The 72,089-nt window shown below is 38.6% G+C and overlaps 1 pseudogene; it reads right to left on the bottom strand.

Moving 5' to 3' along the window:
- Positions 1-49,131: 49,131 nt before the first annotated feature.
- On the bottom strand, positions 49,132-67,268 carry LOC117083203 (annotated as a pseudogene).
- Positions 67,269-72,089: the final 4,821 nt, after the last annotated feature.

Below are 72,089 nucleotides of genomic sequence, written 5' to 3'. Positions count from 1 at the left end.
TGTATTTATCACTTGATAAATTTCACACAGTTTTAAAAAGGAAATGCATGATTTTAAATCTCTGTTTAGTTGTCACCTAATAATTCTATATTAAATGAGACATCTCGAATCTCAAAGATAAACATTTAGTTATAATCTTGGGTAGATATTATTATATTTTAAAAAGTAAACTGCAACAATTTTTCTGTTTGTAACATGTGTGAACATGGAGTGCAGATATCTCTTCAACATACTGATGTCACATATTTTGCATGCATTCCTGGAAATGGAATTGCTGGGTCATATATATTCAATATTCAATATATTCAATATATTGAATTCAATATTCAATATATTCATATTCAATATATTCAATAATTCTATACAATATACAGTATACAATATACTTCTCTATATTTAATTTTAGGGAGTATGGACCATCTGTACTGGTTTTCATAAAAGCTGTACCAGTTTATATTCTCTCTGACAGCATACAAGGGTTCCCCTTTATTCATATTTTCACCAACACTTTTTTTATATGTAATAGTCATCCTTATGGGTGTGAGTTGCTATGTCATGGTGGTTTTGATTTGCGTTTCCCTGATTATTCTGGATCTTGAGGATCTTTTCATGTATCTGTTATCCACTCACATGTTTTATTTAAGGAAATATCTCTCCAAGTCCTTTGCCCATTTTAAAATCAGATTGTGCTTTCTTTTTCTTTTTCTTTTTTTTTTTTAATTATACTTTAAGTTCTAGGGTACATGTGCATAACGTTTATATCATGTATAACTCCCCATGCAATCCCTCTCTCTCCTCCCCACTCCCATGATAGGCCCCAGTGTGTGATGTTCCCCTTCCCAAGTCCAAGTGATCTCATTGTTCAGTTCCCACCTATGAGTGAGAACATGCGGTGTTTGGTTTTCTCTTCTTGTGATAGTTTGCTAAGAATGATGGTTTCCAGCTGCATCCATGTCCCTACAAAGGATGCAAACTCATCCTTTTTTATGGCTGCATAGTATTCCATGGTGTATATGTGCCACATTTTCTTAATCCAGTCTGTCACAGATGGACATTGGGTTGATTCAAGTCTTTGCTATTGTGAATAGTGCCGCAATAAACATATGTGTGCATGTGTCTTTGGAGTAGAGTAATTTATAATCCTTTGGGTATATACCCAGTAGTGGGATGGCTGGGTCATATGGTACATCTAGTTCTAGATCCTTGAGGAATTGCCATACTGTTTTCCATAATGGTTGAACTACTTTACATCCCACCAACAGTGTAAAAGTTTAAAGTTCTTCCATTTCCCCACCTCTCCAACACCTGTTGTTTCCTGACTTCTTAATGATTGCCATTCTAACTGTGTGGATGGTATCTCATTGTGGTTTTGATTTGCATTTCTCTGATGTCGAGTGATGATGAGCATTTTTTCATGTGTCTGTTGGCTGTATGGATGTCTTCTTTTGAGAAATGTCTGTTCATATCCTTTGCCCACTTTTTGATGGGGTTGTTTGTTTTTTTCTTGTATATTTGTTTGAGTTCTTTGTAGATTCTGGATATTAGCCCTTTGTCAGATGAGTAGGTTGCAAAAATGTTCTCCCATTCTGTAGGTTGCCTGTTCACTCTGATGGTAGTTTCTTTAGCTGTGCAAAAGCTCTTTAGTTTAATTAGATCCCATTTGTCAATTTTGGCTTTTGCTGCCGTTGCTTTTGGTGTTTTAGACATGAAGTCCTTGCCCATGCCTATGTCCTGAATGGTAATACCTAGATTTTCTTCTAGGGTTTTATGGTATTAGGTCTAACATTTAGTCTCTAATCCATCTTGAATTAATTTTCGTATAAGGGGTAAGGAAAGGATCCAGTTTCAGCTTTCTACTTATTAGCCAATTTTCCCAGCACCATTTATTAAATAGGGAATCCTTTCCCCATTTCTTGTTTCTCTCAGGTTTGTCAAAGATCAGATGGCTGTAGATGTGTGGTATTATTTCTGAGGACTCTGTTCTGTTCCATTGGTCTATATCTCTGTTGTGGTACCAGTACCATGCTGTTTTGGTTACTGTAGCCTTGTAGTATAGTTTGAAGTCAGGTATGTGACGCCTCCAGCTTTGTCCTTTTGACTTAGGATTGTCTTGGCAATGCGGGCTCTTTTTTGGTTCCATATGAACTTTAAAGCAGTTTTTTCCAATTCTGTGAAGAAACTCATTGGTAGCTTGATGGGGATGGCATTGAATCTATAAATAACCTTGGGCAGTATGGCCATTTTCACGATATTGATTCTTCCTATCCATGAGCATGGTATGTTCTTCCATTTGTTTGTGTCCTCTTTATTTCACTGAGCAGTGGTTTGTAGTTCTCCTTGAAGAGGTCCTTGACATCCCTTGTAAGCTGGATTCCTAGGTATTTTATTCTCTTTGAAGCAATTGTGAATGGAAGTTCATTCCTGATTTGGCTCTCTGCTTGTCTGTTACTGGTGTATAAGAATGCTTGTGATTTTTGCACATTATTTTGTATCCTGAGACTTTGCTGAAGTTGCTTATCAGCTTAAGGAGATTTTGGGCTGAGATGATGGGGTTTTCTAAATATACAATCATGTCATCTGCAAACAGGGACAATTTGACTTCTTCTTTTCCTAACTGAATACCCTTGATTTCTTTCTCTTGCCTGATTGCCCTAGCCAGAACTTCCACACTATGTTGAATAGGAGTGGTGAGAGAGGGCATCCCTGTCTTGTGCCAGTTTTCAAAGGGAATTTTTCCAGTTTTTGCCCATTCAGTATGATATTAGCTGTGGGTTTGTCATAAATAGCTCTTATTATTTTGAGGTACGTTCCATCAATACCGAATTTATTGAGCGTTTTTAGCATAAAGGCTGTTGAATTTTGTCAAAGCCTTTTCTGCATCTATTGAGATAATCATGTGGTTCTTGTCTTTGTTCTGTTTATATGCTGGATTACTTTATTGATTTGCGAATGTTGAACCAGCCTTGCATCCCAGGGATGAAGCCCACTTGATCATGGTGGATAAGCTTTTTGAGTGCTGCTGATTCGGTTTGCCAGTATTTTATTGAGAATTTTTGCATCGATGTTCATCAGGGATTTGGTCTAAAATTCTCTTTTTTTGTTGTGTCTCTGCCAGGCTTTGGTATCAGGATGATGTTGGCCTCATAAAATGAGTTAGGGAGGATTCCCTCTTTTTCTATTGATCGGAATAGTTTCAGAGGAATGGTACCAGCTCCTCCTTGTACCTCTGGTAGAATTCAGCTGTGAATCCATCTGGTCCTGGACTTTTTTTGGTGGGTAGGCTATTAATTGTTGCCTCAATTTCAGAGCCTGCTATTGGTCTATTCAGGGATTCAACTTCTTCCTGGTTTAGTCTTGGGAGAGTGTAAGTGTCCAGAAATTATCCATTTCTTCTAGATTTTCTAGTTGATTTGCATAGAGGTGTTTATAGTATTCTCTGATGGTAGTTTGTATTTCTGTGGGGTGGTGGTGATATCCCCTTTATCATTTTTATTTTGTCTATTTGATTCCTCTCTCTTTTCTTCTTTATTAGTCTTGCTAGCGGTCTGTCAATTTTGTTGATCTTTTCAAAAAACCAACTCCTGGATTCATTGATTTTTTGGAGGATTTTTTGTGTCTCTATCTCCTTCAGTTCTGCTCTGATCTTAGTTATTTCTTGCCTTCTGCTAGCTTTTGAATGTGTTTGCTCTTGCCTCTCTAGTTCTTTTAATTGTGATGTTAGAGTGTCAATTTTAGATCTTTCCTGCTTTCTCTTGTGGGCATTTAGTGCTATAAATTTCCCTCTACACACTGCTTTAAATGTGTCCCAGAGATTCTGGTATGTTGTATCTTTGTTCTCGTTGGTTTCAAAGAACATCTTTATTTCTGCTTTCATTTTGTTATGTACCCAGTAGTCATTCAGGAGCAGGTTGTTCAGTTTCCATGTAGTTGAGCGGTTTTGATTGAGTTTCTTAGTCCTGAGTTCTAGTTTGATTGCACTGTGGTCTGAGAGACAGTTTGTTATAATTTCTGTTCTTGTACATTTGCTGAGGAGTGCTTTACTTCCAATTATGTGGTCAATTTGGAATAAGTGCGATGTGGTGCTGAGAAGAATGTATATTCTGTTGATTTGGGGTGGAGAGTTCTATAGATGTCTATTAGGTCTGCTTGGTGCAGAGATGAGTTCAATTCCTGGATATCCTTGTTAACTTTCTGTCTCGTTGATCTGTCTAATGTTGACAGTGGAGTGTTGAAGTCTCCCATTATTATTGTATGGAGTCTAAGTCTCTTTGTAGGTCTCTAAGGACTTGCTTTATGAATCTGGGTGCTCCTGTATTGGGTGCATATATATTTAGGAGAGTTAGCTCTTCCTGTTGAATTGATCCCTTTACCATTATGTAATGGCCTTCTTTGTCTCTTTTGATCTTTGATGGTTTAAAGTCTGTTTTATCAGAGACTAGGATTGCAACCCTCTGCTTTTTTTGTTCTCCATTTGCTTGGTAGATCTTCCTCCATCCCTTTATTTTGAGCCTATGTATGTCTCTGCATGTGAGATGGGTCTCCTGAATACAGCAGACTGATGGATCTTGACTCTTTATCCAGTTTGCCAGTCTGTGTCTTTTAATTGGAGCATTTAGTCCATTTACATTTAAGGTTAATATTGTTATGTGTGAACTTGATCCTGTCATTATGATATTAACTGGTTATTTTGCTCGTTAGTTGATGCAGTTTCTTCCTAGCCTCGATGGTCTTTACATTTTGGCATGTTTTTGCAATGGCTGGTACCGTTGTTCCTTTCCATGTTTAGGCTTCCTTCAGGGTCTCTTGTAAGGCAGGCCTGGTGGTGACAAAATCTCTAAGCATTTGCTTATCTGTAAAGGATTTTATTTCTCCTTCACTTTGAAACTTAGTTTGGCTGGATATGAAATTCTGGGTTGAAAATTCTTTTCTTAAGAACGTTGAATATTGGCCCCCACTCTCTTCTGGCTTGTACAGTTTCTGCCGAGAGATCTGCTGTTAGTCTGATGGGCTTCCCTTTGTGGGTAACCCGACCTTTCTCTCTGGCTGCCCTTAAGATTTTTTCCTTCATTTCAACTTTGGTGAATCTGGCAATTATGTGTCTTGGAGTTGCTCTTCTGGAGGAGTATCTTGTGGCGTTCTCTGTATTTCCTGAATTTGAATGTTGGCCTGCCCTACTAGTTGGGGAAGTTCTGGATGATATCCTGCAGAGTGTTTTCCAACTTGGTTCCATTTTCCCCCTCACTTTCAGGCACCCCAATCAGACGTAGATTTGGTCTTTTTACATAATCCCACACTTCTTGCAGGCTTTGTTCATTTCTTTTTCTTCTTTTTTCTTTTGGTTTCTCTTCTCGCTTCATTTCATTCATTTGATCCTCAATCGCTGATACTCTTTCTTCCAGTTGATCGAGTCGGTTACTGAAGCTTGTGCATTTGTCACGTATTTCTCGTGTCATGGTTTTCATCTCTGTCATTTCGTTTATGATCTTCTCTGCATTAATTAGTCTAGCTGTCAATTCTTCACTCTTTTTTCAAGATTTTTAGTTTCTTTGCGCTGGGTACGTAATTCCTCCTTTAGCTCTGAGAGGTTTGATGGACTGAAGCCTTCTTCTCTCATCTCATCAAAGTCATTCTCTGACCAGCTTTGATCCATTGCTGGCGATGGGCTGCGCTCCTTTGCAGGGGAGATGCGCTCTCATTTTTGAATTTCCAGGTTTTCTGCCCTGCTTCTTCCCCATCTTTGTGGTTTTATCTGTCTCTGGTCTTTGATGATGGTGACGTACTGATGGGGTTTTGGTATAGGTGTCCTTCCTGTTTGATAGTTTTCCGTCTGACAGTCAGAAGGACTGTCTGTTGGTCTGTTGGAGATTGCTTGAGGTCCACTCCAGACCCTGTTTGCCTGGGTATCAGCAGCAGAGGTTGCCGAAGATAGAATATTGCTGAACAGCGAGTGTACCTGTCTGATTCTTCCTTTGGAAGTTTCCTCTCAGGGGTGACTCCACCCTGTGAGGTATGGGGTGTCAGACTGCCCCTAGTGGGGGATGTCTCCCAGCTAGGCTACTCAGGGGTCAGGGACCCACCTGAGCAGGCAGTCTGTCCGTTCTCAGATCTCAACCTCCACGTTAGGAGATCCACGGCTCTCCCAAAGCTGTCAGACAGAGTCGTTCGCGTCTGCACCGGCCCCCACTGCTTCCCCTATTGGACTGCAGCTGTGCGCTGTCCGCATAGGTAGAATCTACAGAGACAGGCAGGCTTCCTTGAGCTGCTGTGAGCTCCACCCAGTTCGAGCTTCCCAGCGGCTTTGTTTACCTACTTAAGCCTCAGCAATGGCAGGCGCCCCTCCCCCAGCCTCGCTGCTGCCTTGCGGATGGATCGCCGCAGACTGCTGTGTTAGCAGTGAGGGAGGCTCCGTGGGCGTGGGACCCTCCCGGCCAGGTGTGGATATATTCTCCTGGTGTGCCTGTTTCCTAAAGCGCAGTATTTGGGTGGGTGGAGTTACCCGATTTTCCAGATGTTGTGTGTCTCAGTTCTCCTGGCTAGGAAAACGGATTTCCTTCCCCCTTGTGCTTCCAGGTGAGGCGATGCCTCGTCCTGCTTCAGCTCAGGCTGGTCAGCTGCAGCAGCTGACCAGCACCGATTGTCCGGCACTCCCTAGAGAGATGACCCCGTACCTCAGTTGAAAATGCAGAAATCACCGGTCTTCTGTGTCGCTCGCGCTGGGAGTTGGAGACTGGAGCTGTTCCTATTCGGCCATCTTGCTCCGCCCCCCCTCTTTTTATTTTTCTTTCCTTTTTTTGGTATTGAGTTGTATGAATTCCTTGTATATATTAGCTCCTTATTAAACATATGGTTTGCATTTTTTTCCTTTCCATAAGTTGTATTTTCATTGTATTGATTTTTTTATTTGCTGCATAGATTTTTTATTTAGATATAATCTCACTTGTTTGTTTCTGCCATTGTTGCCTATGCTTTTCTTGTCATATCGCCAAAAAATATCTTTGCCAAGATCAATGTCAAAGAGTTTTTTTATATTCTTTTCTGAGTTTTACTGTTGCTAGTCTTACAATTTAGTTTTTAATCATTGTAAGATAATCTATGCATATATTGTGAGATGAGTCCAATTTCATTTATTTGCATGTAAATCAAATATGAATTGAAGAAATAACAAGTGGGTATTGAGGATCACCAGACTCTCTGATGACAGCTGGAAAACAAAAGGTCATGCACCAGAAGAAAAAACTTTGAGTAAGAGATGCTCAGAAAACCAGGCAAAGAGCCTGGCAAAGGAGGATGAGTTCTAATGTATGGAGTCCAAGTGGCAGGTAATAGACGTTAGGAGAATAAGAACTTTAGAAACAAATTCATTCATTACACTCAGGAGGGAAGTTCATATATTGTGATAACTAATTATAACATGATGGCGATCTTGTGGTGAAGCCCTGGGACATCAAACACTGGGAAATCTTAAGCTATCAAACAATACCATCAAACATACTTCTTGGTAATAACAAAACTCTGAAAAACATGGGGATGTAATAAGTACAAATGAATCAAACCTATGTATGATGTCAGAGCTTATTTTAGCACTTTATTTATGACTGAGGTTTATATGGTTAGAAATGCTGTCAAATTGCATAATTTATATTAAATAGTCACTGATTTCTAGTGTCTTTAGAAAAAAATGTAATATTGAAAGATGTAATAACTAAAGATTGGTAAAAAAATAGTTTTGAAATGAGAAAGAAAAGAAAAAGTAAAACCAAATAAGGTGACAAATTTGGGAAGATATAGTGTTATGTAATAATGTTATATTATGAAAATGTCTAATTAAAGAGTTTAAGATCAATATTGCACCAAATGTGTCCAGGTACATGTTCCAACATTTTCAATTAAAAATGTCGGCTAAGTTTTGACCTTAAAGCAGCAGTTACATTAAAAATGTATTCATTTTAAGACTGTAGAATCACATATTGATTTTTTAAAGTTACATAATTAATCCCAGATAATTGCAATTAAAGACATCAAATAGGGCCATCTCAATTTCACTGGGAATTTTGAGTTACTTTATTATATTGTGGTTGTAATTTTATATTAACTCAGTCACTCTAAAAACCTTCATGACTGACTTACATAGCAGATGTACAATGCCAAAGTATTAGTCATTATGTTTTATTCCTAAGACTTTTTCATCATTTTATTCTGAAGTCATTTTTGACTGTTATAAATTACCACAACTTCTTGCTGCAGATACGTGAGGGTTGTTACACAACATATTTGTTTATTCATTCTTTTTCCTGTTCATAATTCCAAAGAGTTTATTTTAATTATACAGTTTTTGCACAAGACAAATACACAGAACATATATAAACATTTCCCCACTCAAATATTCTAAATCACCAATTACAGAAGACAAGGCCATAAAATAATTTTCAATTAATTCAGCAAACACAAAAGAGTTTAAATGTGGTACATTTTATTCATTATTCCATGTTTATAAGCTACAAAGGACTACTAAGACTAGGTTCTAAATTCCAGGCATTTATTTTAGAATGAAAAAAGTTCATATACATAAACAAATAAAATACTATAATAAACTAAAGCAAATTAAGATAAAAGTTTCTATGGGGAAAAAAATGTAGGAAGTAATCACTTCTTCAGAGGAAAATCATAAAGTCAGGAAAAGCCAAGTAAAAATGATACGTTTTTATTTCTTAACAATACTCATCTTACTTATTATAGATAAAATACAGGTGAATGATTTTAAAAAACTAAGGAAAATGTATAACTAAAAAACTAAAGACATAAAGATATCTAAATATCAGATATGGTCATGTCATGCTCCTACTTAAAATTTTTGATTTCCTTCAATTATTCATAGAATAAAAATTCTGATGATCTTACACCTGACTGCAGCTGAATTTCTTCCTTTTTTTTTTTTTTTTATTATACTTTAAGTTCCAGGGTACATGTGTGCAACGTGCAGGTTTGTTACATATGTATACTTGTGCCATGTTGGTGTGCTGCACCCATCAACTCATCAGCACCCATCAACTCGTCATTTACATGAGGTATAACTCCCAATGCAATCCCTTCCCCCTCCCCCTTCGCCACAATAGGTCCCGGTGTGTGATGTTCCCCTTCCCGAGTCCAAGTGATCTCATTGTTCAGTTCCCACCTATGAGTGAGAACATGCGGTGTTTGGTTTTCTGTTCTTGAGATAGTTTGCTAAGAATGATGGTTTCCAGCTGCATCCATGTCCCTACAAAGGACACAAACTCATCCATTTTTATGGCTGCATAGTATTCCACGGTGTATATGTGCCACATTTTCTTAATCCAGTCTGTCACTGATGGATATTTGGGTTGATTCCAAGTCTTTGCTATTGTGAATAGGGCCGCAATGAACATACATGTGCATGTGTCTTTATAGCAGTATGATTTATAATCCTTTGGGTATATACCCAGTAATGGGATGGCTGGGTCATATGGTACTTCTAGTTCTAGATCATTGAGGAATCGCCATACTGTTTTCCATAATGGGTGAACTAGTTTACAGTCCCACTAACAGTGTAAAAGTGTTCCTATTTCTCCACATCCTCTCCAACACCTGTTGTTTCCTGACTTCTTAATGATTGCCATTCTAACTGGTGTGAGATGGTATCTCATTGTGGTTTTGATTTGCATTTCTTTGATGGCCAGTGATGATGAGCATTTTCTCATGTGTCTGTTGGCTGTATGCATATCTTCTTTTGAGAAATGTCTGTTCATATCCTTTGCCCACTTGTTGATGGGGTTGTTTGATTTTTTCTTGTAAATTTGTTTGAGTTCTTTGTAGATTCTGGGTATTAGCCCTTTGTCAGATGAGTAGATTGCAAAAATGTTCTCCCATTCTGTAGGTTACCTGTTTACTCTGATGGTAGTTTCTTTTGCTGTGCAGAAGCTCTTTAGTTTAATTAGATCCCATTTATCAATTTTAGATTTTGTTGCCATTGCTTTTGGTGTTTTAGACATGAAGTCCTTGCCCACGCTTATGTCCTGAATGGTATTCCCTAGGTTTTCTTCTATGGTTTTTATGGTATTAGGTCTAACATTTAAGTCTCTAATCCATCTTGAATTATTTTCATATAAGGAGTAAAGAAAGGATCCAGTTTCAGTTTTCTACTTATGACTAGCCAATTTTCCCAGCACCATTTATTAAATAGGGAATCCTTTCCCCATTTCTTATTTTTCCCAGGTTTGTCAAAAATCAGATGGCTGTAGATGTGTGGTATTATTTCTGAGGACTCAGTTCTGTTCCATTGGTCTATATCTCTGTTTTTGTACCAGTACCATGCTGTTTTGGTTACTGTAGCCTTGTAGTATAGTTTGAAGTCAGGTAGTGTGATGTCTCCAGCTTTGTTCTTTTGACTTAGGATTGTCTTGGAAATGCGGGCTCTTTTTTGGTTCCATATGAACTTTAAAGCAGTTTTTTCCAATTCTGTGAAGAAACTCATTGGTAGCTTGATGGGGATGGCATTGAATCTATAAACAACCTTGGGCAGTATGGCCATTTTCACGATATTGATTCTTCCTATCCATGAGCATGGTATGTTCTTCCATTTGTTTGTGTCCTCTTTTATTTCACTGAGCAGTGGTTTGTAGTTCTCCTTGAAGAGGTCCTTTGCATTCCTTGTAAGTTGGACTCCTAGGTATTTTATTCTCTTTGAAACAATTGTGAATGGAAGTTCATTCATGATTTGGCTCTGTGTTTGTCTGTTACTGGTATATAAGAATGCTTGCGATTTTTGCACATTAATTTTGTATCCTGAGACTTTGCTGAAGTTGCTTATCAGCTTAAGGAGATTTTGGGCTGAGATGATGGGGTTTTCTAAATGTACAATGATGTCATCTGCAGCTGAATTTCTTTTATGACACTTTTCTGCTCTTCTGCATGTTATCCATACTCTCTTATTTTTAGGTCTTTTGGACAATTATGCATTCTAGTTTCAAATCCTTGCATATACAAATCCCTCATCTCAAAAACTAATTTTTTTCTTTCATCTAGTTAACTCCTACCTGTACTTTAGATCTCATTTCAAAGCCACTTCCATGAGAAAAACTTTCTGCATGGCCTCTCTCCTACACACAATGAAATGAGACCCTAACTCACAAAATTCTAGAATTTACTGTAATATCCTCTTATGCTCTTATGCCTCTGATTGCAGCTAGTAAACACATGTTTATACAGATTAATACTCATCTCTCCAAATGATTTAGTGTATTACAATATCTGGATTCAAAATATATTCATTGAATGAGTTAATCATTTAGATTGATTTTCCTTCAGGCATCTGTAAATAGTCCCATGCATAACTTCATTTGAAATTGTTCATATATATATATTTTTTATTTTATTTTATTTTATTTTTGAGACTGAGTCTCACTCTGTCACCAAGGCTGGAGTGCAGTGGCACAATCTCGGCTCACTGCAAACTCCGCCTCCTGTGTTCAAGCGATTCTCCTGCCTCAGCCTCCCGAGTAGCTGGGACTAAAGGCACGCACCCCCACACCCTGCTAATTTTTGTATTTTTAGTAGAGACGGGGTTTCACCATGTTGGCCAGGATGGTCTCTAGCCTCTTGACCTCTTGACCTTGATCTGGACCTCTTGACCTTGTGATCTGCCTGGCTGAGCCTCCCAAAGTGCTGGGGTTACAGGCATGAGCCACCGCGTCCGACCTGAAGTTGTCCATATATTTTAATACTTCTTCAAATATCTGACCTGTATTCATACAATCTTATCTTTGGCATGCAGAAATGGTTTGAATCAGATTTAAAACACACAGGGGCTCATCAGTGGACTGGCTAAATAAATAAAATATTTAGCTTTTATTTTTAACAAATGAAGATTCTCCATTTCCATGATAATGAAGCACTGATGCTGTAATGCTTTTCTAGTTTAAAAAGTTAAAAAGCTGTACCAAGTATACAAAGCAAGAATTTCCATATATTAGACAATAATAGTGCATAATTGTGATCACTCAGGAAAAACTAAGAAGTAGAGCCTTATCATCACCCTAACTTCCACTAAGAGGCCATTTTTGTACCACATTCAGTGAAAGGGATCACAGGCAGACCATAGTAGTTGAAGAGACAGGCAAGACATATGAGGAGATAAAGTAGGTGGAATTTTAGAAACAAAATGCTAGAGAAGAGGGACCTAAACATAAGAGTTACAGAAACCTCTGCAGATACCATTCACAATTTTGCTGTATAATGAGCTGTATGATCATAGGAGGAAAAACTCCATGAAGCCATAAAATTAAAACTGTTTGGGAGATGTAACCACAGTAATTTCAAAGATTTTATTGGGATAGAAAACAGTTCAATTTTGGTAACCCAGAGAAAAGAGACTTTATACAGTGCTTAAATCAAGCCTAGAGATTTGAGGTGGCAGAATAAAAAAAAATCAGCAAACTTGAAAATTTGATTTATTGTTAGAGTTTATCCAGTCAGAGGAAGAGGGAAAAAAAATGAATGAAGAAAATGGAACAGATTCTTAGAGAACTGCAGGATTCAATCACATGTACCAATGTATATATAGTGCACTTCCCATAAGGAAAGGAAAGAGAGAAAAGAGAAAAAAATTCCAAAAATAATGGCTAACAACATCTCACATTTGATGAAAAACAATACACATTCCAGAAGCCAGATAGACCGCAATTAGCAATAAACTCAAAGAGGTTAACACCTATACACAGAAAAATTAAACTGTTGAAATCCAAAGACAAAAAGAGAATCTCGAAAGCCACTAAAGAGAAGCAGTTCATCACATACAGGAAATTCTTAATAAGGTAAAGTGCTGATTTATAATTAGAAATTATGTATGCAAAAAGACAGTGTGATGATATAGTCAAAGAACTTAACTAAAAGGACTGTTGACTATGAATTCTAAATCCAGTAAGCTTATTCTTCAAAAATTAAGAGCAAAAATAAGATATTTTCATATCAATAACTGAAAAAATATGTGTCTACCAGACCTACCGTACAAGAAATACTACAGGTCTAATAGGCTGACACAAAGGGACATTACTATCTTCAATCCATGTGGATAAATAGAAAGCACAGATAAAGAATATTAATAGGTGAATACAAAATGCAGTGTAAAGTAAAATTTTTGTTACTAGCACTTATTCTGTACTATTTGATCTAAAAGACAATTACATAAAAAAAACACAAATGTCTCTTTATTTTCCACTCAATTTTGCTGTGAACCTAAAACTGCTCTAAAAAATAGAAACTACTTTTTTAAAAAATTAAAAAGAAAAATTTAACAAAGAAAACTACTTAAAGTGATAATTATAAATTTGTAGTCATGGGACTACAATGTATAAAGATATGATTTATACAATAATAACACAAAGGAGAGAGGTTGAAACCACATAATGTTTTTCTAAACTGAAATTACAATTAATTTGGCATTAATACAAACTAGATTATTCTAAATTAAGAAATTAATTGTGATCTCTAGAAATTAAAAGTTAATCCACTATAGTTAGTAATAGAGTAAAAAAAACTCAGAGATTTAAAGAAAAATAAAAGAATGTCTGAAAAATACTATACAATTGTATGTTGTGTGTCAGAAACAAAATTTATATTAAAAAATATCATAACACTTGAAAGTAAAAATATAGTAAAAGATATATTATGTTAATGGTAACCAAAAGAGAATGGAAGTGGCTATCATATTAGATAAAATATACATTGAGAAAAAAATAATTGCGACTAAAAATAAGAAATACTTTTATAATGATAAAAGGCCACAGAGCCAATCCATCAGGAAATTATAACAATTGTGAACCTAATGCCTAAAAATACAGGTGAAAAGTATGTGAAACAAAACTGAAAGAATTAGAATAAGAAACAATTCCACGGGGGGGAGGGGAGCAAGATGGTCGAATAGGAACAGCTCCAGTCTCCAACTCCCAGCACGAGCGACACAGAAGACCGGTGATTTCTGCATTTTTAACTGAGGTACTGGGGTCATCTCACTGGGGAGTGCCGGACAATCGGTGCTGGTCAGCTGCTACAGCCGGACCAGGGAGAGCTGAAGCAGGGCGAGGCATCGCCTCACCTGGGAAGTGCAAGGGGGAAGGGAATCCCTTTTCCTAGCCAGGGGAACTGAGACACACAACACCTGGAAAATTGGATAACTCCCACCCCAATACTGCGCTTTAAGCAAACTGGCACACCAGGAGAATATATCCAACACCTGGCCAGGAGGGTCCCACGCCCATGGAGCCTCCCTCATTGCTAATGCAGAAGTTTGCGGCGATATAACCACAGGGCAGCAGCGAGGCTGGGGGAGGGGCGCTGGCCATTGCTGAGGCTTAAGTAGGTAAACAAAGCCGCTGGGAAGCTCAAACTGCGTGGAGCTCACAGCAGCTCAAGGAAACCTGCCTGTCTCTGTAGACTCCACCTCTGGGGACAGGGCACAGCTAAAAAACAGTAGAGGAAGCAGCAGAGGCCTGTGCAGACGCAAACGACTCTGTCTGACAGCTTTGAAGAGAGCAGTGGATCTCCCAACACGGAGGTTGAGATCTGAGAACGGACAGACTGCCTGCTCAAGTGGGTCCCTGACCCCTGAGTAGCCTAACTGGGAGACATCCCCCACTAGGGGCAGTCTGACACCCCACACCTCACAGGGTGGAGTACACCCCTGAGAGGAAGCCTCCAAAGTAAGAATCAGACAGGTACACTCGCTGTTCAGCAATATTCTATCTTCTGCAACCTCTGCTGCTGACACCCAGGCAAACAGGGTCTGGAGTGGACCTCAAGCAATCTCCAACAGACCTACAGCTGATGGTCCTGACTGTCAGAAGGAAAACTATCAAACAGGAAGGACACCTATACCAAAACCCCATCAGTACGTCACCATCATCAAAGACCAGAGACAGATAAAACCACAAAGATGGGGAAAAAGCAGGGCAGAAAAGCTGGAAATTCAAAAAATGAGAGCGCCATCTCCCCCTGCAAAGGAGCGCAGCCCATTGCCAGCAACGGATCGAAGCTGGTCAGAGAATGACTTTGACGAGATGAGAGAAGAAGGCTTCAGTCCATCAAACCTCTCAGAGCTCAAGGAGGAATTATGTACCCAGCTCAAAGAAACTAAAAATCTTGAGAAAAGAGTGGAAGAATTGACAGCTAGACTAATTAATGCAGAGAAGGTCATAAACGAAATGACAGAGATGAAAACCATGACACAAGAAATACGTGACAAGTGCACAAGCTTCAGTAACCGACTCGATCAACTGGAAGAAGAGTATCAGCGATTGAGGATCAAATGAATGAAATGAAGCGAGAAGAGAAACCAAAAGAAAAAAGAAGAAAAAGAAATGAACAAAGCCTGCAAGAAGTATGGGATTATGTAAAAAGACCAAATCTACGTCTGATTGGGGTGCCTGAAAGTGAGGGGGAAAATGGAACCAAGTTGGAAAACACTGCAGGATATCATCCAGGAGAACTTCCCCAACCTAGTAGGGCAGGCCAACATTCAAATTCAGGAAATACAGAGAATGCCACAAAGACACTCCTCCAGAAGAGCAACTCCAAGACACATAATTGCCAGATTCACCAAAGTTGAAATGAAGGAAAAAATCTTAAGGGCAGCCAGAGAGAAAGGTCGGGTTACCCACAAAGGGAAGCCCATCAGACTAACAGCAGATCTCTCAGCAGAAACGCTACAAGCCAGAAGAGAGTGGGGGACAATATTCAACGTTCTTACAGAAAAGAATTTTCAACCCAGAATTTCATATCCAGCCAAACTAAGTTTCATAAGTGAAGGAGAAATAAAATCCTTTACAGATAAGCAAATGCTTAGAGATTTTGTCACCACCAGGCCTGCCTTACAAGAGACCCTGAAGGAAGCCCTAAACATGGAAAGGAACAAGCGGTACCAGCCATTGCAAAAACATGCCAAAATGTAAAGACCATCGAGGCTAGGAAGAAACTGCATCAACTAACGAGCAAAATAACCAGTTAATATCCTAATGGCAGGATCAAGTTCACACATAACAATATTAACCTTAAATGTAAATGGACTAAATGCTCCAATTAAAAGACACAGACTGGCAAATTGGATAAAGAGTCAAGATCCATCAGTCTGCTGTATTCAGGAGACCCATCTCACATGCAGAGACATACATAGGCTCAAAATAAAGGGATGGAGGAAGATCTACCAAGCAAATGGAGAACAAAAAAAAGCAGGAGTTGCAATCCTAGTCTCTGATAAAACAGACTTTAAACCCTCAAAGATCAAAAGAGACAAAGAAGGCCATTACATAATGGTAAAGGGATCAATTCAACAGGAAGAGCTAACTCTCCTAAATATATATGCACCCAATACAGGAGCACCCAGATTCATAAAGCAAGTCCTTAGAGACTTACAAAGAGACTTAGACTCCCATACAATAATAATGGGAGACTTCAACACTCCGCTGTCAACATTAGACAGATCAACGAGACAGAAAGTTAACAAGGATATCCAGGAATTGAACTCATCTCTGCACCAAGCAGACCTAATAGACATCTATAGAACTCTCCACCCCAAATCAACAGAATATACATTCTTCTCAGCACCACATCGCACTTATTCCAAAATTGACCACATAATTGGAAGTAAAGCACTCCTCAGCAAATGTACAAGAACAGAAATTATAACAAACTGTCTCTCAGACCACAGTGCAATCAAACTAGAACTCAGGACTAAGAAACTCAATCAAAACCGCTCAACTACATGGAAACTGAACAACCTGCCTCTGAATGACTACTGGGTACATAACGAAATGAAAGCAGAAATAAAGATGTTCTTTGAAATCAATGAGAACAAAGATACAACATACCAGAATCTCTGGGACACATTTAAAGCAGTGTGTAGAGGGAAATTTATAGCACTAAATGCCCACAAGAGAAAGCAGGAAAGATCTAAAATTGACACTCTAACATCACAATTAAAAGAACTAGAGAGGCAAGAGCAAACACATTCAAAAGCTAGCAGAAGGCAAGAAATAACTAAGATCAGAGCAGAACTGAAGGAGATAGAGACACAAAAAATCCTCCAAAAAATCAATGAATCCAGAAGTTGGTTTTTTGAAAAGATCAACAAAATTGACAGACCACTAGCAAGACTAATAAAGAAGAAAAGAGAGAGGAATCAAATAGACACAATAAAAAATGATAAAGGGGATATCACCACCAACCCCACAGAAATACAAACTACCATCAGAGAATACTATAAACACCTCTATGCAAATCAACTAGAAAATCTACAAGAAATGGATAATTTCCTGGACACTTACACTCTCCCAAGACTAAACCAGGAAGAAGTTGAATCCCTGAATAGACCAATAGCAGGCTCTGAAATTGAGGCAACAATCAATAGCCTACCCACCAAAAAAAGTCCAGGACCAGATGGATTCACAGCTGAATTCTACCAGAGGTACAAGGAGGAGCTGGTACCATTCCTTCTGAAACTATTCCGATCAATAGAAAAAGAGGGAATCCTCCCTAACTCATTTTATGAGGCCAACATCATCCTGATACCAAAGCCTGGCAGAGACACAACAAAAAAAGAGAATTTTAGACCAATATCCCTGATGAACATCGATGCAAAAATTCTCAATAAAATACTGGCAAACCGAATTCAGCAGCACTTCAAAAAGCTTATCCACCATGATCAAGTGGGCTTCATCCCTGGGATGCAAGGCTGGTTCAACATTCGCAAATCAATAAACGTAATCCAGCATATAAACAGAACCAAAGACAAGAACCACATGATTATCTCAATAGATGCAGAAAAGGCTTTTGACAAAATTCAACAGCCCTTCATGCTAAAAACGCTCAATAAATTCGGTATTGATGGAACGTACCTCAAAATAATAAGAGCTATTTATGACAAACCCACAGCTAATATCATACTGAATGGGCAAAAACTGGAAAAATTCCCTTTGAAAACTGGCCCAAGACAGGGATGCCCTCTCTCACCACTCCTATTCAACATAGTGTTAGAAGTTCTGGCTAGGGCAATCAGGCAAGAGAAAGAAATCAAGGGTATTCAGTTAGGAAAAGAAGAAGTCAAATGTCCCTGTTTGCAGATGACATGATTGCATATTTAGAAAACCCCATTGTCAGCCGGGCGCGGTGGCTCAAGCCTGTAATCCCAGCACTTTGGGAGGCGGAGACGGGTGGATCACGAGGTCAGGAGATCGAGACCATCCTGGCTAACATGGTGAAACCCCGTCTCTACTAAAAATACAAAAAACTAGCCAGGAGAGGTGGCGGGCGCCTGTAGTCCCAGCTACTCCAGAGGCTGAGGCAGGAGAATGGCGTAAACCCGGCAGGCGGAGCTTGCAGTGAGCTGAGATCCGGCCATTGCACTCCAGCCTGGGAGACAGAGCCAGACTCCGTTTTAAAAAAAAAAAAAAGAAAACCCCATTGTCTCTGCCCAGAATCTCCTTAAGCTGATAAGCAACTTCAGCAAAGTCTCAGGATACAAAATTAATGTGCAAAAATCACAAGCATTCTTATACACCAGTAACAGACAAACAGAGAGCCAAATCATGAATGAACTTCCATTCACAATTGCTTCAAAGAGAATAAAATACCTAGGAATCCAACTTACAAGGGATGTAAAGGACCTCTTCAAGGAGAACTACAAACCACTGCTCAGTGAAATAAAAGAGGACACAAACAAATAGAAGAACATACCATGCTCATAGATAGGAAGAATCAATATCGTGAAAATGGCCATACTGCCCAAGGTTGTTTATAGATTCAAGGCCATCCCCATCAAGCTACCGATAAGTTTCTTCACAGAATTGGAAAAAACTGCTTTAAAGCTCATATGGAACCAAAAAAGAGCTCCCATTTCCAAGACAATCCTAAGTCAAAAGAACAAAAATGGAGGCATCACCATACCTGACTTCAAACTATACTACAAGGCTACAGTAACCAAAACAGCATGGTACTGGTACCACAACAGAGATATAGACCAATGGAATAGAACAGAGTCCTCAGAAATAATACCACACATCTACAGCCATCTGATCTTTGAAAAACCTGAGAGAAACAAGAAATGGGGAAAGGATTCCCTATTTAATAAATGGTGCTGGGAAAATTGGCTAGCCATAAGTAGAAAGCTGAAACTGGATCCTTTCTTTACTCCTTATATGAAGATTAATTCAAGATGGATTAGAGACTTAAATGTTAGACCTAATACCATAAAAACCCTAGAAGAAAATCTAGGTAGTACCGTTCAGGACATAGGCATGGGCAAGGACTTCATGTCTAAAACACCAAAAGCAATGGCAGCAAAAGCCAAAATTGACAAATGGGATCTAATTAAACTAAAGAGCTTCTGCACAGCAAAAGAAACTACCATCAGAGTGAACAGGCAACCTACAGAATGGGAGAACATTTTTGCAATCTACTCATCTGACAAAGGGCTAATATCCAGAATCTACAAAGAACTCAAACAAATATACAAGAAAAAAACAAACAACCCCATCAAAAAGTGGGCAAAGGATATGAACAGACATTTCTCAAAAGAAGACATTCATACAGCCAACAGACACATGAAAAAATGCTCATCATCACTCGACATCAGAGAAATGCAAATCAAAACCACAATGAGATACCATCTCACACCAGTTAGAACGGCAATCATCAAAAAATCAGGAAACAACAGGTGTTGGAGAGGATGTGGAGAAATAGGAAGACTATTACACTGTTGGTGGGATTGTAAAGTAGTTCAACCATTATGGAAAACAGTATGGCAATTCCTCAAGGATCTAGAACTAGATGTACCATATGACCCAGCCATCCCATAACTGGGTATATACCCAAAGGATTATAAATTATTCTACTACAAAGACACATGCACACGTATGTTTATTGTGGCACTATTCACAATAGCAAAGACTTGTAATCAACCCAAATGTCCATCTGTGACAGACTGGATTAAGAAAATGTGGCACATATACACCATGGAATACTATGCAGCCATAAAAAAGGATGGGTTTGAATCCTTTGTAGGGACATGGATGCAGCTGGAAACCATCATTCTTAGCAAACTATCACAAGAAGAGAAAACCAAACACCGCATGTTCTCACTCATAGGTGGGAACTGAACAATGAGATCACTTGGACTCGGGATGGGGAACATCACACACTGGGGCCTATCATGGGGAGGGAGGAGGGGGGAGGGATTGCATTGGGGAGTTATACTTGATATTAATGATGAATTGATGGGTGCTGACGAGTTGATGGGTGCAGCACACCAACATGGCACAAGTATACATATGTAACAAACCTGCACGTTGTGCACATGTACCCTAGAACTTGAAGTATAATAAAAATAAATAAATAAATTAATTAATTAAAAAAAAAGAAACAATTCCACAACAATATTTGGAAAAATGAATAGTATCAATAATGGATAGAACAATAAACAGAAGGTCAGCAAGAAAATAAAAGTCTTCAATAACACTAGAAATCATTTAGAACCAAAGCTTACAGAACATTTCTCAAAACAGACATATATAAAACAAGAGCAGAATACACATTTTTACAAACATACACAGAATGTTGTCCAGACAGACCACTTATAATAGGCTACAAAACAAGCCTCATTAAATATAAAAGAATTGAAATCAAAGTATGTTATTCAACCACAAAAAAGTAAAAATTTAAAAAATAAAAGAAGAAAATGTGAAAAATTAACAGATGTGTAGAAATACAAGCACACACTTAATGAGTATAAAAAATCACAAGAGAAATTTGAAAATATTTTGAGATAAATGAAAAAGAAAGCAGAACATATGGGATATGGCTAAAGCAGTAGTTGGGAAGGAATTTATGTCTGTAAATGCCTATATTGAAAAAGAAGAATAATTTTATATCAATAGCCTAACATTCCACCATAAGAAACTAAAATGAAGGACAAACCAAACCCAAAACAACCAAAGGAAGAAAATATTATTTGGGTGGAAATAAACAAAATACATAACAGGAAAACTATAGAGAAAATCAACCAAAACCAAAAATTGGTTATTTGAAATGATCAACAAAATTACAAGACCTCTGCTATAATAACTAAGATAAAAAGGAGAGACGATTCAAATTAGTTAAATCTGAAATAAATGAGAAAAAAATAGTACTGATCATTCAGAAATAAAAAGGATAATAAGTAAAAGCTATGAACAAACATATGCCAACAAATTAAATAAATTATATGAAATGAACAAATTATGAAAAGGACATAAACTGAGGAAACTGACTAGAAGAAAGAGATAATCTGAAGAGAACTGTAAAAATTGAAGAGGCTGGGTGTGGTGGCTCATACCTGTAATGCCAGCACTTCGGGAAGCTAAGGCAGAAGAATCATGTGAGACCAGGAGTTTGAGGACATCCTGGCTAACATAAGAGAGACCTTTTCTCTATAAAAAATGAAAAAAAAAATTTTTTTTAAATAGCCGGTATTTTTTAAAAAAAATATAATAGTATTATACTATGCGGTATTATAAAAAAATTATAATATTAAAAAATAGCCGGTATTTAAAAAAAAAATTTAAAAATCACCTGTGCCTGTAGTCCCAGCTACTCAAGGGGCTGAGGTGGGACGATCACTTGAGCCCAGGAGTCTGAAGCTGCAATGAGCTGTGATTGCACCACTGTACTCCAGCCTGAGTGAGCCAGTGAAACCATTTCTTAAAAAAAAATAAAAAATACAAACATTAAAAGAACTAGTGCTATATTAGTCCATGTTGTTCTGTTGCTACAACAGAATATGAGATGTTGGGTAATAGGTTTATTTTACTCATGGTTCTAGAGTCTGGAAAATTCAAGATAGGGTGGCTGCATTTGGTAAGGATCTCATGCTGCTTCATAATGTAGAGGAGGTCATCACATGGCAGGAGCATGTGTGAAAATGCAATCTGACATCTGCAAAAAATACAAAACACCAGGGTGATCTTGTTTTATTACAAACTGCTCCTGCAGTAGCTAATTCAATCCCTTGAGATCCAGAACCCGCTCCGTCCCATGAGATGGGATTAATCACTTCATGAAGGCAGACCCCTTAAGACAGAAAAAGCCTCTTAAATGTCTCACCACCTTTCAAACAACCTTCAACACCACACTGTTACACTGGAGATCAAGCCTCAATATGAGTTTTGGTGGTGACAAACAATATTCAAATCACAGCAACTAGTAATAATGTAAAAACTTCCAACAAAGGAAAGCTCAGACTTAGATAGATACACTACTGAATTCTAACAAATAGTTAGAGAATAATTAATACCAATCATTCACAAGCTATTCCAAATAATAAAAAAGGAAGGATCACATATCAACTCATTCAGTATTATCCTGATGCCAAACTGGACAAACACATCAAAAGGCAAGAAAATCACAGACCAATGCTCTATGAGAATATAAAAACAAATATAATACACAAAATATGAACAAACTAAATCCAGCAACATATAAAAAGCATTATACAACATGACCAGTTGGAATTTAACTCAGGCATACAAGGTTGCTTCAATGTATGAAAATTAGTCAATGCATTGTGCCGAATTAATAGAATAAAAATGAAAATCAAAAAGTCGTATCTATAGACATTGAAATGGCACTTGATAAAAATCTGACACCCTTTTCTCATAAAAATGCTTACACATTAGGAATATAAGGGAACATCCTAAAGCTGGAATGGTATCTATGAAAAACCCACCACTAACATCATACTTTAATGGCAAAACACTGAGTATTTTCCTCCTAAGATCAGCAGTAAGACAAAGGTGATCACTCTCATTACTTTTATTCAACATAATACTAGAGGTTCTAGCTAGTGCAATTAGACAGGAAAATGATATTAAAACCTCCAGATTAAAAATGAAGAAATAAAGTTATCTCTTTTTTGTAGATAACCTAATCTGTTATATTATATTTAGGAAAAAAATCTATAACAATGGAGCAGGACACAAGATAGATATAAAACAGTCAATTGCACTTCTGTAGCCAAAAAAATACTAAGATAAAATTAATAAACAATTCTATCTACATTAGTATTAAAAAGAATAAAGTGATTAGAAATGTATTTGACAGAAAAGCAAAAACATACACACTGAAAGCTAGAAAATATGATGGAAAGGAATTAAAGATTTGAATGAAAAGAAACCTGATGTTCCTGGATCAAAAGACTCATGGTAACATTTCACCAATTCAACACAATCTCTATCAAAATTCCAGCTATGTTTTTTATAGAAATTGACAAGTTAATACAAAATTCATATGGAAATACAAAGGACTCCAAATAGTCAAAACAATCTTGAAAACGAAGAATAAAGTTGGAATTTACACACTTCCTGATTTCAAAACCTACTACAAATCTACCTTATTCAAGGCAGTGTAGCAGTTGTATGAGGATTAGCATATATATCAATGGAATAAAAGTTATAGTGCAGAATTATGTCCTAACAAATTAGTTGAATATTAACAAGGATTTCAAGGCAATGTAATATGGAAAAAACAGTCTTTTCAGCAAATGATGCTGAGACAACTGGATATCCACATGCAAAATTATAAAACTGGATTTATACTGTATACTATATAAAAATTAACTCAAAACAGATCAAAACCTATATGTTAGAGCTAAAACTATAAAACTCTTTTTAAGAAAACATAAGTCTAAATCTTTGTAACCTTTTAGTGAGAAATGGTTTATTGGATATGCCACCAAAAGCACAAATGACAAAGGAAAAATATAGATAAATTGTACCTCATCAGAATAAAAACTTCTTTTGAAAGGTTACATTCAAGAAAATGAAAAGACATCTCAGAGAATTGGCAAAAGCATCTGCAAATCATATAACTGTTAAAAGACTATTATCCGTAATATGTAAAGAACTCTCACAACTCAACAAATTAAAAAGACAAAAAAATACAAAATGGAAAACAAACTTGAATAGATACTTCTCCAAAGAAATACACAAATGACTGATGAGCACAGGAAAATATGTACATATCATTAGTTAGTAGAGAAATGTATATCAAATAAGATACCAGTTCACACTCAATAGCCTGGTTCTGGTCAAAAAGACAGATAAAACAACTTTTGATGAGGATAAGAAGAAATTGGAACTCACCTGTTGCTGGTGAGAAAGTAAAATGATGCCATTAGTTGAGAAAACAATTGGGCTTTTTGTAAAAATCTTAAACATTGTTAGCATGTGGCCCAACATTTCCACTTTTATATATCCAAGAGAGTAGAAAACCTATGTTCCTATGAGATCCTGTACACAAATATTAACTGCAGCATTATTTACAATAATGAAAAAATGGAAACAAATCAAATTTCCATTAATCAATTAATGGGCAATCATAAATTGATATAACCCTACAAAGGAATAGAAATCAGCCGTCAAAAGTGAATACATATTGATACATGCTATTACACAGATGACCCTTGAAAACATTATATGAAAGAAGTCTGACAAAAAAGGCCACACATTCTATGATTCCATTTATATGAAATATTCATAATAGGCAAATGTATAGAGACAGAATGATTAGTGGGTGCCATGGACAATTGTTTTTGAGGGTGATGAGAATATTCTGGTATTAGATATCAGCGATGATTGCATAACTGTAGAATACACTGAATTTCACTGAATTCTACACTTCAAAGGGATACAGTTTGTGGCATGTGAGTAATGTCTCAATTTTTAAAAATTAAAAATCAAGTGTAGGAATGATCTAGATGTTAGACAAATAAATAATGTTAGCCAAAAATGTATACATTCAAAAATAAAACAACATAAGGCATGCACTCAATGTATGATATCACAACATTAAGTATGAAAACAGAACTTACTGGACATGGAAAGAAGAATGTGTTACATGATTAGGGAAAAAATCAGCAAACAGAAACAAACCAAGAAATTACAGAAATGCTGGAATTAAGCCACAAAGATATTAACACAATTATTAGAAATATTAGTAAAATTACAAAGGAAAACTGGAAGAGGGAATTGGAATATATAAAATATAAGGTTCTAGAGCTAAAAAATATGATATCCAAAATGAAAAGAATTCATCAGATCAGCTTAAGGGGAAAATTAGGTATTGCATAATAAAATATCAGTAAAATTGGCATAGCAATAGAAATTTACACAAAGTCAAGCAAAACAAGAAAAATATTTTTACAAATGAATAGAAAATAAGTTATCTGTGGAGCAATGTCAGTTAATTAAACAAATGTGTAATTGAAGCATGAACAAAAGAAATGAGGGAGTGGGGAAGCAAATTACACTTGAGTAAATAATGCCCAATTTTTCCAAGATTATATATTTATATACAGATAGCCAAGAATCCCATCTAACCTTAAGCAGGACAAACGACAAAAACAAAAAAGCAAACTTAGGCACATCATGGTCAAACTTCTTAAAATCAAAGATAAAGAGAAAAATATAATCAGAAGGGGAAAATACATACTACATACAGAAAACAACAATAAAGACATTGAACTCTCAACTATCCAAACAGAAACAACGGAAGCACATTTTATGAAAACCAAAAAGATTGCCAATCTGGAATTCCATATAAGGTGAAAAGGTCCTTTAAATATGAAAGTGTAATGAAGACACTTTGGTGTAACTAAAGTTGAGAGAATTTGTTGCCACTAACACTAGAGGGCATATTTTAAAAAGTGTCTTAGGGCTGGGCGCGGTGGCTCACGTCTGTAATCCCAGCACTTTGGGACGCCGAGGCGGGCGGATCACTAGGTTAGGAGATCGAGACCATCCTGGCTAACACGGTGAAACCCCGTCTCCACTAAAAATACAAGCAAATTAGTCGGGCGTAGGGGCGGGAGCCGGTATTTCCAGCTACTAGGGAGGCTGAGGCGGAAGAATGGCGTGAACCCGGGAGGCGGAGCTTGCAGTGAGCCAAGATAAAATAAAGAAAGTAATATCAGACTAATGTAATTTTTTTCAGAAAATTGAGAAGATAGGAGCACTACTCATATAGTGAGACCAGCATAACTCATCATGTAGGGGCAATACAGGTGAAGAAAATTATTCATATGAAAAAATGTTGACAAACAGAATCTAGCAATACAACATAGGCTACAGTGTTGTTAACAAATGAAGTTTGTTCCAAGAATGTAAGATTTGTTTAAAATTAGAAAGTGTATCCATGTAATTGATTTCATTGGCGAAATATTGAATGCTACTTTTTTAGTGGAAAAACGTAGAAGTTTGCTGATACTTATCCAAGATAGTTTTAACTAACCATTTTCATGATATTAAAAATAAATTTAAACAGTAGGAAAGGATGGATGGAGTAGGAAACCAGGTAGTTTGAACTATATGGTTTATAAGATATTTTAATAAAATAATATTTATTTGGGGTTTTTAGTGTAGTGTGCAGTTCTCAATTCCCAGTGTTGACATACGTCTACAAGGTTGAATGGTGAACAGGGCAGATAAGGTAGCAAAAGGGGGTTATAGTGCAGCACACTAAGTACAAATATTTCTTTTTACTCCTCATTACCCCTAGACCAACTCAATCCCCTCTTTCATTAGAAAGGGCCATTTCTCATAAAGATTCCAATTTCTCAGTCCACAATAAATGTTCAAGTAGGCGCTGATTCACCATTATATTTTCTTCATTTGCCCAAATACTTGCAATCATGAAGTAAAATATCATGAAAATTCATTTCACAGACATTAATTTATGAGTCATTAAAAATATTTTTTAAATGCAATTCTGCTTATGTTACCAAGTAATGTATTTGGGGGTTTTATCTGGGTCCTCTCATTATCGTTTACTTGTTCCTCTCACAGTTGGGACCCACTACCTAAGTTCTCTCACCATAGACTACTCTGTATTAGAAGTTAATTCTAGTTAACTAATGAATTATGTCATATTTTAACATGTGACAATATGTCCCTGTTAACAATTCAAGAACCTCGATCTGCATGTAACCTGTTCTAATTTCTATGAACCTGTTGCTCACCTATTCACTTAATTTTTTTTCCCCTGGCTTTGATGACCTGAAATTCCAAGTATTTACAAAAGTGTACTCAATAAATGATTTCACAGTGTCTTTTTATTAGACTATTTTTCCCTCAGACTACTTTTGATTTGATGTTAAATGGAAATGGCTCCTATAATTATATGTGTTATTTTATTTGTTGTTTGCAATTGTGATAACCTTCACATTCTGCAGTACTTTTAAGTAATAGTGTTTCATTTCATTTAATATCATTTAAATATCAAAAAAAGCAACCACTTCTATTTTCAGATATTCAGTGATTTTCCTGAAAACACACATAAGAACTGACTGAAATGAAAATTGCAAAACAGTTTTCAAAGCCATTACTAAGAACTTCATTTGGTGTCTGTAGCTTCTTTTGTTTTTTGTTTGTTTGTTTGTTTGTTTTGTCACAGGGTTTGTAGCATTTGGAGTTATTTCAGCTTTGTGAGGCATTTATAGTACATATGAGATTTTTAAATATATGAAATACATACACAAGTGCTTTTGAACTAGATATTCTTTTTTCATCAGAGTTACAATTCATCATTGTGGCCTCCTATAAATATTTTCTTCAGTTACAAATATTTTTGAAATGAAATCTCTTTAAAAGAACAATATTTTCCAAATGAGTTATGCTCTATTTTTAGAACATGGAGAAAATAAAGTCAATATGAAAAGTAGTATTTTGATGGTGGTAATGGTAGTTAAAGAAAATAAATGATACTTCAAATCAGTGTAGCACAATCTTAAATTCCAACCAATTTGGATTTTCTCCTAGCTCAACCATGATGTATTTTTTAAATGTACAACAAAATTATTTAATATTAGCTACAGTAATTGGCTGTTTGGCTGTCACTGTTGTATTTTGTTGAAATACTAAGAATAAAGGTAGAGCTCAAAATAGGCTGTCTTCTATCATTATTATTCCAGCATTATTAGCAATGCTCTGGGGATGTATGCAGCACTTAATAAAACCATACACATAAACAATGCAAGTAAGATTTGAGCAAAAGGCAGTTTGTGGTCTTAACTGGAGGTAATTTCTTTTATTTATGCCACCAGATAAAACTTAATTAGGGAACAAAACAGAACAAGAGATAAAGGAAGATGTGAACTTGCTCATGGTGTACTTGGTAGTGAACTTAGGATCATCTTGGTAGGATTTTTCTCTCTTATACATGGTTGGGCACAGCATGGTTTTCAAATATTCACTTTATGCAATAAATAGGCAATTGTTCAGCAAGACCCTAAAACAACAATTTCCTCAGCTGTAATTTTTACAGTATAATTGGAGAGGAGGGTACATGCAGGACATTGACAGGAGATGTCATTGAAAATTTATCCTTAGGATTATCTTCATTAAAAATATATACCATTTGAATGTCTTTCTCAAACCCACTCAAATTAGAAATGATAATATTGTACAATAATCAAAATAAAGATGTTTTTAAAAAACATTTGATTCTTATCTTGCCTCACTATCCAGATGAGTCCTCACTTAAACTCCAATTATTTGGGCACCATTTTTTAAAATACTTTAAGTTCTAGAGTGCATGTACACAACATGTAGGTTTGTTTCATAGGTATACATGTGCCATGTTGGTGTGCTGCACCCATTAACTCATCATTTACATTAGATATATCTCCTAATGTTATCCTTCCCCCCTCCCCCCACCCCATGACAGGCCCTGGTGTGTGGTATTCCCCTTCCTGTATCCAAGTGTTCACATTGTTCAGTTCCCACCTATGAGTGAGAACATGCAGTGTTTGGTTTTCTGTCCTTGTGATAGTTTACTCAGAATGATGGTTTCAGCTTCATCCATGTCTCTACAAAGCACAGGAACTCATCCTGTTTTATGACTGCATAGTATTCCATGGTGTATGTGTGCCACATTTTCTTAATCCAGTCTATCATTGATGGACATTTGGGTTGGTTCCAAGTCTTTGCTATTGTGAATAGTGCCACAATAAACATACGTGTGCATGTGTTTTTTAAAATGATTTATAATACTTTGCATATAAATCCTTTTATGATTTATAATCCTTTGGATATATACCCAGTAATGGGATGGCTGGGTCAAATGATATTTCTTGTTCTAGATCTTTGAGGAATCGCCACACTGTCTTCCACAATGGTTGAACTAATTTACAGTCCCACCAACAGTGTAAAAGTGTTCCTATTTCTCCACATCCTCTCCAGCACCTGTTGTTTCCTGACTTTTTAATGATTGTCATTCTAACTGGTGTGAGATGGTATCTCATTGTGGTTTTGATTTGCATTTCTCTGATGGCCAGTGATGATGAGCCTTTTTTCACGTGTCTGTTGGCTGCATAAATGTCTTCTTTTGAGAAGTGTCTGTTCATATCCTTTGCCCACTTTTGGATGGGGTTGTTTGATTTTTTCTTGTAAATTAGTTTAACTTCTTTGTAGATACTGGGTATTAGCCCTCTGTCAGATGGTTAGATTGTAAAAATTTTCTCCCATTCTATAGATTGCTTGTTCACTCTGATGGTACTTTCTTTTGCTGTGCAGAAGCTCTTTAGTTTAATTAGATCCCATTTGTCTATTTTGGCTTTTGTTGCCAGGGCACCATTTCTATAACATGGGTACATTCAGAAAATAATGTGTATGTTTGTGTCTAGTATGTGTGTGTGTGTGCATGTGTGTACATACATATATACACAGATTGAGGGAGGAAAAAGAGAAAGGTAAAACAAAAGCAAATATGGTAACTATTTTGGGGGGAAAATAGTTAAAAGTATACATAATTATTTTTCCTTTTCTAGCAACCTTTTTTGGTTTTGTTTTGAGACGGAGTCTCGTTCTGTCGCCCAGGCTGGAGTGCAGTGGCATGATCTCAGCTTACTACAAGCTCCGCCTCCCGGGTTCACACCATTCTCCCACCTCAGCCTCCTGTGTAGCTGAGACTGCAGGCGCCCATCACCACACCTGGCTAATTTTTTTGTCTTTTTCTTAGAGACGAGATTTCACCATGTTAACCAGGATGGTCTCAATCTCCCGAGCTCATGATCCACCTGCCTCGGCCTCCCAAACTGCTGGGATTACAGACTTTTCTAGCAACTTTTCTGTAAGTCTAAAATTACCTGAAAGCAAAAAGTTGAAAGGAAACACTTCCTAAAATTCCAAGATTCTGTTGAATAGTTACAAAAGAAAATAAAAAGCAACATGTAATTTTTAATGAAATTCTAAAAACTTGACAAGTCCAGATTCTTTGAAAAGGAGAACTTGACAATACTTTTAGAATAGATTGCTTTCCAATCTATTCTAAATAGGGCACAATGAAAAATGAGTATGTATATGAATTCTAGAATATTCCACTTCACACAAAATATAATAGTTACTTGTTCCTTAAGTTCCATGAAGTATACCTTTAGGAGGTAGAGTGCTGGTTTTTAATAGCCTGATCTATGAAATACACTAAGTAGTACTACAAATCTCTGACTGTAATAAAAAATTAAAAATGAATTTCTGAATTTTTCTCCTGGAGAACAAAATGTGTTTGTTTTCCCTATTATCTCCCTGTAATACAGGCTTTATACTCTAATTGGATTCAAATAATAGTGTTACTGGTGGAGGGTGTCTAGGATCTTGGTATTTTGAACAGAGAATTGAACAAAACGCACAAACAAAGCAGTAAGAGAAAAGCACAAATTTATTGAAATGAAACTACACGAACTAGGAAAGGGCTCAAGCAGCTGCTCAAGAGTGCTGGTTACAGAGTTTTTCTGGTATTTAAATACCCTCTAGTGGTTTACCATTGGTTACTTTGTTTACATCCTATGTAAATGAAGTAGTGACCTTCAACCAGTCTCATTGGTTGCATAAGGTGACCAATCATAGGCTAAAGTAAAGTTACAGAGTTACATATGAAGACTTGGTCTGTGACCAGTCTGATTAGTTGCAGGACAGAACCAATCAGAGGTACTTTCATTTTTCCATCTACAACACAGAAAACAAAGAGTGGGAGTGGGGGACATTGCCTATGGAGTAGCCTCTGATCCTTTTGTTACTTGGGTGTTGAGAGGTGGGGTTTTCTTTTTTATTCAGTTCTAGGAAGTCTGTGAATCAGTCTTAGGTTCCCTGCCCCCAGACCCTATTCTCCTGCCTCAACAGTAGGTGTGGGAAATATATGCAACAAGGAAGTCAGCATCAATTTACATTGCGGCTGTACTGTTGTCAGTATGTCCAGATATAATTTATAAGTTACTGGACAATGTCACTATCTACTCTCTTGCTTGATTATATTTCAGCTGGATTGATTCTTTTTTTTTTTTTTTTTTTTTTTGAGACGGAGTCTCGCTCTGCCGCCCAGGCTGGAGTGCAGTGGCCGGGTCTCAGCTCACTGCAAGCTCCGCCTCCTGGGTTCACGCCATTCTCCTGCCTCAGCCTCCCAAGCAGCTGGGACTACAGGCGCCCGCCACCTCGCCCGGCTAGTTTTTTGTATTTTTTAGTAGAGACGGGGTTTCACCATGTTAGCCAGGATGGTCTCGATCTCCTGACCTCGTGATCCGCCCGTCTCGGCCTCCCAAAGTGCTGGGATTACAGGCTTGAGCCACCGCGCCCGGCCGGATTGATTCTTTTAAACCTAATTTCTGGAAAAATGAGGAATTTTCTTTTCATTCTTCGGTGTTATATACAGTAAAACTAGTCATGTAATAGAATAGTAGTGATCCTGCTGATAACAGGAAACCTATTCGACTAGAAATAGACCCTCTGAGTCCTCCTATCTTTATAACATCCCAATAAGATCACATAATTGTTTATCAATATTGACTACCTCATTGTATAAACAAAAGTTTATGCTTTTTATTTATTATGTTACTTATTTATTGAATAAATATTTATGAGTGTGCCCTGTGTGCCAGAGATTGTAGACATAAAGGATTTGGAAATGAATAAAGTAGAAAAAATAAAACGAAACTCCTGATTTTCACTGAGTTTATATTTAAATAGGTGAAAAGCTAAAATAATTAAATACATCATTCAGTATATGAGATTATAACAAGTGTGATAGGTTTCAAAAAAGGCACGAAAGGAGTGAATATGTAACAGAAGGCAAAGCTTCTATTTTAAGTTAAGGGGTTACAGAGACCTTTTTAATAATGTAATATTTCACTACTAGGGTAATCCATGCAGCTATTTGACAGAGTTTTCTAGTACAAAAGTGTTAACGCACATAAGAATATTTTTGGACTACCAGGGAACAAATAGGCAATGTAGGGAGAGAAAAGTGAAAGAAGAAGATTGCTGAAGACCCAAAGGTGGTAAGGTGTTTGATCAGGTAGTGATTCCAAGAGCTTTGGTTTTAACTATGAATGAATTGGGAAACCACTGGAAAGTTTGGAGCAAAGAAGTTATCTCACTTTGATTGCTAAGTTGAGTATAGTTTATGGTGGGCACAAGTGGAAGAAAGAAGACCATTTATGGTTGTAATGCAAGAGCCATATACTAGTAGTTGAATCAGCCAAATACCCAGCATTGCAGAAAATGTTGGTAACACAAACTCTATTCCAGTTTTCCAATCTAGAAAATTAGTGAATCAGATTTGATGACCTCTTAAGTTGTTTTAAGCTTTAATATCTCATTAGTCTTTGAGTGCCCTAAATTGGAAGTCACAGCTAATTAAACTAGAAAATAAGTTCAGTTAGACAAGTGAAATATTATTTTGTTTGACAAGATTCCCACTCCTCCTCCTTCTTTTAAACACTTGTATTTGTATCTGTGACAGTCATAACAGAAGACAGATGGCACAAGCAAATTAGGATATTTTGAAGGTTTGTAAACGAAAAGACTAATTTTCGAGGTTGGTTAAAGTGTAGAGGATCCACAATGGAGTATGTAGGAATCTTAGCTAGCAGCCATGGAGTAGCCAAGCCCTGTAGGCCCAAAAGGAAAAGGGAATTAAGGAAGAAGAGTTTACTGAAATTAGAATAGAAAGAGGGTTTTTATTTTTTATTTTTTATTTTTTTTATTTTTTTTATTTTTATTTTTTTACAGCAGACATTTTCAAAGGAAGAATGACCCATTATGGAGAGAAACACCAGTGCAGCATAACCTGTCAAGGATATAATCAGGGAAATAAATACCCCAGTCTCACTTTCCTGTCTTAGTGTCCTCCCGCCCTCCACTTTCCACTGTCTGAGTAGGGAGCAGAGCTAGAAATGGATACAATCCATACAGATTACCCTCCACCCCAAAGGATAAAGAACACAGGAGGGAAAGTTAGAGAGTACCCCTGGAGGGGCAAGTGGAAGACATTTGGCACAGAAGGCAAGGGAAATGCCTTGGTTTATTTGTTCTCTTATTCATGCACTTATTCAAGCATTCATTTAGTCACTCAGAGAAAAGATTACTAAATATGACCAACATGTCAGTACCAGGAATAGATACTGAGTTTATGATGATGGGTCAGAGGGAAAAGTTTTCTGAAAATACAGAGATCACAAAACCCCAAACGTTATCCCAATCTACCCTGTATTTCACAACTAATTGCATGAAGTAGAGATAAACAGAAAATGTTATACACTGGAGAAATATTCTAGTTCTAGTGTCACTGTATTTCTATAGTGAAGGTCAAGACCCTCTCTGGAAATCCCATCTAAAAGTGAATGCAGCATCACTCAAGATTCACAAGAGCAAATAGGTATGAGAAATTTGGGGAGGGAACCCTGTATCTTGGAAGTCAGTGGTTGCACCTGTCTTCAAAAACATAGGATATGATCAACTAGAGAAAAAGCTGGAATCCTGGGCTCAGTTCTGATTAAACTCTACCCAAACTAATCCAGCCTACTAACTAATGGCCATTTCTATTGATTTAAGTATAATTTAATGATGTAGCCAAAATAATTGTAAAATAGAAGTCAGATCACATAACTTCTCACTCACAACACCACAGTGACTTAGCAGACTCCTGAAAATCAAAGCAAAATTTCTTAATACCATTTATGAGAACTTAAGTAAGCCGGCCCTCCTCTTATTGCTTCCTCTCCATCACCATGTCCACCTGTGCTTCACACTCCCTTGTGTGCCCTGTTTCAGACATTCCTTTTAACCGTTCCTTTGATATGCCACACTTGCCTCCAATACAAGACTTCTGCAGTCTGTTCTGTTAGAAATGTTTGGATTTTTTCTTTTAAAGATAGCTGCAAAGCTAATGCCTCCTGTTTATGCTCCTCTGTCACTATATCAGTGATGTTTTCTCTGACCACATGATGTCAAGTAAAAATTTCTCACCCTGATTGACCCCCAGCAGGATTCTCTTTAACCAATTTCTCTGCTTTACTTTCCTTCATAGCATTCATCATCATTAGTCCACCATACATTTTACTTACTTCTTTATAGCCTTTTCATCACAACCAAATCTTCATTCCCACAAGAGCATGGATTTTGTTTTTGTTTTTGTTTTGTTCACGGTTTTATCCACAGGGATTAAACATACGTAGACTAACAAATGGTGGATGCTCAGTGCAACTTGTAGAATAAATTGATAATAAAAACTTTAAATTTTGGAGTGGTATACTGCAAGATAAGCATGAACAACTAATAATTTTCACCACTCACTAAAATTTCAGTTTAAAAATTAGGAAGATAAAGGATGTTCTTGAAAGTGGTTGATCAAATAAATGATTTCCTACATTATAACACATAATGCCAGAATAAAGGTCTACTAGAAATGAAAGAATGAAACTCATAGAAGTAGCATGGTAAATAAAAAAGAAACTTTTGTTCTTGATAAAGAAAGGCTGTTTAACTGACTTCTGAGTGGATGGTGAGATAAATATGAAGAAAAACTGTAAAATAAAATATGAAATATTTGTTAATAAGAATAGAAAGTGGGTTGCAGCTCTGAGAGATTATGGAAAATAAAATAATCACAATCAATCATCACTTAATGATGGGGATATGTTCTGAGAAATGCATCATTAGGCAATTTCATCATTGTGGAAACAGGCTGGCATTTACACAAACCTAGATGATGCAACTTATGACACACCTAGGCTATATAGTATAGCCTATTAGTATACTCTCAGGCTACAAACCTGTACAGCATGTTACTCTACTGAATACTATATGCAACTATAGCACAATATCATTTGTACACCTAAACATAGAAAATATATAGTAAAAAGACCACATTATAATCTTTTGAGACCACCGTCATATATGTGATCATTTACCAAAACATCATTAGGTAGTGAGTGATCGCATTTTCACTTCTTTTTTAGCTAATTTGTGTAACTTATATAATTACATGTCTCATTATTTTAAATAATTTCAAAAATAGAAAATACACTAAGTATTATCTGGAGTGATTTTTCTCTGAATTATTTTATCCTACTGAAATTTCAAACATTGTTTTCACATGTATTGTTCCATAAAGAGATCTTCTTTACAACTTAGTGAGAAGAGTAAGAATGAAGGAATTATTGTTCTTATTTCACAAGGTCATAAAGTTTAGCTTCAGAGAAAGAGTTCTGCTTACTTAATCATAGACACACTTTTAAATTGAGACAAATTTAGCTCATCTGATTTTTAGCCAATGTTTATTCATCCGTATCTAACATATAGAAACAAATAAGTCTCACAGAGATCACATGCCTATATGTAATCTGTAGTGGTGAGAAATGTCATGATTTCTTTGGATATTTGTAGAATATTTCACTGCAAAAAAGAGAATAGTTAATAGATGCTTTTTCTTTTTTTAAAAAAAAAGAGAACAATTTTAGGTTCACAGCAAAATTAAGAGGAAGGTACAGTATTTGCTACATAGCTCTCGCCCCTACACGTGCATAGCCTCTACCGTTATCAACATCCTCCACCAGAGCGGTGCACTTTTTACAACTTAGGAGCCTACATTGACACATCCTAATCACTCACAGGCCATCGTTTACATGAGGACTCACTCTAAGACTTGTACATTCCGTGGGTTTAAATACATGTGTTAACAACATGTATCCATCATTGTAATATCATACTGAGTATTTTCACTGCATTAAAATTCTCTGTGTTCTGCTTATTCATCCCTCCCTCCCCTCTGATCCCTGGAAATCACTGTTTTTTTGTTTTGTTTTGTTTTGTTTTTACTGTCTCCAAATTTTGACTTTTCCAGAATCTCATATGGTTGCAATTGTACAGTAGATAGCCTTTTTGGATTGGCTTCTTTCATTTAGTATTATGCCTTTATCTTTCTACCATGTTTTTTCATGGCTCGAAAGCGCATTTCTTTTTACTGCCGAAAATAGTCCATTGCCTAGAGGTATCACAGTTTATGTTTCTACTCACCTCCTGAAGAACACCTTGGTTGCTTCCAAGTTTTGGCAATTATAAATAAAGCGACTATAAACATCTGTGTTTAGGTTTGTGTGCACATAAATTTTCAACGTTTTTGGAGAAATACTAAGGATCATGTTTGCTGGGTAGCACAGCATGAGTTGTTTAATTTTGTAAGAAACTGCAAAAGTGTTTTGTAGAGTGCCTATACGATTCTATGTTCCCACCAGAAAAATGAATGAGAGTTGCTGTTGCTCTACATTCTCACAAGTACTTGTTAATGTCATTGTTACAGATTCTGACCATTCTCACTGGGGTGTAGGAGTATTTCGTTGTCATTTTAATTTGCATTTCCCTGATAACATGTAAAGTGAAGCATCTTTTCATGTGCTTATTTGCTATCTATATATCTTTGGTGAGGTGTTTTTTAAGGTCTTTGGCCCATGTTTTAAAAATTGGATTGTTTGCTGTTTGTTGTTGAGTTTTAATAATTCTTTCTATATTTTGGATAATATACCTATTATCAGATATGCCTTCTGCAAATATTTCCTCCCATACCGTGCCATGTGTTTTCATATTCTTGAGAGCCTCTTTAGTAGAAGTTTTGAATTTTAATGAAGTCCAGTTTATAAATCTTTTCGTTTATGGTATGTGTCTTTGGTGTTATATGTAGAAAAATCATCCCTATAGCTCATTTAGGTTGTCTACTAGGTTTTCTTCAAAGAGTTATATAGTTTTGCATTTTGTATTAAAGTTCATGGTCCGTTTAGTGTTAATTTTTGTGACAAGTTTAAGATCTGTGTTTAGATTCATTATTTTGTATGTGGGTGTCCTATTTTGCTGGCACTATTGTTGAAAATACTCTTTTCCCTATTCATATATATATATATATATAGTATTTACAATATGACACATAAATACTGTGAACATTTCTATGACCACAGATTGGTCAACCTAGATGAAATGAACCAATTCCTTAAAAGACAGAAATTATCGACTATCACACAAGAAGAAATACATGTATATATATAGTATTATATAATATGCAGTATATATAATATTATATAATATATTATATATAATATTCTGATATTAGTGTGTGTATATATATAAAACATATATATGTTCCTTTCTCAAAGATCATTTCATTCTATTTGTGTGGGTCTAAATGGGGCTCTCCACTCTGTTACATTAATATATGTGTCTATTTTTAACTGACACTATACTGTCTTTTATTGAGCTTTACTGTAAGTCTGAATTTAAGTAGTGATAGTGCTTCAACTTTTTCTTCAATATTGTGTTGGCTATTCTGGATCTTTTGCTCCTCTGTATAAATTTTAGAATCAGTGTGTCAATATCCAAACAATCTATTGCTGAAATTTTGATTAAGATTGTATTAAACTATAGGTCTAGCTGAGAATAGCTGGTATCTTGAAAATATTGAGTCTTTCTATCCATGAACAGGAATATCACTAAATTTATGTAGCTTTTCTTTGTTTTCATTCATCAGTGGTTTAGTTTTCCTCATATAACACATTTTGTTACATTTATACACATGTATTTTATGTTTGTGGAGTGCTAATATAATTGGCATTGTCTTTAATTTCAAGTTTCACTCGTTCATTGAGAAGGCAATTAAATTTTACATGTTAATCTTGTATCCTTCAAACTTGCTACAATTACTTATCACTTACAGGGAGTTTTATCTGTCAATGTTTTTTTCACATTTTCTGCATAGATGATCATGTCATCTGTGAACTAAGACAGTTTTATTTCTTCCTCTTTAATTAGTGTACCTCTTATTTTCTCTTTTTGTCTATTCCATTAGCTTGTACTTCCAGTATAAAATTTAAAAGCAGTGTTGCTCACTTGACATCCTTACCTCGTTCCTAATCTTAGTGGGAAATCTAGCTTCTCGCCATTGATTATAATGTTAGTGCTAGTTTTTTTGTTGTTGTTGTTTTCGTAGATACTACTATTAAGGTGAGAAACATTTCTTCTATGCTTAGTTACATAAAAGCTTTTTCATGAACACATATTTTGTGTCAGATGCCTTTTGCGTCTATTCATTTGATTATGTATTTTTTTCCAGCCGATTTTTGTTATGAATTACATTAATTGATGTTTAATGGAAAACTGGCCCTTCAACCCTTGAATAAATTCCAATTGGTAATGATGTGTAATACATTTTATTTGTTACTTGATTACATTTGCTATTATTTAGTTGTTTTAAAATTCAGATTGTAGAAAATTGGTATGATTTTTTTCTTAAATGTTTGTTAGAATTTACCACTGCACTAATTTGGGCCTGATTATTTCTATTTTGAAATAATATTAATTATTGATTAAATTTTTATAGATATAGACCTATATAGATTATCTATTTCTTCTTGTGTGATAGTTGATAATTTCTGTCTTTTAAGGAATTGGTTCATTTCATCTAGGTTAACCAATCTATGGTCATAGAAATGTTCACAGTATTTATTTGTCATATTATAAATGTCCCTAGAAACATCCTGTCTTTCATTTCTGATATTAGTAGTTTGTGCCCTCTCTCTTTTTGTCTTAGTTAGCTTGGCTACGTGCTTGTGGGATTTACTGATGCTTTCAAAATATCAGCTTTGGTTTCATCAATTTTCTCTATTAATTTCCCATTTTCAGTGCGATCACTTTCTGCTCTAATTCTTATATTTCATTTCTTGTTCAAACTTTGGATTTAATTTCTTCTTATTTTTCTAACTTCCTAAAGCAGAATCTTAGACAATTGATTTTAGGTCTTTCTTCTTTTCAAATATTTGCATTTAATACTACAAACTTTCCTGTACAGCCTGCTTTCACTGCATTCTATAAATTCTGATAAGTTGTGTTTTCATTTTATGTAGTTCAAAATATTTTAAAATTTCTCTTGACTTCTTCTTTGATCTGTGAGTTATTTAACAGTGTGTTGTTTAATCTCCACCTATTTTGGGAGTTCCCATCATCTTTCTGTTACTAATTTATAGTTAGTTATATCATGGTCTGAGAGCAGATATTGTGTGACTTCTACTCTTTTAAAATTGTCAAAGAGTGTTTCGTGGTTTAAAATTTGGTCTATCTTGGTGTATGTTCCTTGTGAATTTGAAAAGAATGTATACATTCTGCTGTTGTTGGATGAAGTAGACTGTAGACGTCAATTATATCCAGTTGATTGATGGCATTATTGAGTTTAACTCTGTCCTTACTAATTTTTTGCCTACTGAATCTGTCCATTTTTGATAGAGGAATGTTGAAGTCTCCAACTATGATAGTGGATTCATCTGTTTCTTCTTGCATTTGTATTAGCTTTTGCCTCACATAGTTTACTGTGCTGTTTTGGATGTATATGCATCAACGACTGTTATGTTGTCTTGGAGAACTGACCTATTTGTCATGTAATCCCCTTCTTTATTCCTGATAACTTCCCTTGCTTTGAAGTCAGCTCTGTCTGAAATCAACACAGCTACTCCTGCTTTCTTATATTAGTGTTATCATGATGTATTTTTTACCATTCATTTACTTTTAATCTATATGTGTCATTACACATAAAGTGGGTTTCTTATAGACAACATGTCTATAATCAAGTTGTCAAAACTACTTATTTAGTGTTTTGTCATTTTAGAAATACTTAAAATATAAGATTAACCTTTGCTTACTTTATTGACAGATTGACAGATTTTGTGCTTGTACCATATTGAAGTTACAGAGCTATCTATTTTCTTAGATGATACTCTATCACCCATCATTTTTAGAAGACTTCAACATATTCTTAAATAATATGAAAGAGGAATACAATGAAAATAATTTTAAATGTATTGTACTTCTATATGGAAATGCTCAGCTTTGTCAAAAACTTTATAGTCAGATGCTTACATTCATACTGGGGATCACTTTTAGAATCTCCGTGATACAACAGTAACAAAACAGACTGATTGAATTGTATTATCTCCTCAAATATTGTGGGCAGAATTGTAGCCAGGGATAAAATTTTCTGAAATATTGAACAACACTTACTAAAGACTTTGAAGAATACACTACAATCCTTCCTTGATTTACATAACAGATGCATTCCTGGAAATTTTATTGCATATTGAACTTTGCAAGAATACTATGTGCTTATATGTAAAATGGAATTTGCTTATACATTCAAATAATTTCAAAAGGATTTTCCACCTATGCATATCTACAGATATCATCCTTAAAAGCACCACTGCTGCAGGAAATATGTCTTTGTGAGGATTGTCCTTAGCATTGATGGATAGGGAACAGCCTTTTTCCTTCATTGGTAACATTCCCCAATGATTGTGACAATCACTGTTGTGCCACATTTCCAAAATACCCCCAGGGATTGGTGCCACTTTTTTTCTGAGACTCACTGATGTAAGTCATCTTATTTATTAGACATTATTACTATCATGATTAGTTTTACTTTTAGAGTTATATCCAATTATCACAGGTGAGTCAATCAAGCAATCACGTCTATTAAGGCTACTTTATGTAAACTTACTTCCTGTTCTTTGAAATTTTGATAGTTTCAAGCGCTGGAGGTGTGTGGTTATCTTGGAGCTCCAGAATAACTCACCCCACAAAAGTCCACATCTTTATCGAAAGTCAAACATCACGTCACTGTCATTACCAAGGTTAACTGAGGTATGTACATAAAAAAGAGTATAGAAGTACCTAACACTCTAAATGAGCCACTATTCAATCTTTTAGAACAGAAACTCATGAAACTTTTAGTTCTAGCACCTTAGAAATTGATTGTGATTTCGTAACACAATACAAACAAATATAAATAACCTTTTGTGGCAGGAGCTCTAAGTAAAGAGTGGAAAATTTACATATCTGGGAAGAAATGAGATAATCAGTCCCCAAATATAAAATTTCAGATTTTCCAAGGTTTGTTTGACTTCATTTTAATTTGTGAAGAGATAGGCTATGGTATATTGGAGGAAGACGTGTGTTCAATAGAACAGGAGATCTATTACTCTTTAAACGTGATTGATGTGGACAGTGGGAACACACCCAGGAGTATGCCTTGTAGGCACTTCTCATATCTGTCTACTAGGTCAATGAGTAGAGCACAGAAAAGACAACACGAAAGAGGAAGAATGTGAAGAGGAAAACGGTAACATATTTTCTTAATGCATATGGCCTCTCTTCACAATCTTGATTAAATTTTTGGCCCCACGCAGTGAGAATATCTATGTCAAGTTGTGTAACTCTTCCACATTTGTTTCCAAAAATGTCCTCAAATATTCATTATTAAACTATTCTTCCTAAGTGGTGTTTTTCTACTATTAAGGGAAAATATTACATAGATAAGCTTGTTATTATGGAGCAAGGAAAACATACTATGGAAAAAAGACAGAGACAAAGCATTTAGGAGAGTAGTTTACTACTAAAGATTGTGTGCAGGAGAACAAAAATATATCACATATTCACAGTGTTTCTGGGGTGAAAATTTGCAAATCTGTCTATAGTGGAAAGATAACAATTTTCTAACCATAATATTTATTTATTTATTTATTATTATTTTTTTTTTATTTGAGACTGAGTCTCTCTCTGTTGCCCAGGCTGGAGTTCAGAGGTGCAATCTTGGCTCACTACAATCCTCGGCTCCCAGCTTCAGGCAATTCTCCTGCTTCAGCCTCCCTAGTACCTGGGATTACAGGTGTGAGCCACCGCACCCGGCCTCTACCATAATTTTTAAATCTGCAAAAATTATCACACATTTTGAGGCTTCAGCCTCACAAAATAAAGGGAAATTGCTTTGGTTACACAGAGTAACTTCACAAAATGACTCGAGTTTTAGATATTTGGGTGACCAGAAGCAGATAGGATGCCTTTGTGGTATAATTTTAAAAATTTATCTCAGGGATTAAAGTTTCAAAGTGCTGCCTTTTTAAAACAATCCCTGACTGCTAGATGTAAGATGAATATTAAATTATAATGAAGACAAGAGAAAATGTCAGTGTTGCTCTCGCAATAAAAATAAAAGTAGGGAGCACTTAGCACTGCTGTGTGCCATCTGAGTTATCAACCTATCATAGCACATGCAATTCTCACATTAATTCTATTAATCGTGCTTAGTAGCTTCATTCCCAGTTAAAGATGAGGAAACTGAAGCACCTGTTGGACACCGGATATGCCTGAAGTTACAGTGACAAAAAGCAAATTTTTAAAGCAATTGTATATTTATTTTCCATTTAATCATTTATTAGAATTGACATATTCTTTTATTTATTTATTATATTTTTTTATTATACTTTAAGTTCTAGGGTACATGTGCATAATGTGCAGGTTTGTTACATATGTATACTTGTGCCATGTTGGTGTGCTGCACCCATCAACTCATCAGCACCCATCAACTCGTCATTTACATCAGGTATAACTCCCAATGCAATCCCTCCCCCCTCCCCCCTCCCCGTGATAGGCCCCAGTGTGTGATGTTCCCCTTCCTGAGACAAGTGATCTCATTGTTCAGTTCCCACCTATGAGTGAGAACATGCGGTGTTTCGTTTTCTGCTCTTGCGATAGTTTGCTGAGAATGATGATTTCCAGCTGCATCCATGTCCCTACAAAGGACACAAACTCATCCTTTTTTATGGCTGCATAGTATTCCATGGTGTATATGTGCCACATTTTCTTAATCCAGTCTGTCACAGATGGACATTTGGGTTGATTCCAAGTCTTTGCTATTGTGAATAGTGCCGCAATAAACATACGTGTGCGTATGTCTTTATAGCAGCATGATTTGTAATCCTTTGGGTATATACCCAGTAATGGGATGGCTGGGTCATATAGTACTTCTAGTTCCAAATCCTTGAGGAATCACCATACTGTTTTCCATAATGGTTGAATTAGTTTACAATCCCACCAACAGTGTAAAAGTGTTCCTATTTCTCCACATCCTCTCCAGCACCTGTTGTTTCCTGAATTTTAATGATTGCCATTCTAACTGGTGTGAGATGGTATCTCAGTGTGGTTTTGATTTGCATTTCTCTGATAGCCAGTGATGATGAGCATTTTTTCATGTGTCTGTTGGCTGTATGAATGTCTTCTTTTGAGAAATGTCTGTTTATATCCTTTGCCCACTTTTTGATGGGGTTGTTTGTTTTTTTCTTGTATATTTGTTTGAGTTCTTTGTAGGTTCTGGATATTAGCCCTTTGTCAGATGAGTAGATTGCAAAAATGTTCTCCCATTCTGTAGGTTGCCTGTTCACTCTGATGGTAGTTTCTTTTGCTGTGCAGAAGCTCTTTAGTTTAATTAGATCCCATTTGTCAATTTTGGCTTTTGCTGCCGTTGCTTTTGGTGTTTTAGACATGAAGTCCTTGCCCATGCCTATGTCCTGAATGGTACTACCTAGATTTTCTTCTAGGGTTTTTATGGTATTAGGTCTAACATTTAAGTCTCTAATCCATCTTGAATTAATCTTCGTATAAGGAGTAAAGAAAGGATCCAGTTTCAGCTTTCTACTTATGGCTAGCCAATTTTCCCAGCACCATTTATTAAATAGGGAATCCTTTCCCCATTTCTTGTTTTTCTCAGGTTTGTCAAAGATCAGATGGCTGTAGATGTGTGGTATTATTTCTGAGGACTCTGTTCTATTCCATTGGTCTATATCTCTGTTTTGGTACCAGTACCATGCTGTTTTGGTTACTGTAGCCTTGTAGTATAGTTTGAAGTCAGGTAGCGTGATGCCTCCATCTTTGTTCTTTTGACTTAGGATTGTCTTGGAAATAGGAGCTCTTTTTTGGTTCCATATGAACTTTAAAGCAGTTTTTTCCAATTCTGTGAAGAAATTCATTGGTAGCTTGATGGGGATGGCCTTGAATCTATAAACAACCTTGGGCAGTATGGCCATTTTCACGATATTGATTCTTCCTATCTATGAGCATGGTATGTTCTTCTATTTGTTTGTGTCCTCTTTTATTTCACTGAGCAGTGGTTTGTAGTTCTCCTTGAAGAGGTCCTTTACATCCCTTGTAAGTTGGATTCCTAGGTATTTTATTCTCTTTGAAACAATTGTGAATGGAAGTTCATTCCTGATTTGGCTCTCTGTTTGTCCGTTACTGGTGTATAAGAATGCTTGTGATTTTTGCACATTAATTTTGTATCCTGAGACTTTGCTGAAGTTGCTTATCAGCTTAAGGAGATTCTGGGCTGAGACAATGGGGTTTTCTAAATATACAATCATGTCATCTGCAAACAGGGACAATTTGACTTCTTCTCCTCCTAATTGAATACCCTTTATTTCTTTCTCTTGCCTGATTGCCCTAGCCAGAACTTCCAACACGATGTTGAATAGGAGTGGTGAGAGAGGGCATCCCTGTCTTGGGCCAGTTTTCGAAGGGAATTTTTCCAGTTTTTGCCCATTCAGTATGATATTGGCTGTGAGTTTACCATAAATAGCTCTTATTATTTTAAGATACGTTCCATCAATACCGACTTTGTTGAGCGTTTTTAGCATGAAGGGCTGCTGAATTTTGTCAAAAGCCTTTTCTGCATCTATTGAGATAATCATGTGGTTTTTGTCTTTGGTTCTGTTCATATGCTGGATTACATTTATTGATTTGCGTATGTTGAACCAGCCTTGCATCCCAGGGATGAAGCCCACTTGATCGTGGTGGATAAGCTTTTTGATGTGCTGCTGGATCTGGTTTGCCAGTATTTTATTGAGAATTTTTGCATCGATGTTCATCAGGGATATTGGTCTAAAATTCTCTTTTTTTGTTGTGTCTCTGCCAGGCTTTGGTATCAGGATGATGTTGGCCTCATAAAATGAGTTAGGGAGGATTCCCTCTTTTTCTATTGATTGGAATAGTTTCAGAAGGAATGGTACCAGCTCCTCCTTGTACCTCTGGTAGAATTCAGCTGTGAGTCCATCTGGTCCTGGACTTTTTTTGGTGGGTAGGCTATTAATTATTGCCTCAATTTCAGAGCCTGCTATTGGTCTATTCAGGGATTCAACTTCTTCCTGGTTTAGTCTTGGGAGAGTGTAAGTGTCCAGGAAGTTATCCATTTCTTCTAGATTTTCTAGTTCATTTGTGTAGAGGTGTTTATAGTATTCTCTGATGGTAGTTTGTATTTCTGTGGGGTTGGTGGTGATATCCCCTTTATCAATTTTTATTTCGTCTATTTGATTCTTCTCTCTTTTCTTCTTTATTAGCCTTGCTAGTGGTCGATCAATTTTGTTGATCTTTTCAAAAAACCAACTCCTGGATTCATTGATTTTTTGGAGGGTTTTTTGTGTCTCTATCTCCTTCAGTTCTGCTCTGATCTTAGTTATTTCTTGCCTTCTGCTAGCTTTTGAATGTGTTTGCTCTTGCTTCTCTAGTTCTTTTAATTGTGATGTTAGAGTGTCAACTTTAGATCTTTCCTGCTTCCTCTTGTGGGCATTTAGTGCTATAAATTTCCCTCTACACACTGCTTTAAATGTGTCCCTGAGATTCTGGTATGTTGTATCTTTGTTCTCACTGGTTTCAAAGAACATCTTTATTTCTGCCTTCATTTTGTTATGTACCTAGTAGTCATTCAGGAGCAGGTTATTCAGTTTCCATGTAGTTGAGCGGTTTTGATTGAGTTTCTTAGTCCTGAGTTCTAGTTTGATTGCACTGTGGTCTGAGAGACAGTTGTTATCATTTCTGTTTTTGTACATTTGCTGAGGAGTGCTTTACTTCCAATTATGTGGTCAATTTTGGAATAAGTGTGATGTGGTGCTGAGAAGAATGTATATTCTGTTGATTTGGGGTGGAGAGTTCTGTAGATGTCTATTAGGTCTGCTTGCTACAGAGACGAGTTCAATTCCTGGATATCCTTGTTAACTTTCTGTCTCGTTGATCTGTCTAATGTTGACAGTGGAGTGTTGAAGTCTCCCATTATTATTGTATGGGAGTCTAAGTCCCTTTGTAAGTCTCTAAGGACTTGCTTTATGAATCTGGGTGCTCCTGTATTGGGTGCATATATATTTAGGAGAGTTAGCTCTTCCTGTTGAATTGATCCCTTTACCATTATGTAATGGCCTTCTTTGTCTCTTTTGATCTTTGAGGGTTTAAAGTCTGTTTTATCAGAGACTAGGATTGCAAGTCCTGCTTTTTTTTGTTCTCCATTTGCTTGGTAGATCTTCCTCCATCCCTTTGTTTTGAGCCTATGTATGTCTCTGCATGTGAGATGGGTCTCTTGAATACAGCAGACTGATGGCTCTTGACTATCCAATTTGCCAGTCTGTGTCTTTTAATTGCAGCATTTAGTCCATTTACATTTAAGGTTAATATTGTTACGTGTGAACTTGATCCTGCCATTAGGATATTAACTGGTTATTTTGCTCATTAGTTAATGTAGTTTCTTTCTAGCCTCGATGGTCTTTACATTTTGGCATGTTTTTGCAATGGCTGGTAGTGGTTGTTCCTTTCCATGTTTAGTGCTTCCTTCAAGGTCTCTTGTAAGGCAGGCCTGGTGGTGACAAAATCTCTAAGCATTTGCTTATCTGTAAAGGATTTTATTTCTCCTTCACTTATGAAACTTAGTTTGGCTGGATATGAAATTCTGGGTTGAAAATTCTTTTCTTTAAGAATGTTGAATATTGTCCCCCACTCTCTTCTGGCTTGTAGCGTTTCTGTAGAGAGATCTGCTATTAGTCTGATGGGCTCCCCTTTGTGGGTAACCTGACCTTTCTCTCTGGCTGCCCTTAAGATTTTTTCCTTCATTTCAACTTTAGTGAATCTGGCAATTATGTGTCTTGGAGTTGCTCTTCTCGAGGAGTATCTTTGTGGCATTCTCTGTATTTCCTGAATTTGAATGTTGGCCTGGCCTACTAGGTTGGGGAAGTTCTCCTGGATGATATCCTGAAGAGTGTTTTCCAACTTGGTTCCATTTTCCCCCTCACTTTCAGGCACCCCAATCAGACGTAGATTTGGTCTTTTTACATAATCCCATACTTCTTGCAGGCTTTGTTCATTTCTTTTTCTTCTTTTTTCTTTAGACTTCTCTTCTCGCTTCATTTCATTCATTTGATCCTCAATCGCTGATACTCTTTCTTCCAGTTGATCGAGTAGGTTACTGAAGCTTGTGCATTTGTCACGTATTTCTCGTGTCATGGTTTTCATCTCTGTCAGTTCGTTTATGGCCTTCTCTGCATTAATTATTCTGGTTATCAATTCTTCCACTCCTTTGTCAAGATTTTTAGTTTATTTGAGCTGGGTACGTAATTCCTCCTTTAGCTCTGAGAAGTTTGATGGTCTGAAGCCTTCTTTTCTAATCTCGTCAAAGTCATTCTCCATCCAGCTTTGATCTGTTGCTGGCGACGAGCTACGTTCCTTTGGAGGGGGAGATGCGCTCTTATTCCTTGAATTTTCAGCTTTTCTGCCCTGCTTTTTCCCCATCTTTGTGGTTTTATCTGCCTCTGGTTGTTGATGATGGTGAGGTACTGATGGGGTTTTGGTGTGGGTGTCCTTCCTGTTTGTTAGTTTTCCTTCTAATAGTCAGGACCCTCAGCTGTAGGTCTCTTGGACATTGCTTGAGGTCCACTCCAGACCCTGTTTGCCTGGGTGTCAGCAGCAGAGGCTGCAGAAGATAGAATACTGCTGAACAGTGAGTGTACCTGTCTGATTCCTGCTTTGGAAGCTTCCTCTCAGGGGTGTACTCCAACATGTGAGGTGTGGGGTGTCGGTCTGCCCCTAGTGGAGGATGTCTCCCAGTTAGGCTACTCAGGGGTCAGGGACCCACTTGAGCAGGCAGTCTGTCTGTTCTCAGATCTTAGCCTCCGTGTTGGGAGATCCACTGCTCTCTTCAAAGCTGTCAGACAGAGTCGTTTGCGTCTGCAGAGGTTTCTGCTGCTTTTGTTGTTGTTGTTGTTTAGCTGTGCCCTGTCCCTAGAGGTGGAGTCTACAGAGACTGGCAGGCCTCCTTGAGCTGCTGTGAGCTCCACCCATTTCAATCTTCCCAGCGGCTTTGTTTACCTACTTAAGCCTCAGCAATGGCGGGCACCCCTCCCCCAGCCTCGCTTCTGCCTTGCAGTTAGATCGCAGACTGTTGTGCTAGCAATGAGGAAGGCTCCGTGGGCATGGGACCCTCCCGGCCAGGTGTGGGATATAATCTCCTGGTGTGCCTGTTTGCTTAAAGCGCAGTATTGGGGTGGGAGTTATCCGATTTCCCAGGAATTGTGTGTCTCAGTTCCCCTGGCTAGGAAAAGGGATTCCCTTTCCCCTTGAGCTTCCCGGTGAGGTGATGCCTCGCCCTGCTTCAGCTCTCGCTGGTCGGGCTGCAACAGCTGACCAGCACTGATTGTCCGGCACTCCCTAGTGAGATAAACCCAGTACCTCAGTTGAAAATGCAGAAATCACTTGTCTTCTGTGTCTCTCGCGCTGGGAGCTGGAATCTGGAGCTGTTCCTATTCGGCCATCTTGCTCCATCCCCCAGAATTGACATATTCTTATAAGAACATTGTTTAATGAATAAAGGGTTATATTTTATTATGTTTGAAATACAAATATCTATAACTGTAGAATCTATATCTTGTATTAGTACCTCAGCAAGATAATGGGCTGTATGTTACTGATAAAAACTAACAAACTTCCCAACATAAGATAAAATATAAATAAGTTAACACAATACACACATACAGTGATAGAGAGAGACATGGATATATGCACAGAGAACTTTATGTTGCAAGTTATAATATGTTAATCAAATAAGGGAAACTTTCAGTAAATGAAGACACATTATGTTCATGCAGAAGAAGATTTAGTACCTTAAATATGTTATTTCTGCCCCCAGAAAATAATCCATAAAATCAATGCTCTTCTACTGAATTTATGAAAAGCTTTTATCATAAATTTTGACAAGGTGATTCAGAAGTTTATACAAATGGAAAATAACAAGAATAGCTAAGCAATCCTGAAGAAGAACTTGCATGGATTTGTGCAACCAAATATGGGAATGTACTATAAGTTCTTGTAAAATATTTGCAGGATATTTGTGCTGGAGTAGGAATATAGACTGATGATAGAGCAGAGTAGAAAGTCCAGAAACAGATTTTCACATATTCACAAATCTGACATGTTAGCTATGAAAGTAACATTGAAAAAATAATGGGAAATAAAGAATATTCAAAAGCTGATACTTGTTAATCATGCACTGATTTTCAGGGCTATGGGGATCAAAGGGAGTGTATACATATGATAGGCCTCACACAGCCTCTCGTAGAATTGTGCTGGACTTTCTTCTTTCCCCTGAATGACCTCAGAGACCTTGTTAACGTCTGTGGCCTTCTGGGCTCCCTGTTTAATCCTTCCAGGAGAGCTTCCCTGTCTCGGTTCAGCCTTTGCATGTCCTCTCTTTTATCTGGGTCCCACCGGGGTTGGTTCCTGGGAACTGGGTCCTCACATACTCTTGGGGGTTTTGGTAATCAGCTGGTGCATGTTCCTCCAGCCACTTAGTTGCTGCTTGGAGCACTCTCCATCTTTCATCTGTTAGAGAGGTTAGAGAGGAATCATGTGTTAGATCATGTGTTAGAGAGGGGCATGAGCAGCTGGCGGCAATCAGCCCAGGTGGGGATATGGGTCTGGTTAATAGTTTGGAGCAAATGAATTAGAGCTTGTGGCTTTTCAGTATAGGACAGGGTATTGTTTTTCCAGTTGAGAAGGTCGGTGGAGGTAAAGGGCTGGTACACAACAACATGCCTCTCCACCATGTGACCATCCTCATCTAGCCCAGTATACCACTGCTCTCTCAGGGGCATTTGTACCCCAGTTTTGGGCCGTAAATGAGCTGCCAAGGGAGGGGTTTCTCCCGAGGCTTCACCTCCTCTCTTGTCTACTCTGGATGGCCTAGGGATATGTTTGTCTTGCGGAGGCGCAAACACTGTGGGCTCAAGAGTGGGGAGCCTCTCTCCCTGGTAAGGGGAGGGCACCCCTGGGATCACTGGTGCCATCTCCTGCAATGGATCTTCTGGTGTTGGGTGGAACAGAACTTCAGGAGTTGATTTTCCTCGGCGAGTGGAGCAGGATCCTTCCTTGGCTATCTGTCCCTTTGCTACTAGCACCGCTGCTGCCTGCCCTCTTAGCCACTGTGGGGGATCTAGCGCCAGCTGTAACCAAGTGTCTATGTATGGGAACTGGTCTGCGTGTCCTGACTTACCAGTTACCTTGTGACATACACCATACCTTAGAAACAAGGGACCTGTCCAGGCTTCCTTCTGATGGCCAACCCACTTCTAATGTTGGCCAATCTATTTCACACAAAGTTCTAAGTTTTCCTGCTGTCATAGTAACCCCATAGTCTCCATGAAATCTCTTCTTAAAATTTGTCAACATAGTTCCTAGCGGAATGGGCTTACTTTGTGTCTGACCCATGTCTCCTCGAGACAAAACACCACGCTCACACCACAAAATAAAGAACGGGTGGGTAAAAAGGGCACACACACACCTTTTCAGTTTATACTAAACCAGAATCAAAACCAAAATCAGAGTATCCAGCAATCAGAGCCAGGTCAAAACCAAAACCAAAGTATCAAACAATTCAAGTCAAGTTAAAAACAAAAACCAAAGTGCCGGTACAGGCACGCCCTGGGTGATCAGGCCACACTTCCACTCAAATGGAGTGGGCAAGTTCCAAAGACTAGTCCTACCAAGTTTCAGATGTCTGGACTTCAAGTGCCAGTTCCTTCCTGGTGTTCAGCCATTGTGTTGATCCTCCGCGGAGGCCTGCTATACACTGCTCTGAGGAGGACTTCCACTGGGGCAAATTCCTACCCAGGCGCGCTCTCAGGATCCGTGTCGCTCAGGCTGGCCAAAGTCCCCAGGCTAAAGTCCCCTGGCTAATACAAAAATTAGCCAGGCATGGTATCATGTGCCGGTGATCTCAGCTACTCAGGAAGCAGAGATGGGAGGACTGCTGGAGCCTGGGAGTTGGAGGCTGCAATGAACCATGTTTGTGCCACTGCACTCTGGTGTAGGTGACAGAGTGAGACCCTGTCTCCAAAAGGCACGGTGGCTCACGCCTGTAATTCCTGCATCTTGTGAGGCCAAGCTGGGTGGATCACCTGAGGTCAAGAGTTGGAGACCAGCCTGGCTAACGTGGTGAAACCCCATCTCTAGGAAAAAATAGACAAAATTGGCCGGGTGCAGTGGCTCACACCTGTAATCCCAGCACTTTGGGAGGCCGCGGCGGGAGAATGACCTGAGGTCAGGAATTCCAGACCAACCACACCAATATGGAGAAACCCCATCTCTACTAAAAATACAAAATCAGCCGGGCCTGGTAGCAATACCAGTTACTCAGGAGGCTGAGGCAGGAGAATCACTCAAACCTGGGAGGTGGAGGTTGTAGTGAGCCAAGATTGCACCATGGTTCTGCAGCCTGGGTGACAGAGTGAGGCTGTTTCCAAAAAAAAAAAAAAAAATATGTTTATCTGCACCTGATGTCTTCTTTTAGGACACATAACAAGTCTTACCACATTTAAAAACACCAGCTAGGTGCAGTGGCTCACACCTATAATCCCAACAATTTGGGAGACCAAGGTGGGAGGATCAGTTGGGACCAAAAAGTTGAGACCAGCTTGGGTAACACAGTGAGACCCCATCTCTACAAATAATTTTAAAAATTTGCCAGGCATGTCTGTAGTCCCAGCTATTCAGGAGGCTGAGATGAAAGGATCGCTTGAGCTCAGGAGGCTGAGGTTGCAGTGAGTCAGAATCATGTCCCTGCACTTTAGCCTTGGTGACAGAGAGAGGTTCTGTCTCAAAACAACAACAACAAATAAACTTAAGACGACCAAAATTATACACTGTGTGTTTTCTGACCAAAACAGAATGAAACTAGGAATTAAAACAGGCAAATCCAAAAATACATAAAATAAAACACACAGGCCAGGCGTGGTGGCTCACACCTATAATATTAACAATTTTGGAGGCCAAGGTAGGAGAATTGCTTGAGCCCAGGAGGTTGAAGCTAGCCTGCACAACATAGCAACACCCTGTCTCCAAAAAAAAGTTAGAAAAATAAAATAAAAATAAAACACACTCTTCAACATATTCTTGCTCAAGGGTCAAAAATTTTAATTTTGTTAAGATGTCAATACAACCTACAGGGGTGAACAAATTTAATATCTTTATAAAAATTCTAATAGCATAGTTGTTTTTTTTAACAAAAATGTTGTTTAAAATTTTTTAATTTGATTATGAACTATAACTAGCCAAACATCCCCTGAAAAATAGGTATTATACTTCCTGATTTCAAAACATATTAAAAGCTACAATCACAAAAACAATGTGATACTAACACAAAGATAGTTCAGCAGAAAAAAAAAAGAATAAAGAGCTCAGAAGTAAACCCTTCTGTATATGACCAAAGGATTTTCCACAAAGTTGCCATGAGCACACAATAGAGAAAAAATAATCTCTTCAAATAATAATTCTTAAAACTGCATATCTACACTGATAAAGCTGCATCCCTTCTTTGAACTATATACAAAAAGTATTTTAGGACCGAGAGCGATGGCTCATGCCTGTAATCCCAACACTTTGGGAGGCCAAGGTGGGAAACCACCTGAGGTCAGGAGTTCGAGACAAGCCTGGCCAACGTGTTGATAAGCCCGTATCTACTAAAAATACAAAAATTAGCTGGGCAAGGTCGCAGGCACCTGTAATCCCAGTTATTCAGGAGGCTGAGGCAGGAGAATCACTTGAACCTGGAATGTAAAGGTTGGAGTGCATCAAGATGATGCCAGTGCACTCCAACCTGGGTAACAGAATAAGATGTCTTGTAAAAAATATATATGTATATATATTTTTTAATAAAATACTAGACATAAAAAAACCAAATATCTTAGAAAAAACATAGGGGAAGGACATAACATTGGTCTTGGTACCATTTTCTTAGATATGACATTAAATGCATGAGCAACAGAAAAAAGAGAAGAAAAATTTACACAATACTTCAAAATTTCTTCACATCAAAAAAAAAAAAAATTCAAAAGAGGGACAACTTCTCTCTTCAAAGGAAATTGGTAAAATATTTGCAAATTGGTGAAAATATTTGCAAAACACATGTGATTGGCAAGACATGGTGGTTCATGCCTGTAATCCCAGCACTTTGGGAGGCCTAGGTGGGTGGATCACCTGAGATCAAGAGTTCCAGACCAGCCTGACCAACATGGAGAAACCTGATTTATAGAAATACAAAAATTAGCTGGGTGTGGTGGCACATGCCTATAATCCCAGCTACTGAGGAGGCTGAGACAGGAGAATCACTTGAACTCAGGAGGTGGAGGTTGCAGTGAGCCAAGATCGCACCATTGCACTCCAGCCTGAGTAACAAGAACAAAACTACATCTCAAAAACAAACAAACAAACAAACAAACAAAACACCGGGCTCAGTGGCTTACACCTGTAATCCCAGCACTTCAGGAGGCTGAGGGGGGCAGATCACCTGACGTCAGGAGTTCGAGACTAGCCTGGCCAACATGGTAAAACTCCTTCTCTACTAAAAATACAAAAATTTGCTGGGCATGGTGGCACGTGCCTGTAATCCCAGCTACTTGGGAGGCTGAGGCAGAAGGATTGCTTGAACCCCAGAGGCAGAGGTTGCAGTGAGCTGAGATCAGGCCAATGTACTTCAGCCTGGGCAACAACAGCGAAACTCCATCTCAAAAAAAAAAAAAAAAAAAGTCCTGTGGTATCTTTTACATAGTAACGTAAAATACAATCCTAAAATTTACATGAAATTTCAATAAACTTTAAATAGCCAAAGCAATCTTGACAAAAAAGAACAAACCAGGAGGATGTCATACTTAATAATTCCGAACTGAATTTCGAGATTATACTAATAAAAACAGGATGGATTATGCAGAAAAACAAAGAACAAATGGAACAGAAATCACTACTCTCCATATTTCCAACATGAAAAAACAAGAGAACTTAAAAAATTGTTTAACATAGTTTTTGTTTGTTTTTTACTTTTGAGATGGAGTTTCACTCTTCTCACCCAAGGTAGAGTGTGATAGCACGATATTGGCTCACTGCAACCTCTGCTTCTTTGGTTCAAGTGATTCTCCTGCCTCAGCCTTCCAAGTAGCTGGGATTACAGGTATGTGCCACCACACCCAGCAAATTTTTGTATTTTTAATAGAGAAGGGGTTTCACCATGTTGGCCAGGCTGTTCTTGAACTCCTGACCTCAGGTGATCCACCTACCTTGGTCTCCCAAAGTGCTGGGTTTACAGGCATGAGACATTTGCCCGTCCTAACATACAGTTTCATAAAATTATGCAGATATTTATGGTGCACCTGAAAATATTAAAAAGTAGATTGTGCAGTCTTTTATATGCCACGAAGATGACTGGCTGTCACTGTAAACTTCAAGGAAGATCACAAAAGGGCAAGTAGAATCCTTAGAGAATTAAAAAGCATAAGACAGAAGATGCCCTTATGTGAGAGTAAAATTTTTTAAAATCTCAGGCTTTCCTGAAACTATTTTTTTTGTAACACAGCTTCCCAAATTCTATTGCAAGGACTGCTTTCTCCTTAATCTTTGGACCTCTGATCTGTGTTGTTCATTGTGTTCATTCTCACCTACCTGGGGGTTTGGCCACCATCTCATGTCTCTTCATATTCCAGGGCTTTTTTCCTTGCTCCAGACAGGTGATTAAATCTGGCTTAGAGACAGCAATACCTATTTTATTAAAAACAAATAACATGAATGTTGCTCATATTCTTCAAATAATGTCCCCAGTAAAGAGAATGTAATAGCCTATTCTAGCACATTAACCCCAAAATTCTAATTTATAAGAATAATTTCTAAATATTTAGAAAATGGGCCAGGCACAGTGGCTTATGCCTGTAATCCCAGCACTTTGGGAGGCCGAGGAGAGTGGATCACTTGAGGTCAGAAGTTCAAGACCAGCCTGCCCAACATGGTGAAACTCCGTCTCTACTAAAAGTACAAAAATTAGCTGGGCTTGGTGGTACATGCCTGTAGTCCCAGCTATTCAGGAGGCTGAGGCTGGAGAATCTCTTGAACCGGTAAGGCAAAGGTTGCAGTGAGCCAAAATCACACCATTATACTCCAGCCTGGGCAACAGCAACACTCCTTCTCAAAATAATAACAATAATAATAATAATAATTTCACTACCTAGTACCACTGACTCAAAAGCTGGTGGTGACAATTACATTTTAGGGTGTGGGCAACAATATTTTATGTCACTAAATTTTGAAATTATCACTTATGTAGAGTAAAAAATACAGGTCTGCTCAGGAATGTGGAAAGTTCAGATCAAGGTAAACTTCAAGAAGTTTATCTTGAAGAAATCCTTTTCTACACTGACAAATTCCCAAGATTTTCTTCAAAACAGTGATGTGAAACTCACTTATGTAAAGCATCAATTACCAAAAAACATTTTACCAAAAAAAAAAAAAAAAAAAAAAAAAAACACTTAGAGTATCTTAGGAATTGTGTACTGAAGTTATTCTCACCCAGGAAGACCAGGTTTCTGTAGTTCTCTAACATCACATTCCTATATAAATTCTGCTGTACAGTGTCCAGTAATTGGCAGTCTTCCAGAGAAAATTTTATGGCCACATCCGTGAATGTCAATGGTCCCTGAAAAACATACACACACACACACACACACACACACACACACACACACATTTACCAGGTGGCCAAGGGCAGAATTTTTAATTTGACTCAAGGTGAAAAGAGACACTAAAGAGAACAGGTGCTGACTTACAGGAGTGACTGAAATCATCCAATTAAATAATGCTCTTTTTTTTTTTTTTTAAGGCAGAGTCTTGCACTGGAGGCAATGGTGCAATTTCGGCTCACTGTGACCTCTGCCTCCTGGGTTCAAGCAATTCTCCTGCCTCAGCCTCCCAAGTAGCTGGGATTATAGACACTTGCCACCACACCCAGTTAATTTTTGTATTTTTAGTAGAGACCGGGTTTCATCATATTGGCCAGGCTGGTCTCAAATCCCTGACCTCAGCTGATCCACTGGCCTCAGCCTCCCAAAGTACTGGGATTACAGGCGTGAGCCACTACACCCAGCTGAAAATAATTTTCAATGCAGAAATATTCTCTGATGTATTCTCTAACTCTGAAAAAGAGTGCAATAAGATCCACAACATCAGTTTATATATGATAATTTTCTGGATAATAAAGCATAAAATTAAGGACATGAACACAGGCATATACATTTTTAGTGCTATATTTCCATAATAGAGAATGAATTCTGTGTATTTTTGAGACTAAAAAAATATGTTGAGTTAGAAGCTATCTCTCAAATTTTACAGTGTACAGTAAACTGGAGATCTTGTAATGGAGATTGTTTCTTCCAGATAATCTGGAATAAAGTCTGAGTTTCTGAATTTCTAACAAGTTCACCAGTAATGCCAATGATTTTGGCCTAAGAAGAATACTTTATCAAACATCCAGTACGTGGAAGAACCTGTGTTTTTCCCAGTTTTTCTGGACTATAAAGGAAAATGAAAGTATTCATTTTCCAAGGACAGATATATGCAAAGAAATCTTAAGAAAGAGGAGCAGCTGCCAGATTAAATTTGATAGTTTACACAGATCAGCTACATAAAGATACTTAATAATGAGGAGATTCAAAAAAAAAAAAATTAGCTGGGTATGGTGGTGGTTGCCTGTAGTTCCAGCAACTTGGGAGGCTGAGGCAGGAGAATGGCTTGAACCTAGGAGGCAGAGGTTGCAGTGTGCCAAGATAGTACCACTGCATTCCAACCTGGGTGACAGAGTGAGACCCTGCCTCAAAAAAGAAAAATAATAAAATAACAAAGAAAAAATAATTAACTATATAGTAAAACAATCTGTCACAGAGCTCTTATCCAAGTGAACATCAACAGCAGTAGGACAAATTTTTATGATGTGCTGATACACCCAGAAGAACACAGCATCACTGCTGAAATATTGTTCCCAAAAAGTATTGTTCCCAAAAAGTAAATTATAGGCTGGCTGGGCGTGGTGGCTCACACCTGTAATCCCAGCACTTTGGGAGGCTGAGGCGGGCAGATCACCTGAGGTTGGGAGTTCGAGACCAGCCTGACCAAGTTGGAGAAACTCCGTCTCTACTAAAAATAAAAAAATTAGCCATGGGTGGTAGCACACGCCTGTAATCCCAGCTACTCGAGAGGCTGAGGCAAGAGAATTGCTTGAACCCGGGAGGCGGATGTTGCAATGAGCCGAGATCACACCATTGCACTCCAGCCTGGGCAACAACAGTGAAACTCGGTCTCAAAAAAAAAAGTAAATTATAGGCTGAATGTAACCATACAGAAGCATCAATTTTATGCAAAGTTCAAGATACAGATATTTCCATTTTCTATAATTTTTAATAGTAATTTTAGGAGTCTTTTTTGAGCACCCTAGAGAGCAGTTATCTCCTGATAATTATCTTTTGAACTTTCTGGGTAATAAATTTCATTTTTTTTTTTTTTTTTTTTTTTAGACAAGAGTCTCACTCTGTCACCCAGGCTGCAGTGCAGTGGCATGATCTCAGCTCACTGTAACCTCCACCTCCCAGGTTCAAGTGATTCTCCTGCCTCAGTCTCTGGAGTAGCTAAGATTACAGGCACATGCCACCATGCCTGGTCAATTTTTGTATTTTTAGTAGAGACAGGGTTTCACCATATTAGCCAGGCTGGTCTCAAACTCCTGACCTCAGGTGATCCACACTCCTTGGCCTCCCAAAGTGCTGGGATTACAGGCGTGAGCCACCACACCTAGCCCTCATCTTGTTTAAATAAGCATTGCCTTAATCTCATTTCACATAGCACTAATGGTAAACACAAATGGAGCCTCAACAGTACCTGTTCTCCATCTTTACTAAGGATTCTTGCTTTTCCCTAATAGGAATATTAAGTATCCCCACCTTCTCATGTTCAACAGCCACAAAGGAAACATTTTTAATACTGCAGATCATGAATTAATGGTGAGAATCCTGCATAGCATATAAAAAGCCATGATGTAGAGAATTTAGAGAAGGCTCTAAAAAGAAATATTTTTTAGAGACACTTGCTAATTTTAAAAAGTAGTTAAACTCATTAGGGAGGAAAAACACAAAAAAAGTAAAAGTTTGCAAGTACTAAACGTATGGAACTCTGGGAGGCAGGGTGGACACAGATCTCAATCTGAGACATGTTTAGCTAAAAAAATACGTATTTTTCCGTATCTCCTCCTTCTCTGGGACTCCTTTTCAGTTGAGATCCTCTGGACAAATTACACCTGCATCTTGAGAATACACCTTTAAAGGTGTCAGTACCACCTGTTTACCTGCTACCACCACACCCACAGGCAGAAGTACCAAGACCTGCTGAAAAAGTCCACCTATTTCTGTCCTTTATGACATGAAAAAATTCAGGAACAATGAGTTGTTCCATGAAGACAGAAATGTAAGTTTCTCCTTTTCAGTCTTCAGGTGCTCTCCCCTGCCACAGACACCAGCAATCTCTTCTACAGTAATGAAAATATGGGCCACACTGCTCTGTTTATACCAAATCCAAACAGAACAGGCCCTATGATCACTCTGTAGTAAATAGGTGAAACTGAACTCTCATGAGTGTATCTTCAACCCCTCATACTTGATTCTGGCCTCACCTTAGAGTCACATGAAGCACTTAATTAAAACATGATTGTGTCCAACAATAAAAAGAACCATGGAAAGAGCAAAGACATTTCTGTGAATTGGCAATGTAATTTGAGTATCCACACCTAAGCAATCCACATTACTTACAATGGCAGAAACTGTAATAACTTTTGCACCAAACTAATAGAACCCTGGGTTTATAATCATTTAGCTAAGCATTGCCTCTCAAGCTTTAATGAGCTTATAAACCACTCGATAATTTTACTCCCTCTCTATGTAATGTGATTCTGCAGGTTTGCAAAGAGTACATGAATGTGTTTTGTTTTGTTTTGTTTTGCTTTGTTTTGTTTTGTTTTGTTTGAGAGGGAGTCTCGCTCTGTCACCCAGGCTGGAGCGCAGTGGCCTGAACTCGGCTCACTGCAAGCTCCGTCTCCCGGGTTCATGCCATTCTCCTGCCTCAGCCTCCCGAGTAGTTGGGACTACAGGCGCCTGCCACCACACCTGGCTAATTTTTTGTATTTTTAGTAGAGACGGGGTTTCACTGTGTCAGCCAGGATGGTCTCAATCCTCTGACCTCGTGATATGCCCGCCTCTGCCTCTCAAAGTGCTGGCATTACAGGCGTGAGCCACCGCGCCCGGCCGACATGAATGTGTGTTTTAAATAAGTCCCCTGTCAATGCTGATGATGCTCCCCCTAGGCTCATTACTAGCATTAGTTAGAGAAGCAGGCACAGCACAGAGTCCCTTACACTTGGCATTCTTGTCACAACACAAATACTTCTAGCACAAAGGAAGACAACTAATCTCCATCCTAAAGCATCAAATTCTTTGCTGGATCTTTAAAGTTTACAGTGGCAACAAAAGGTAGCAGTGCCTGAATAAGCCTGCATTTGGAAAACAACATGTACACATGTACTAATGCAATGTTTACTAAGCAGGTACTATGTGCTCAAGAGTATGTTGCAGAGCACTGCGCTAGAAATAACACATTATGTGATTTAATCCTCATAACACACTGGGAGTTGGTACTAAGTGTTTAATAATTCCCAGCATTAGGTGAAGGGCCCAGCATGTGTATTTCACCTTCTGTTTCTGTTCTTGGTTTTTTAAAAAAAATGTATAGAATAAAAGCTAAATGTAGACAGATGACTGGAATACAGAAAAGTTGAATGCAGTTTAGAAAAATTTGTATTGTGTTTATATTTACTTTTTTGTGACTTGTGGAGCAACTACTGAATCTGCAGGAATAGAAAACAAGTTGCTAAATGGAATGTCTCTGTAAGCACTGATTTAATAGAAAATTTAAAAATGAAGACCTTGCCGGGCGCGGTGGCTCAAGCCTGTAATCCCAGCACTTTGGGAGGCCCAGACGGGTGGATCACGAGGTCAGGAGATCGAGACCATCCTGGCTAACACGGTGAAACCCCATCTCTACTAAAAAATAAAAAAAACTAGCCAGGCGAGGTGGCGGGCGCCTGTAGTCCCAGCTACTTGGGAGGCTGAGGCAGGAGAATGGCGTAAACCCGGGAGGCGGAGCTTGCAGTGAGCTGAGATCCGGCCACTGCACTCCACCTGGGTGACAGAGCCAGACTCCATCCCAAAAAAAAAAAAAAAAAAAAAATGAAGACCTTAAAACACTATTTTATTTTTCCCATTTATCTCCTTTGGGGTGCAGAAAATTGTGAGCACCAGTTTTAGAAAGGCAGCAGGATTCACCAGCCAAAACACTCATTTCTTCTGTGAGGCAAGACTCCAGAGTGGGGCCAGATCTAAATAGGATCCCCAAATAGAGTGAATCTGAACATAACTGGGGAAGGGAGTGGACCTTATGTAGAATTCTGTTCTCTGTGCCACTGGGGTATTTCCAGTTCTGTTTTCCTAAGCTTGCCTGAGAGAAACTTATATCTCAGAGTTTGTATAATATTTTTTAGCCACTGCCCTAACAAGCAATTTAAATAAATGTTTTAAGGCTTTCTAGGGTAATTATTAGAATATAAATATATATTCTTAGCAGGTAATAGAAATACATATAATAATAACAACTCCTCTGTTCATAAGTATCCCTTCAGTTGATGACATAAGTCACTACAAAATAAAGAAAGTGGCCCAAATAAAGCCCAAGGTCTTTTGCATACAACTGTTCATTGTATCAACCATATGATGGTTAATTCAACCCTTTATTCAGTTGCTAGTCTAAACTAAAAGTTCCTGGATGGTAGGAACCATGACTGCTTCATCTGTTTTTCTAATGGTCATATAAAATAAAAGCAATTAGTTTATGTGTTTGAGTCTTCAGACATTCTGCTTGTTTTTCACCCAAGTACCAGAAAACTGGAGAAACTCTCATCTGGGTACCCACCAAAGTCATCTCTTGTGTGAGGGGAGGAGAAGACACAGGATGTCTCAATTTTTGCACTGAGACAGAAGCAGAATTAACTACTTTTGTTACCCTGGCACAATTCTGCTCTGGACATCCTCAAACATCTCAAAGACGCCCAGCTGATTGTGAGAGTTCCCAGTGATCCTGGGCTCATGGCCCAGTGATAAAACAGACAAGAGAGACTCAGGCTACTTCTAAATAAAAAATTAAACTGCCCTGGAGAAGCTCCAGAACCTAGATCACCTGTCCTGATTATCCAGCTCTTAGGTAAGAGGAAGAACAGGAATAGTCTCCTCCAGTCCCACATTTCACAGGTAGGAATAGCTGTGGTTATGGCTCTGGATACATTATCACCTTGATCTCTCACTCTGAAGATGCTCGTTCACACTTACATATTCTGCCATCAGATTCTATTCACATCTGGTGCCCCTTACATAACTGTAGCAGGTCACTGGACAAGATCTGAGAAGGTGAAAGAACCACAACCTCAGAGGGGAACTTTCAGATGTCTATGTTGACATCTCACAATGCAGAAAATGTCTCTTCTAGTTATGCTGACCAGTTTATAATAAAAGATACAACCCAGGAAATGTCAAGTGGAAGAAAGATGAAGCATAAAAAATATTCCTGGTAAATAGCTGACATTAATAAAATTCTCTATCCTTTGTGTGCTTACCTATCACAGAGCTAGAAATAGACTCTGCAAATCTTTTTCTTTTTCTCAAAGAAAAATCGGCTGAATTTGTCTTTGTGGTCAAAATAGAATACTTGTTAATCAAACTTTACATAAATCTATCTTCTTCCCACAGCTCCTGAACTTGGAGCTATCCTCAGTCTCAGCCAACATAAACCCCACTTTATGTCCCTTCTAAGAACATGTTGACTTCAGGGTAAAATATTCTCTAACCTAGAATCTGATTTTTCCCCCTCCATTTGCCATTCCCCTCCTACCTTCTTTCTAATCTTACTTGCTCCTTCCTGTGAAAGAAAGCCCTTATCTGCCTATCCTTTGCAATCCTTAAAGATCTTATAGTTGGTACTTCTTCCTGTTGCAATACTCTAGAATTTATTTTTTTTTACATAAATCTGACTTTGTTTTATTTTTAAAAGTCTAGAAACTGCCATGAAGCAAGAATAACTTTATCTTCAGTGAGATCCTTTCAGCTCCATTCCATTTTAATCTTAACTGCGTCTGCCTGAAGGTCCCCAGTTTTCCAGGGCTCTGTAGCTTCTCTCAGTATAAAGGTTTCTTCCATGGCTGGGGTGAGCAGGCTGGGAAATCTGCAGGGGAGGCTCCCCAGGAAGAACTAACTAGGTCTTTAATAACCTCCTTTTGCGGGCTCAATATTAGCCTTAGCTTGGAGTCATGGGGCTCAAGCTTCAGTTTTTATGTGACAGTTATTTACTCAGTTTTTAAAACTAAGTGTTTGAAACATCCAGCAAAATTACTGAAACATCCAGCAAAATTACTGAACACAGGGTTCATATAAGGGAAAAATATGTTAAGGTGCTTAACATTTCATACCTCAACAAGAAAAGCCAAAGTATCTATTCCTTTTAGACAATAAATGTATTATTATTTACATTAAAAATTATGTAGTAAACAATTAGTCATATAGGAACACTCCTAAGGGGTACCAAGTTTCACCTTGTAATATGTAGCATTAAAATCAGAAATCAAGATCACAGGCTACAGAACAAAAATATTCACTGTCAGAAATTTACCTTGCAAAAAGAGAAACTGACGTTTTCGTGAATCTATGCAACTCACTAATTATCTACCATATTTTCTTGTGGAAATGTATTTATTTTCTACAGCCAAAATAAAAGAGAGATTTTCCTTATTCTTTTCCTTGATAGCATCCCAAAATCTAAGCCTTGGAATTCTGTTTGAAATTACTCAGCCGGCCGGGCGCGGTGGCTCAAGCCTGTAATCCCAGCACTTTGGGAGGCCGAGACGGGCGGATCACAAGGTCAGGAGATCCAGACCATCCTGGCTAACATGGTGAAACCCCGTCTCTACTAAAAAATACAAAAAACTAGCCGGGCGAGGTGGCGGGCGCCTGTAGTCCCAGCTACTCGGGAGGCTGAAGCAGGAGAATGGCATGAGCCCGGGAGGCGGAGCTTGCAGTGAGCTGAGATCTGGCCACTGCACTCCAGCTTGGGCGACAGAGGGAGACTCCGTCTCAAAAAAAAAAAAAAAAAAAAGAAATTACTCAGCCATAAAAAACACAGCTGAGAAAATTCCTAAACTCACTCTGGGGAGGCGGGGGAGGGGAAGGTAAATGAGAATTCCTTTTTTTTTTTTTTTTTTTTTTGAGACGGAGTCTCTCTCTGTTGCCCAGACTGGAGTGCAGGGGCATGATCTCAGCTCACTGCAACCTCCACCTCCCGGGTTCACGCCTTTCTCCTGCATCAGCCTCCCGAGCAGCTGGGACTACAGGCGCCCATCACCACGCCCGGATAATTTTTTACATTTTCAGTAGAGACAGGGTTTCATCGTGTTAGCCAGGATGATCTCGATCTCCTGACCTCGTGATCCGCCCGCTTTGGCTTCCCAAAATGCTGGGATTACAGGTGTAAGCCATCATGCCCGGCCTGAGAATCCTTAACAAATGGAATATATGATTAGATTTTTTCAAAACCCACCTCTTTTATGCCCTTTGTAAACATTTTTTTTTTTTAACCTTTCAAGCTCTACTAATAACATGCAATTTTCAGTTAAGAAACTGAAGTCAATATAAGTGAACAAAACTTTTCAGGTGGCAAACACAGAGATTACAGGTGTGGTGGCTCACACCTGTAATCCCAGCACTCTGGGAGGCTGAGGCAGGTAGATTACCTGGGGTCAGGAGTTCAGGACTAGCCTGGCCACCATGGTGAAACCCCGTGTCTACTAAAAATACAAAAATTAGCTGGGTGTGGTGGCAGGCGCCTGTAACCCTAGCTACTTGGGAGGCTGAGGCAGGAGAATGGCTTGAACCTGGGAGGGGGAGGTGGCAATGAGCTGAGATGGAGCCATGGCACTCCAGCCGAGCAAGACTTCTTGCCAAAAAACAACAACAACAACAAAAACGATGTGTCTCAGTCATGTGTCAAGGAAGGCCATCCAATCACTTAGATTCTCCCACCCCACCCTGCTCAGTTAAATGCTCAATGACCCTCTCTAAGGAGATACTACACTATGCCCCAGTGAGTACCTCAAGGGCAATTTACTTTGCAAATTCTTGCACTTTCTCAGTGGGGTCGGGTTTTTTTTTTTTTTTTTTCTTGTCTTTGGGGTTACTATTTTTTTCATAAATCCAAGTGACAGGAATTATTTGTTTTGCTCTCAATACCAGCATCTGATTGGCTAACCAGCAACGTGTCTCCAAGAAATGAAAGCTGGGTTAGGTGAAGACAATCTTAACGTCTAAATGTTAGCTTTCAAAGGAACAGTATGCCAGGAGATGCCTCTCGGCCCCAGGGCATCCACCTCCTCCCAGGAGAGGCTACACTCCATACCTCAGGTTGTCCTATGGGAGAAAATGACCCAGGAGCTGATATTAACTAGACACTCTAGCAGACATAGACCTAGTGGGTATCATGATTTATTCACAGAATAAAAGTACTAAAAGTACTAAAACCCAGGACCAGAAAAAAAACTAAATGGTAGCTGAGGACACATAACCCCATAAAGATTCCAAAAAAAGAAAGTGACTCCAAAACGTTCTCATAAGATCTCTGTGCCGCCGGGCGCGGTGGCTCAAGCCTGTAATCCCAGCACTTTGGGAGGCCGAGACGGGCGGATCACGAGGTCAGGAGATCGAGACCATCCTGGCTAACACGGTGAAACCCCGTCTCTACTAAAAATACAAAAAACTAGCCGGGCGAGGTGGCGGGCGCCTGTAGTCCCAGCTACTCCGGAGGCTGAGACAGGAGAATGGCGTGAACCCGGGAGGCGGAGCTTGCAGTGAGCTGAGATCCGGCCACTGCACTCCAGCCTGGGTGGCAGAGCAAGACTCCGTCTCAAAAAAAAAAAGAAAAAAAAAAAAAAAAAAAGATCTCTGTGCCTAGGGAAGATAAAGAGAAAAACACACAGGGATTTTTTTTACAATATATTGTCAGGGGATTATGCTTTGCTTTCTTCTAAAGGAAACTAATTTTTAAATGTGCCATCCAGTACTTTGTCAAAAGAATGATTAATTAAAATACGGTATCAAGAATATACACTAGGTCGGGCGCGGTGGCTCATGCCTGTAATCCCAGCACATTGGGAGACCTAGGATGGGGGAACACCTGAGGTCGGGAGTTTGAGACCAGACTGACCAACATGTAGAAACCCCATCTCCACTAAAAATACAAAAATCAGCAAGGCATGGTGGTTATGCTTGTAATCCCAGCTACTTGGGAGGCTGAGGCAGGAAAATTGCTTGAACCCGAAGGCGGAGGTTGTAGTGAGCCACAGCACATCAGCCTGGGCAATAGAGCAAGATTCCGTTTCAAAAAAAAAAAAGTACACACAGACACAAAAAAGTTAAGAATGCGAATTGGGGAGGAAAAGCTGGCGTTTGGAATTGTCAGAAGGTGCTGGTAATTTAGTATTTTACTTCAAGCCAGAGTTAGGCTGCAGAAAAGTAGGGCTGGGGGGTACAATTGAGACCCTGCTTGAAAAACCTAAAAAGTGCAGAGCATAGCCAGGAGCAGTGGCTCACACCTGTAATCCCAGCACTTTGGGAGGCCGAGGCGGGCGAATCACAAGGTCAAGAGTTCAAGACCAGCCTGGCCAGCATGGTGACAGTCCCGTCTCTACCAAAAATACAAAAACTAGCCAGGCATGGTGGCGTGTGCTTGTAGTCCCAGCTACTCGGGAGGCTGAGGCGGGAGAATCGCTTGAACCCGGCAGGCAGAGGTTGCAGTGAGCCGAGATTGGGCCAGGGCACTCCAGCTTGGGCGACAGAGTGAGACTTTGTCTCAAAAAAAAAAAAAAGGAAAGAAAAGAAAAAATACGTAGGCCATCATCAGCCCTCTGCGGAGTGTGAAAATAGTTAAGTGACATGGAATTAGACTGAGATGGAAATCTAGTCCCTGGATTCTTACTTTTTTTTTTTTTTTTTTCTGAGACGGAGTCTCGCTCTGTCGCCCAGGCTGGAGTGCAGTGGCCGGATCTCAGCTCACTGCAAGCTCCGCCTCCCGGGTTCGAGCCATTCTCCTGCCTCAGCCTCCCGAGTAGCTGGGACTACAGGCGCCCGCCACCTCGCCCGGCTAGTCTTTTGTATTTTTAGTAGAGACGGAGTTTCACCGTGTTAGCCAGGATGGTCTGGATCTCCTCCTGACCTCGTGATCCGCCCGTCTCGGCCTCCCAAAGTGCTGGGATTACAGGCTTGAGCCACCGCGCCCGGCCTTGGATTCTTACTTTTTTAAAAAAATCTAACTCAAATGCATTTATTTATTTTTTTATAAATTACTAAATTAGAGGAAATGAAATTCAGGCTTATCCAACCACAAACAGCCAATTAAGCTCTGATTACATAACCAGGAAATGTGTAGGCTAAAGTGGAAACTAGGACACTACGAAACAGTACCTAACTACTGAATTTGGGTTTGTTTGGTTTTTTTTAATCATGCACCGTATAAAAGTATTTTCTTCAAGCCGCTCTAATGGACCACAAACTACAACCCATAGGGGTGCTCTATAATTTTTTAACAACTCTTTGATTAAATTCTTCAATATTTTTGCGACGACTCCCACAAATTTTTAAAAGGCTTCTCCCCTCACGATCCCACCGTGATCCCTGCACAATCTGGGAGAGATGCCGCCCTGCGGGTGCACAGCTGCCCAGAGAGCGCTCCAGACCAAGGCACAGTCACTACCCAAGGAAGAGACAGGACGCCCCGGGGGCCGGCTGTCCGCGCAACCGCCATCTTATGGCTGAAGGGGACTGAGGTCGAGCTGGTCAAAAACTCTGGGCGCAGATTGTGGAGCTGACTGCTGGGAGGCCTGAGTCCCCCTAGTCACTTCCCAACGGTTCTAACCAGGTCCTCCCCTCTCCCGGGATGTCGGACCGGCACTCTCACCATTTCGAGGCTTCCAGGGGGTCCTGAGGTCTTAGCTGCAGATCTGCCAATACTTGCAGGCCACTAGTCCACAGAGACCAGAAGTTCCCGCTACAGCAAGAGACAAAGCCCCAGCCAAATCCCGGAAGCCGCCCTGTCCGCTCTACCTGCGGGACTGATTGGACGGCTCTTAGCCATTCATCCCTAATTGGATGACGTTTTAAGTCCCCGCCCCCTCAGGCCCTGAGTGGTAGAAGATAGGATCAGATGCCGGGCTGAATGAAGAAAGAGTGACAGCTTGGGCTGAATGAAGGAAGAGTGACAGCTTAGGCTGCAGCCTTTTCAGGCAGGGCTTCCTCCCAGAGCTGAGCCAGGCCCACCCCAGAAGGTATTTGCCTTTAACTTTGTGTACAAGGTCACATGCATCTATAAATAATATACTATATGGCTAATAACAATTATTTTAAAATTTCGGCTTTTATGTTCTTCCGGACTTCTGGCGCTTTAAGGAAGCAGCCTAAGTTTTTTTATGTTTGTTTTGTTTTGTTTTGTTTTTTTGACACGGAATCTCGCTCTGTTGCCCAGGCTGGAGTGCAGTGGCACCGTGTAGGTTCACTGCAACCTTCCCCTCCCAGGTTCAAGCGATTCTCCTGTCTCAGCCTCCCGAGTAGCTGGGATTACAGGCACCCATCACCACGCCCAGCTAATCTTTGTATTTTTATTACAGACAGGGTTTCACCATGTTGGCCAGGCTAGTCTTGAACTCCTGACTTTAGCTGATCCACCCGCCACGGCTTCCCAAAGTGCTAGGGTTACAGGCGTGAGCCACTGTACCCGGCCAAACTTTAAAAAGAAAAAAGAAGTGTTCAAGACCATTTGAGCCCTTCCCTAAACTAGCACAGTCAGTTCACAGGTTTCTACTGCCCTGAGCAAATAAGATCAGCCAGGGTTAGGTTTTGTAAAACAGATTCTGTATCTCAATGGAAACAGCTATAAAAGCACCTGGCAATGGGCATGGATATAGGAGGGATGAAAAATTGCTACAATTTTTGCAGTGAATATTATTCTGCCTTTTTTGCATATGTGGTTTCTACAACTCTTTTACACCAAGAAATTTTTCTAAAGATCGACAGCTACCAAGTGGATGGGCTGAAACTCAGGATAAACTGAATTTGTTGATTTATGCTGCTCCATAGATCAAACTATTGGCTTCTGCAGACCCATGAAATGCTGGAGAATGATACTTTTACAACAGAAGCCGGATTTGTGTGTGTGGTGTGTGCCCATGTAGTACTGTTTATTATTGGGAATAATCCTGTCAAGAAATTGCAGAAGCACAGGGTGCCTCACACCTATAATCCTAGAACTTTGGGAGACTAAGTTGAAAGAATCACTTGAGTTCAGGAGTTCAGATGCAGGCGGGCAACATAGTAAGATCCTGTGTCCATGAAAACAGTTTTAAAAAATTAGCCAGGCATGATGTTGCATACCTGTGGTCCCAGCTACTCAGGTAGCTGAGGCAGGATGATTGCTTGAGCCAAGCAGATTAGGCTGCAATGCAAGATAATTGGTTACACCACCACACTCCAGCCAGGATAAAAGAGGGAGACCCAAGAAAAATTGCAGGAGTATTTTGAACAGACATAGAATAATTTGAAAAGCTGAGGGATGAGCTTAGAAAGTCAAAGCCCAAGAACATTATTTATTTTTATGAATTTGAAAACTTGTAAAAGAAAAAAAAAACTTTAGAGAAATTAAACAGGATTAAATTGCGCAAAAAATGATTTGCAAATAAGATAGCCTGTGGATCCAGATTAGGCTCAGAGATACTCCAGCATAGCCACATGGTGGAAAAAGCAAAGTGACATACAGAAAATGGAAGAAAGGCACAGAAACAGTTGGATTGATTACAGATTAGAATTTGCCTTATTTGAACATGATTTGGACAGCTGACATACTTATACTTGCCAAAACACTTCAGCTGAAACAAGAATGGGTGCAGTCTATTTATATATCAAGGTAGATTTCACTTTTGTGAAAAAGAAACCTATTGAAAAACATTAAAGGTGAAAACGGGCAGCATTAGAATATAATTAATTTAACAATTTCTCCCTTTTGGTCATCTTCTCAATTTTGAGAGCTACATCAAAACTTTAGATATTGATGTCACTCTATCACCATCAAAAGTTTACTTATTGGCCAGGCGTGGTGGCTCACCCTTGTAATCCCAGCACTTTGGGAGGTTGAGACAGGCAAATCACCTGAGGTCAGGAATTCAAGACCAGCCTGGCCAACATGGCGAAACCCTGTCTCTACAAAAATATAAAAATTAGCCAGGCCATTGAAAGGTGAAACCAACTGGGTTTCTGGGTCAGGTGGGGACTTGGAAAACTTTTCTGTCTAGCTAAAGGATTGTAAACACACCAATCAGCACTCTGTGTCTAGCTAAAGGTTTGTAAACACACCAATCAGCACTCTGTAAAATGGACCAATCAGTGCTCTGTAAAATGGACCAATCAGCAGGATGTGGGTGGGGCCAAATAAGGGAATAAAAGCTGGCCACCCGAGCCAGCAATGGCGCTGTAGTGACAGTACTTGAAAGTAAGCCTCTTCCCCTAGGGACTAGCACCCAGTTAGCAGAACTAGTGGCACTTACCCGAGCCTTAGAACTGGGAGAGGGAAGAAGAATAAATGTATATACAGATAGCAAGTGTGCTTATCTAATCCTACATGCTCATGCTGCAGTATAGAAAGAAAAGGAGTTCCTAACCTCTGGGGGAACCCGCATTAAATATCACAAGGAAACCATGGAGTTACTGCAACACAATGCAAAAACCCAAGGAGGTGGCAGTCTTACACTGCCAAAACCAGCAAAGAGAAAAGACAGAAAGAAAGAGAGAGAGACAAAGTCAAAGACAGAAGGAAAGAGAGAGAGGAAGAAACAGAGACAAAGAGAAGGAGACAGAGAGAGTCAGAGATGAAGAAGGAGTTAAAGAGAGAGACAGAGAGAGGAAGAGACAAACAGGGAGTCAGAGAGAAAGAGAGAGAGAGACAAAGAAGAAGTCAAAGACAGAGATATAAGTAGTGAAAAAAAAAAGTCTGCCTATTCCTTTAAAAGCCAGGGTAAATTTAAAACCTATAATTGATCATTGAAGGTCTTCTCTGTAACCCTATAACACTCCAATACCACATTGTTGTCAGTGCAAAGCACCGAGGCCACTGACAACCCATAGCCTTCCTATCAAAAATCCTTAACCCAGCAGGTTTCTTAACAGGGGATCTAAATCTTAATTACCATACAAAGGTCTGACCAGACTTAGGAGGAACTCTCTTCAGGACAGGATGATAAATTTGGTTTTGGCAGCGTAAGACTGCTTTTCAATAGGTTTCTTTTTCACATACTAAACTGAAATCTACCTTGATATATAAATAGCCTTGGGTGATTAAAGGGAAAAGACACAATGGATATTCAGTAAGTGAAAAGGAAACTCTTACAGAAGCAGAGTTAGGAAAATTGCCTAATAATTGGTCTGCTCTAACCTGCAAGTTGTTTGCCCTCAGCCAAACCTTAAAGTACTTACAGAATCAGGAAGAAGCCATCTATACCAATTCTAAGTTAATATGGACCAAACGAGGTCTTATTAATAGCAAAGAAAAATTAAAATCCCAAACTTACAATGTTTTCAACTAAAGTTTGCTAAAAGTTAACAGTGTAACATGTATTATCCTGCTACCACACACTCTCAAAGGATTTCTCAGTTTGCAAGAAATAACAAAATCTATCCAGTAAGGATAGTAACTACAATCCCAAATAGACTCTTTGGCAACAGTGACTCTCCAAAACCGCCGAGGCCTAGACCTCCTCTCTGCTGAGAAAGGAGGACTCTGCACCTTCTTAGGGGAAGAGTGTTGTTTTTACACTAACCAGTCAGGGATAGCACAAGATGCTGCCTGACCAGTATTTACAGGAAAAGGCTTCTGAAATCAGACAATGCCTTTCAAACTCTTATACCAACCTCTGGAGTTGGGCAACATGACTTCTCCCCTTTCTAGGTCCCGTGGCAGCCATCTTGCTATTACTCACCTTCAGGCCCTGTATTTTTAACCTCTTTGTCAAATTTGTTTCCTCTAGAATTGAGGCCATCAAGCTACAGATGGTCTTACAAATGGAACCCCAAATGAGCTCAACTAACAACTTCTACTGGGGACCCCTGGACCGAGCTGCTGGCCCTTTGACTGGCCTAAAGAGTTCCCCTCTGGAGAATACTACAACTGCAGGGCCCCTTCTTTGCCATTATCCAACAGGAAGTAGCTAGAGCAGTCATCGCCCAATTCCCAACAGCAGTTGGAGTGTCCTGTTTAGAGGGGGGATTGAGAGGTGAAGCTGACTGGGCTTCTGGGTCAGGTAGAGACTTGGAGAACTTTTCTGTCTAGCTAAAGGATTGTAAACACACCAACCAGCGCTCTGTGTTTAGCTAAAGGTTTTTAAATGCACCAATCACCACTCTGTAAAATGGACCAATCAGCACTCTGTAAAATGAACCAATCAACAGGATGTGGGTGGGGCCAAATAAGGGAATAAAAGCTGGCCACCTGAGCCAGCAGCAGCAACCCACTCATGTCCCCTTCCACACTGTGGAAGCTTTGTTATTTCACTCTTCACAATAAATCTTGCTGCTGCTCACTTTT

The sequence above is a fragment of the Trachypithecus francoisi genome, unplaced genomic scaffold (genome assembly GCF_009764315.1).
Source record: "Trachypithecus francoisi isolate TF-2019V2 unplaced genomic scaffold, Tfra_2.0 Contig00301, whole genome shotgun sequence".
Classification (NCBI taxonomy): domain Eukaryota; kingdom Metazoa; phylum Chordata; class Mammalia; order Primates; family Cercopithecidae; genus Trachypithecus; species Trachypithecus francoisi.
This window is presented reverse-complemented; position numbering and strand designations above follow the sequence as displayed.